Source organism: Toxorhynchites rutilus, chromosome 3 (assembly GCF_029784135.1).
Source record: "Toxorhynchites rutilus septentrionalis strain SRP chromosome 3, ASM2978413v1, whole genome shotgun sequence".
Taxonomy (NCBI): Eukaryota; Metazoa; Arthropoda; class Insecta; order Diptera; family Culicidae; genus Toxorhynchites; species Toxorhynchites rutilus.
Window position 1 is genome coordinate 274200855 of NC_073746.1, and position 72089 is coordinate 274272943.

Below are 72089 nucleotides of genomic sequence, written 5' to 3' on the forward strand. Positions count from 1 at the left end.
CAGTTGATACCAAGAACCAAGAATTAGCTTTTCGATAATTGTAATAAGTTGATTCAGCAGTGTTGGCGAAGACGAGCGGTGGCGAAATAGATATAGATATCAGAAGTGGGAGATGATGTCGACATAATTTCACCAGAGGAGCGGGTGCTTCAATGACTACCGTGTTGTGAGCGAGTCCTGAACTGATGAAACATAAATCAAGAATGTGGTTGTTGTTATTGAAGATATGATTCTTCTGACATAAACCGGCCGTGCTGACACTATCAAGAAGCCGTTCCGACAAACGATTCAGAGTAGAATGTGAATGAACTGGATACAAGTAATCCGAGGCGCTCTGTGTCCAATCGATACCGGGTAAATTAAAATCTCCGAGCAAGACTATGTTGTCACTTAATTCCATTTGTTGTGTGATCCAGATATGCTGATCTATTACAGCTGAATCATTGGCTCGATCAGGAGGGATGTAAACTGCACCAATAAAAATCGTATGATTGTGCAACGAAAAGCTGTCCAAACTTGCTCAATAGTGCGCCCATCGGGGGGGAATAATTCACGGGACTTTATATTCGAGCGGACTGCCAGCAGAACTCCACCCCCAGTTACTTTCTTGCTGTTCTCAGCAGACCGATCTGAACGGTATACCATGTACGAAGAATCAAAAATTTGTTGCGACAGCGTGTTATCGTTGAGCCACGTTTCAGTAAAAGCGAATACATCAAATAAGGTATCGGAGCAGGCTAGACGGTAATCAGCCGTTGAAGTATTCATACCACCTACATTCTGATAATAAATCAGAAGTTGATAGCACACACCAGACTCGTTCTCGTTACTCTCAAAATGTTCAGATGCAGTGGAGAGAGTGGTACTCTTCGAGGGAGAGCGCGTTGCGGGTCTAAATTGGCCAATGGTTCCGAATGCGCTGGTGTACTGTTCGGGCTCAACCGACGGCCATGTTGGACATTGATTTGATGTTGAGTTTGAGGAGTCGTTAGATTTCTGCGAGCACGCACTGGTGGATGCTCTAAAAAAGGACTAATCGAAATACCGGGTGGCCAGAAATTCTTGGAAATTTATCAAGCTTTCCAACGGTTCAGGCACATTCAATTTGAACGATATAAAAGTTATCGGTCTACTATCCTTCCTATTTTGACGAACTAGTTTATTGCACCTGATCAAGGCTGGATCGCATTTACATTTTGCAGAAATATACAAAGCTATATTTTCGCACGTTTCATGAGGTTGGAAACTAATCCATTCTACATGTAAACAGCCCAACATGCCAGATATTATAACATGTCCTCAGTTTGTAAACAATTAAATTGTTGTGAGAAATTTGATTTTATAAAAAATTAGAAGTATGTGCTATTTTTCTCAAAAAACTTGAACCGAACATCTAAATTGAAAGTATAGTGAATGAACATTTTTCTCAATGGCTTTTGGTTACTTTTTCTCCAGTGTTCTAAGGTAACCGCATACTGTGTGGAGGTCAAATATTCGACCCTTTTTAATGAAGTTTGGTTTGAAGTTTGTACAAACACTATTTGGTTTGTATTTTCTTGAAGCTTTTTTGAAAAAAGTAGAAGGGTCTGAGCCTAGGGGCAGGGACGGAAGTAGACGTAGGACTATGATTGTTCAGAACAGTGTTTTTTTTAAATGTAATTCTTTTCATTGTTTTTCTTTGATGAAAACTTGCATGAAATTCGAGTGATGCATGAAATATTGCATCTGATTACTTCAACATATTGGGCCTGATCACGAAAGTCACTTCACGGTGAAAACGAAAAGAATTGTATGCGATTTGTATGCATTTCATTCCGTGAAATGATGTTCGTGATCAGGCCCATTTACATTCGAAAAAGGTCTTGTTAATTTGTTTGATAATTTTGTGTTGCATACACCATTCATGGAAACGAAGTTGAAAGGAAGAATGCATAATACATGATTTCGCATCCGCTCGCAAAAAATACCTCTTTTATTTGTTAAATTGCTCACTTGTTTTATAATTTCCACTATTGATGTTTGAAGCGGAAAAAAATTCTGGATAAATTTGCCGTCTAATGGTATATATTATAACATATACCGTAAGAACGATTCTGCGTAAAATGCATTTGAAAACTCTTAATAAACGTTACATTTTTCGTAGAGTGACCCCCCTATATAGAAATCAAAGACGTAGTCCTACGTCAAAATTAGAGCTAATGAAGATCCCATTGAAAATAGCTTAATTTATTCACATATCTTTCGATGCATACTTGCATATCTGCATAACTCTCCTCGCCAATGTTTTCCAAGTCATTCCATACGCATGTATTATTTTACTAATTGACTATGAGTTTGGGACCCAAATTTTGGTCCCAATCTTAAAAGTGGCCACCAGACAACGACGTTGTACATCTGTCATCGCAAATTATGACAGTTTTCATTTCCTACCAGGAGCATTTTGGCTGGGATCCCAGTATATTTATTACAGATAATTTTTATTCTGTTGAAGAAAGAAATACAAATATCAGAAAAAATCAGGATCAGTTGAGAAATATTATCCAAAATTGAGAGTTTGTTAGAATAACAGGAAACTTGCTAAAAAGTCTGGAAATTCCTGAAAAATCAGGAAGGGATCTTTTCGCTGAGCATAACTTTAAAGTTGTTAAACGAGTTTTTAAAAAAGCAAACAAGTATCGAGCTAGGGGCTGGCATGCCATCATTATTTTCATTTTGCTCGCATAGAATGTTATGATAGAAATGCCAACACCTTGATATTGCCTATTAACGATCAAGAATAACGATGAAACCATATCTGGGAACAATGCAATACACACACTCAAATCTGCAATACACACTTAATTTTACTATATACCTCGCCACAGAGCAGAATTGTCGTCACAACTACTGGGAAATAGGCTCCACTGGGCATATTTCTGAAGGACTTCGGAATAAAACATACTCTAGCGCACTATTGATGGAAAACATAATAATATCCAACTCAAAAGTATAAAACAATTAAACACTGAGCATTAATCCAGAACAGTGCATGAGAATCGCATTATCATTTGATGTTTTTGAAAACTGGTGAAACTCACTAAAAAATATAATTATATTAAATACGTGCGGATGTTTACCAACAGCCGCTCAATCATTTCAGTTCTTCCCTCTTGCCTTTCTCCTGACGGATTTAGAACCAGTTTCATCTTTCATGTTCGAAGTTAGATCCATCGTCGATTCGTTTTTCGCTTTACAGCCTCGTGGGCGCCCCCTAGATCTTTTCACAGTTTCTTTACTTGCGACAGTAGAATCTCCTTTGGATTTCTCAGCCGTCGGTGTCACCACCGGCGAACTGACCGGTGTAGTGATGTCAATAACACACGAGGTGTCAAACTGGAGACGTGTTTTGGCAATCTTTTTATTAGTACTACTCCCTTGGATGGCAGCTGTCTTACGATCCGAATACTTCTTGAGTGAGAGTAGCCCGTTGCTGCCCTCGTTAACGGAATGATACTCGGATACACTTGTGTTGACTACTTCTTCATCTGTATCATCCAGCAGAATGACACTGGAATCGAGGGAAGTTTTCTTCGAGTCTTCCGATAACGACTTGAGCAGTACATCACGGAAGGAACTGTTAAAGGAATGATTCTGCACAATTTCGGGACTCTTTGGTGCGATACGTTTCAGCATTGGATAGGCCGTGTCAAGTTTTGGTTTTTTGCCTGTGGTACAACGCTTAGTAACAGTGTTCACTATTTTGGGAGTGCTACACTCAATACCCTTAAGTAATATATCTTTGAATAACTTATGGGAAGACGAAGTCTTCACAGCCGAATCCGGTGGAACAGCTCGTTTCTTACGAGTAGACTTGGCAACTGCAGGTGTTTCACTTTCCGCCTTTTTTCTGCGTCCTCTCCTCTTCGGGGACAGTTCCGTTGACGAATGTTCCTCAGCAAATAATTGTTTCTTGCCATTTTCAACTTCATCGGCAGGTTTCCTGGGGGAATCGATAAAAATACTAACCGCCTTGGGTCGTCTTTCAGAACCACACGATAAACCAGACATGGCACTGACAAGTTCGGACTCTTGGCCGAATTCCAGCGCGAGATTTGTTTTCAATCGTTTCCTTGTGACTTGTTTCAATAGATCATCAGCACGACTTGCTGTTTTGGGTACAACTCTCATAGATCCCACTTTTGGTGTTCTCAGATCTAGTTTCGACATCTCCACCACAGGATCTATTTCCACGAGTGGGTTGTCCTTCAAAAATTCTACAAAACAAGGAAAATTCGGTTTGTGTTCTTTTCGATCGGTTCCTACTTCAAGATCTTTTAGTGTGTCCATGTTCAGTTCAATTTCCTTCCGTAGCCCCGGATCCGATTTGTCAATGACGTTCAAAATATCAATACCTTTACTGAATTCAGCTGCAGCACCTTGAAGTGATCCCTGGCTCTCCAAAAACTGTCCGTAGTGCATAAACATCCGAGCAAATTGCGTCAAATACTCTTCTCTCTGTCCGATCAAAATCGACTCTCCTAGCGTTTTCTTCATCACCGGCCAATGCTCGGAGATAGCTTCGTTCATAGTCTGGCACTGCGAGATTCGTCCTTTGAGGAAAGCCAACCGCGCGTAGGTCGCGATCGCCAGCATGGCTTGACACTTGTACTGTGGAAGTATACAGAACTGGCAGCTGCATCCGCTGTGATGTTTCACCAAATACTGCCGGTGGTCGACTTCTTGCTCTGGGAACAGATTCGGAGAAGGACTCCGTTTCTGAAATTAATGCAATTAGTAGGGTTCATTCTACGGACAAAGACATTGATTCGTGATTCCAAACATACCGTTGGTGACTTCAGATGTTTCACAGCTTTGCGGGTTTGATCCAGGGTGTGGAAATTTTCTTGGATTGTGATAAGGGGTACATCAAGCAAATCGGTGGACTGTGAACTGATCACCTTGAGTTGGTCCTTGCTGTCGGTGCTAATCGGTCGGAACATCAACAGTCGATCCAAATAAGTAAGAAGCATCTGCAGAGGGGAAGTAGACTTTGTCAATCGAGTTATAGAATCAGGACAGCATTCGGTCTGAATCTGACTTAAATTTTCTAAAATGATGAGCTTTACAAATAGTATGCGTGTACCACTGTTACGGCGCGAGCTATGGTACGATCGAATTTTGTACCATTTTGCACGGCACGGAGTCAAATAGCACAGTTGGCACAATTTGTTATCAATCGTACCAGATGGTACACTTGGTACGGATGTTCCGTTTCGGCAATCTGAATCAAATCCTTATTTTGACGTAGGATTACGTCTATCATTTCTGTATTGGGGTGTAAGTCCAAAGTTTCGAAAACGAGGACGTTACACTTACACGAAAACTTGTTTCAATAGTTTCAATAGAAATCACACAAACCTGTATATAAACTAACGTCCGCTCAGAAATCCATTCAGTCGTGATTGTGTAGTGACAGCAGAATGATCTCGCTCACTCGCCTAAACACTATGCTCTTCTCTCCAAATCCCGTTTCTATTCTGCCACCAGACTGAACGGAGCCAACATATCAAAGAAAGCAGCCATTTTCTAATCGAATGAGAGGGAGATGTTATTTGCGTAGGGTATTTCCGAGGATTAATCGATTGCTCCTTTGAGAGTTAATAATTCGTTTCCGGCTAAACGAAGTGATATGATAATCACTTTATTCGAAGGATAAAATGTCTATTCTTGTTACTTATTTACCAGAAAACTTTTTTTTTTGATAGATTGAAAATGTATGTGAAAACAGGCTAATGAAATTACACAAATATATACAGGGTCATTTAGATTAAACAATTGCTTTGGAAGCAAGCTATTGAAATCATAACAATTTAATTCGTTGACGATGCATAATCAAGTCGCCTGGGAAATCGTCGTAGTAGATACATACTGCGAGTACTTTTTACTCGCTTGTATTTGTGCTGATCAGAATGTGTTCCTGAACACGGACGCAAAATCAAGGCCCCTCGGTTCTTTTCAGGACCACTAACAATTTCAAATGAGTTGAATTTCATGTGTATCCCTGCATAAATGATTCCATACTTATACTCATCCACTCACACACTAACGAGAAAAATCTCTAGCGTTCTTTCAAAATATTTATTGATTCATTCATTGAAAATTGATTCAGATGAAACTTCAAACAAATTTCTACCGAGCCAACAGTAGTCCTACGTCTACCTTGCGGTTATACCACAAATAATTTTTGGATGATTTTAATGAGTGCTGTGGCTTCATGGAGAGTCAAAGTGTGAAGATGTTCAACTTCAAGCTTCAACTTTAAAATTTTGAAGTATTCTGCAGGCTGGTGCGGGCGTGTGTATTGGTGGAGGGGGGTGTCGGAAGGGAGTAGATAGTCGATTTCTTTTTTCGGTTTTTCAGGACGTTTGTAGACTAAAGTAATTTTTTGGCAAAACCAACGGCAAATCCAATTAACCTTCCAGTTTTCGTTTGATTCCTAGAAGATTCCTGTAGGATTTTTGAATGTAGAGATGCTTTCGTTTGAACAAAAAGTTGCCGCTACGTTTCTGATGGTGAATGGTTCAACATTCACAGGGGTTTCGGGGATACATTGCGCTGAATATGTTTAGTCATTGGAACTTTGCAACTTGCTTCAATATTTTCAAGGTTGCGGAGGGTTTTCTTGAGCACTACAAAAAACCTGTTTTTTGCACTTTTTGGGATTTAGATAATTTTTTTTCGTCAAGGTAGCAGGTTGACCTTGTAGAGAATTTGTTGGAATTTTCAGGGATGTCTTTCGATTTGCAGTGCAATCATTCTATCCTCGCTAAAATTCGCTCAATTCTACCTCAAGTTCGCTATAACCTCAGGCGAGTCTGTTAAATCCTCCTTACTCTATTAAATGATGGTCCTAATCTCTGCCAATTATTTCCAAATGTTTGTTGCAGTATGTCGGCCGTCGGTATTCAACTTACCTATATAGTGTTGTTGTCTACCATCAATTAATATTGTTCGAAGACATATTCTTCCTCACTTCGAAGGAATCGTAAAACAAGTGCATCGATTCGTTTTGAACGATCGTAAAGTGAAGTTACGCGAGTTAACTGGGGCCGTAAGCATTTTAAAAGAACGAGTGGGATACATTTTGTAGGACATCGGCGTTTCTGAGGAACAGGTATAGATGAAGCAGAAGATCAGGATTACGGCTACCTAAGATATCCCGGACGGGGATGTCCGATTGTCTGCCTTTTGCTCTCAGTGCTCTAGAGAGCTGAGAGCGAGCAGCATGGAACCGGATACACGACCAGACAACATGCTCGATGTCGTGGTAGCCATCGCCACAATCACAAAGATTGTTTGCTGCGAGCCCAATGCGATAGAGATGCGCGTTTAGGTTGTAGTGATTGGACATAAGCCGAGATATCACGCGAATGAAATCACGACCGACATTCAATCCCTTAAACCAAGCTTTCGTCGAAACCTTAGGGATAATCGTGTGTAACCAACGACCGAACTCATCTTCACTCCACATGCGCTGCCAACTAACGAGTGTGTCCTGACGAGGAATGTGAAAAAATTCGTTATAAGCAATTTGCCTTTCAAAAAGTGTGCCTTCTGAAGCGCCCACCTTAGCTAGCGAGTCCGCTTTCTCATTCCCCGGAATCGAGCAATGAGAGGGAACCCATGCTAAGGTAATCTTGAATAATTTTTCGACCAAAACACTCAATAGATGTCTTATTCTTGTTAGGAAAAAAGATGAGCGTTTATCAACTTTCATTGAACGAATTGCCTCTATTGAGCTGAGACTGTCTGAAAAAATAAAATAATGGTCGATGGGCAATGTTTCAATGATCCCTAGTGCGTAGTATATCGCACCCAGTTCAGCGACATACACGGAACAAGGATCTTTGAGTTTGAAAGAGGCACTGGAATTTTCATTGAAGATGCCGAAGCCAGTGGACCCGTTTATGAATGAACCGTCAGTAAAGAACATTTTATCAGATCTAACTTTCCCATATTCTGCCGAAAATATCGGCGGAATAGAATCGGAGCGTAGATGATCTGGGATTCCATGGATTTTTTGTCGCATGGACAGATCAAAATTGACAGAGGAATTGCAAAAGTATGGGAAGCAAAATTGGTTGGAGATGCCCGGTGAAGGGTGTACTTCATGGGTAAGGAAATCATGGTACAAAGACATAAAACTTGACTGAGGAGTCAGTTGGAGTAGATTTTCGAAGTTATCAATCACCAATGGATTCATAATCTTGCAACGGATGAGAAATCTGTAGGATAATTCTGTGAATCGAAGAGTAAGCGGGGGTACTCCTGCCAAGACTTCGAGACTCATCGTATGTGTCGAATGCAAACACCCCATTGCTATACGCAAACAACGATATTGTATTCTCTCCAGCTTGAGAATATGAATTCTGGCAGCTGATCGGAAGCAAAAACTGCCATATTCCAACACTGATAATATCGTTGTTTTGTACAACTGAATGAGGTCTCCTGGATGGGCGCCCCACCATGTTCCGGTTATTGTTTGGAGAAAATTGATTCTTTGCTGGCATTTCTGTTTCAAATACGCAATGTGTATTCCCCAGGTACATTTAGAGTCAAAATATACTCCAAGGTATTTGAAAAACATCGAGTGCCTGATCGCTTTGCCGGATAGGTGAAGCTGGAATTGGACGGGTTCGTGCTTCCTAGAAAAAACGACCATTTCAGTTTTCTCCGTAGAGAATTCGATACCCAGCTTGAGAGCCCACGTGAACAGGTTGTTCAGGGTATCTTGCAAGGATTTTTGCAGAACGGCGGGATTAGTACCCGTGATGGAAATAACTCCATCGTCTGCAAGTTGTCTCAACGTGCAATCTCTAGTTAGACAATCATCTATATCATTGACGTAAAAACTGTACAAGAGGGGGCTTAGGCAGGAGCCTTGCGGTAGGCCCATAAAACTGTATCGAGAAGATTTCAAGCTGCCATGATTGAAAAACATGTGCTTTTCTGAGAGTAAATTGTACAGGAAATTATTCAGAATTGGTGAAAGTCCACGATTATGAAGTTTCTCTGAGAGAATTTCCATGGAAACTGAATCAAATGCCCCTTTGATATCGAGAAAAACGGAAGCCATTTGTTCTTTGCGAGCAAATGCGATTTGGATTTCAGAAGATAGCAGCGCGAGACAATCATTCGTCCCTTTACCTCGGCGGAAGCCAAACTGCGTATTTGACAGCAAATTGTTCGTTTCAACCCACTTGTCCAAACGAAGTAGAATCATTTTCTCCAACAATTTACGAATACAGGATAACATTGCAATCGGCCTATACGAATTGTGATCGCAAGCCGGCTTGTTGGGTTTTCGTATGGCTATCACTCTCACTTGTCTCCAGTCATGCGGGACTATATTAAGCTCCAGAAACTTGTTGAACAAGTTCAGCAAACGCTGTTTTGCCAAGTCGGGAAGATTCTTCAATAAGTTGAATTTAATCTTGTCCGACCCCGGAGCTGAATTGTTACATGAGAGAAGTGCAATTGAGAATTCTACCATCGAAAAATTCTCATAATCGCCTTGGAGCGGAATGTCGCGTACGACGTTTTGTGCAGGAACGGAATCGGGACAAACCTTTCTTGCAAATTTGAAAATCCAACGGTCAGAGTATTCCTCACTTTCATTTGTATAGTTCCAGCCACGCATTCTCCTAGCCGTATTCCAAAGAGTGCTCATAGCTGTCATTCTTGACAAACGATTGACGAACTTCCGCCAATATCCACGCTTTTTTGCTTTAATCAGACCTTTTAGTTTGGCTTCTAGAGCTTGGTACTTTCGAAACCATTCCACTAATCCAGTTTTCCTGAATTTTTTGAAAGCGGATGATTTTTCAAGGTAGACCTTTGAACACTCCTTGTCCCACCAAAGTGATGGAGGATGACGTCGGAAAGTGGTAGCAGGAACACGTTTCTTTTGAGCTTGAAGTGCGCTTTCGTAAATCAAACTCGATATAAAGTTATACTCTTCGAGTGGAGGAAGTTCATGCATTGAAACAAGTGCTTCAGATATTATTTCTGCAAATTTTCTCCAGTCATTATTTTTCGTGAGGTCATACGCAATATCGACTGACTCACGAGAACCTGATTCATTGGCGATCGATAAAATTATTGGCAGGTGATCACTACCGTGGGGATCTTGGATTACCTTCCACGTGCAATCCAGGGATAATGAAGAAGAGCAAAGTGATATGTCTAGCATACTTGCCCGTGCAGGAGGGTTGGCTATCCTAGTTGCTTCCCCTGTATTTAAAACTGTCATGTTGAAGTTGTCGCACAGATCATAAATCAACGTGGCACGGCTGTCATCATAGTGTGACCCCCATGCTGTTCCATGGGAGTTGAGGTCACCTAAGATTAGCCGCGGCTCCGGCAATGCCGCGATGATATCAAAAAACTGATGGCGGCCGACCATGGTTCTTGGAGGAATATATATCGAGGCAATGCAGAAGTCTTTGCCATTGATTTGTGTCTGGCAAGCAACAACTTCAATGCCTGTCATCGATGGGAGAGTGACTCTATAGAAGGAGTGACATTTTTTGATCCCCAATAGTACGCCACCAAACGAGTCATTTCGATCGAGGCGAATAATGTTGAAATCGTGGAAATTCAGCTCGTCGGCTGAAGAAAGCCATGTTTCACAGAGGGAAAATACATCACAGTTAGAGCTATGAACTAAAAATTTAAATTGATCTAGTTTAGGGATGATGCTTCTGCAATTCCACTGTATTACAGTGGTCAAATCCTTGACCTCTTGCACTGAATCAGGCATCGAGGGAAAAGAACGCTGCTAAAAAACCACATTTTTCTTTCAAAAATGTTCTCACAATCGGAAGCAAACATAATACTATGCTTTTAAGAGGGTCATTTATATTTAGAGCATTCAAAATATTGTCCACCAGGTCAGAAAGCGCAAGCAAACCAGATTGTGGCTGTTGCCTCGACCGCGAAAATGGAACAGACCGGGTGGGTGCTGCTCCGGGAAGTGCTGAGGACCCCTGGTGCGTGGAAGAACTGCTTAAACCAGGAGGTACTTGCTTCGGTCTATTCTCAGCACGTTCAATTCGAGTTTTCATTCCAACTTGGGAAGTTTCGGTCGTCTTTCTGGGGAGTGAAGGAAAAGAAGTAATTTTTCTTTTCCTGACGGCACCCTGCGATGTACCGGAACTTCCTGCATTGAGAGCGTCAGCAGCAGGCTCGTCGTTCTGCAGAATGGAGTAGGGATTGTCCTGAGTCGTTGGAACGGAACTCTTAAGCATTTCTGCATAAGTCCGCTTGGAACGTTCCTTTAAGGAACGCTTGATTTTTTCCCCTCGTTGTTTGTACACCGGGCATTGAATAATATCATGAGGAGTCCCGCCGCAATGAAAACACTTGCGCTCTTTCGGGCAAGGATTCTCATCATGGCTCTCTCCACAATCTGCGCAACGTTTTTTATTGCAACAATAGGCGGCCGTGTGACCGAGTTGCATACATTTGTTGCATTTCATTACCCGGGGTACAAACAACCGAACAGGTAAACGAAGTGCACCTATTGCAACGTAGTTTGGAAGGGCGGAACCCTCAAAAGTCACACGAAAAGAGTTTGTCCGATTGAGAACCCTTTTGTCATTTTTTTGTGACACAGATTTCAGTCGATCGCATGCAAGAATCTTCACAGTTTTTAGTGAAGAGTTCTTGAAGCGACCGACACCATCGATAATCTCTTTTCGAGTCAAACCCTTTTCGGTTATTACGCCGTCTATTTCGACGTTGCAACAGGGCACGTATACGCGATACTCAATCGCAAAGAGGTCGCAGCGCGTGATTTCGTTCGCTTGGGTCCTGCTTGAGACGACAACTAGTAGTTTGTCTGGCCCCATCCGTGTAATCTCGGTAACTTCGGAAAACTTCTGAGTAAGTTCCTTCGAGATACGAATGACATTGAGAGGTTTAGATTTTCGTCTAAAGTATACAATGAATGGGCCTTTGGAGTCTCTAGGGTATTCTTTTGGACGAAAATCCTGTTTTTCTTCAATGTCCTCATCTTCGGAACTTCCAACTTCATATACAGAAGTTTCTTCCTCAATTTCTGCTTCATCTTCCTGCTCTTCAGGAGGAGGATCGGTATCGGAAATATTCAATGGCGTCGATGGGGGATCCTTCCCGCCCTCAGCCATATAAAAAAAATCGGTCAACCGTTCGATATGAACAGAATATAATGATAATCAAAATAAATAAATAAGTGAAAAAAATATTTTTTGTAAGGTTATGATGCGAATATTAAATTCAATTTATTTTATGTTAAATAAAATGATAAAATGAAAACAAAATTCCAATAAAAGTTCAACGGTATATAAGAAATAATGATCACCCCTAATGCCAACGTTTGCCGATTTGGTTAACACAAAGTTGAACAATGGTGTAAATCGTGCACAGAAGGTATAAGGAATGATAGGGAAACAAAAGAAAAATAAATTTCTACTTGCCGCGGCTGTGTGGCGTGTGTGATGAATGTGTCTGATTTGGATCCTCAGCGCGCACCACTTTAAACTTCGCTCCACTCGCAAGCGCAACCGGTGAAAAAGAACACTATTATTCGATGTGAAAAAAAACACCTTTGTTGGATCGATTAAAAACTTGTCCGATCTGCTTGCGAGTTGTCGAACCAATGACAACGACATTTGTACGACATTTTGGACATGAAAAAGCTATCCGCGCGATGGATTCCGCGTTTGCTGACCGTCGACCAAAAACAGCGGTTGAAGATTCAACAGCCGGTTTGGCATTGTTGAAGCGTAATTGAGTGGACTTCTCTCGACTTTTTTTGACAATGGATGAAACGTGGATCCATTAGCACACTCCTGAGTTCAATAGGCAGTCTGCAGAGAGGCTGACAAGCCACGAAAGCCGACCAAAGCGGCCAAAAGACCAACGGTCGGCCGGGAAGAGTTTAGCCACCGTTTTTTTTGGGATGCGCATGGCATAATCTTCATCGATTACCTGCAGAAGGGAAAAAAATACCGGAAAGTATAATGCAGCGTTAAAACAGCCCCATATGGCGAAGAAAAAAGTTCTGTACCATCACAACACATCATCGCATACGTCCTTAAATGCGATGGTCAAGTTGGACCAATTACGATTCCAATTGGTTGCTCACCCACCATATTCTCGAGACTTGGCCTCCAGCGACTACTTTATGTTTCAAAACCTCAGTCGGTTACTCCAGGGAAAGAGATTCACATCGAATGAGGAAGTCATCGCAGAAAATGAGGCATATTTCAAAGACTTCAACGATTCATACTACAGAAAGGGAAATGTTAGGAACTCGCTATACCAATTGTATTGCCCTCGAAGAAAACTATGTTTAGGAATAAATACAGCTTTGCCCAAGAAACAATTGTTTTCATTAGAAATCTGGGACTTTTCAGCCCATGTAGTAATGTAGTAATTATTATTGGGCATCTGACAAGCCTCAAAAGATCTTGGGCTACATCTTTACAAGATCAAATTGACTCAAAAACTAAAGCCACTTGATCATATGAAGCGCCGAAACTTCTCCGATTGAGCTCTGGCGAATACTGAAGAAATGGATCGTTTTCATCTCAAAATCATCTTCAGCGATGAAGCTCATTTCTGGCTAAATGGCTTTGTCAACAAGCAAAATATGCGTTATATGCGTCAGATGCAAACCCACATATACTTCAAGAAACATCATTGCATCCCCAAAAAAACTGTTTTGTGTGGTTTTCATGCCAGAGGAGTGATTTTTCGTCGATGAGAACGACCGTCATGTTATCGTCAATGGAGAGCGCTATCGCGACATTTTGGAAGACTATTTTTGACCAAAATTGGAAGATCTTAACATCAATGATACGTGATTCCAACAAGGCGGTGCCACTTGCCACACAGCGCACGTTACAATGGAATTATTGAAAAGTAAGTTTGGTAAACGTGTTATTTCGAGAAATGGGCTTGTCGATTGGCCGATTCGTTCATGCGATTTGACGCTATTGGATTGTCAAGTCACTGGTCTATGCCAACAAGCCAGCAACCTAAGAAAAGCTCAGAGACAACATCCAACGCCAATTTCGCAACATTCCGGTCGAAATGTGTGGCCGAATAGAGGAAAATTGGGTCCAACGGATCGTTCGCTGTAAACGAGCCCGTACTGGTCATATTATCGAAATCGAATTTCCCAGGTTCGGCATAAAGCCAGCTTAAGGAGCGGCAAAAATACCAGAGCGGCTATATCTAGCGGACACAAAGCGCCTCAGGATGCCCAACTCCTTCGCTGTGGGGTGGAGCTTGCAGTATGGGAAAATCATCAAGTTGCTTGACAGTGCTGCTGCTGCGAATCAACAACCTTGAATCATTTTTGTTTTTAACTTAATAAACGTAAGATTTGAAGAAAAATTGTTCCTATAAATTATCTTTTATCGCCATCCGAAATTAGTCCATTTAATTTGAATGCTAACGTTAACATTAAAATCGATGAAATTGAATTGAAATCTTCGAGCATTCCATTCGGTAATTTGAAGAAAATTGTAGAATTTGAATCGTGCTTGCCAGGCGTAAATGCTCTGATTGAGCAAGTGATTTTCGGGCGTAAACAAAATCTAAACCATCGAAAAATCACAACTAAGTGCCGATACCCAGAAAGAAATAGTATTGATCAGTTTAGACCCGCTAAACTATGGTTTATGTTCACATAACGTATATACATAACGTTTTGTTTTTTGTGTCCCGTGTTAGACCTCTGACCATCTGGTCACTTTATTTTCAACTGAACACTACAGTAAGTATAAATGAAGAGTGGACTATTCAGTGTTCCCTTCAAAGTGATTAAATTCAATCGCGGCGAAAAGGAAAAAGGTGGCCCTAAAACTCGTCCAGTATGTGTTTTATACCGATACCGTTTTGTGTTTTATACCGATAAAATTTGTAAATCTACAGGAGCTGGGATAACTGGACCAGGAATCGACATGCCAATTTCAATGGGACAGTAGCCTATAGTTTTCCAAGCAGAAAAATATATGCTATTCTCACATGTTCTAATATTTGTTAAGCTAAAAAATACGGGTATGCCAATATAGGGTAGATAGGGGCAATATGACCAGGCGGGGCAAAATGGGCCACCGTTCGTTTGGGCTTGTTATTGAACCAATAACACTTATTTGCCAACAATTGTGTTAGAAATACTCTTATTAAGTATCTTCGTGAAAACCGTATTCAAATTCAATTGTTGTATAAAGATATTGAGAGAAATATCACACTGACTGATTATCACGAAAAACATGTAAAAAAACAGTCAACAAAATAAGCTCTGTACGCTCCATGCTGAAATTTATGACTCTTTATATCAATTCGTACTGCTATTATTTCTGAACATCATTTTTATTGAGCGTAAATGTACGGGGCGAAATGGGCATACCTGATTGGGGCATTATGACCAGATATTTTTTCAACATAACCTGTAAAAACAGCTGTGAAAATTTGTAAACATAGTTGGAAATAGTTAGATGTGGAATCATGGTGCGGAATTATATCAGAACATCCGATTGTAAAAAGTGGTCACAGACCGTGAACGCGGCCACCGATGCAGCGAAGAGAAGTACGACAGTGTTACAAGCATCCTTAGTGCATTGGGTCCCGCGAGAACCACTTAAACGTTGTCTACGTTGTGCAGACCCTTTGCTGTTCCATATTTCTCACCCTTTCAATAGTCAAAATCAATTAGCCGGAATAGATTGGCTGGCTGGTTTTCGAAAGTGTCACCCACAAATCTCACATCATACACCAGAATCAACATCCGCCGCTAGGACTAAATGATTCAATCGCGTTGCAGTCGGAATTCTACGATTTACTGGAGGACGTACAGCAGAAATACAACACTCCAACAGAAAGGCAATTCAACGTCGATAAAACATCAGTGATTCCAGTAACTATCTTTGTTTCCATAGGAGCGGCAAGTAAAATAAAAATTATTATCTTTATTCAACAGGTGCAGACCAAAAATTCCAAAATCCTAGCAATGCGGAGAAAAATGCAGATGAGCGCAGGGTGCTGAGCAAGGAATAACCATTATAGAATATTCCACAGGACACCTTATGTTGCTACTGTGGGACACAATTCAGTTCTCTACGGGTGGCGATAAACGGAACCAATGCTTTCGATGCACAGATATTCTCTGTTCCTGATTTGAGCAACGTAAAATTGTAGTCCAATCACGTTGATCACATTGTTGTTTTTGTGCATGCAAACTGAATGGTATCCAATGAAATACACGTAGAAGTTGCAAAATAGAATAAGCTTTCGTTTTATGAACTCGTTACGTTATTCCCCTACAAAAACATGCTTAAATTATTGAATCAATAAACATGGTCATATTGCCCCGCATGATGGCCCATTTTGCCCCGTAGTGTTTTCGATCGATGGAAATGGAACACATTTTTTAAAGTTTTTCCACATAAATCATTTTTAAAACGTATTCATACAATCTACATCGATCAAAAAGATTTCAAATCGTGAGATTTTAATATGTAGCATAATTTATAGATGTTCCTACATGATTTAGGACGTTTCGTTCTTAGGGGGACCATATTGCCCCTATCTACCCTATGTGTCTTCTTCATGCATTGAAAGCATACACACGTCAGTCAAAGCTAGGTTGGGAATGCATTCTATGCTTAAACAACTAGCTGCTACTAACAAGAGGGTAATGAAAAAGACGATCTTTTAGCATGATTTGGATCTTCAACTAAATTCATCGGGTCTGAGCCATCATGTGGATTATCTATCTCATGCCTGAAATCACAGCACAAAACCTGGGAAACAGCGATGATTGCGGCCAACTGGAGGCCGCTATCAACACCAAGAAAATCCAAATTATTCATTACACCTTGTAACAGAATAACACGCAGCCTACTCAGTTTGAATAAGGCAGATTTGAGTACATTGACCGGACACTGTCCGAGCAGGTATCATCTTAAAAAATCGGAAAACTGACAGATGATAATTGTCGTTTCTGTAATTTCGAAGCTGAAACTGTCAATGCAGTATATTAGTTCAGTGAAGCCTTCGGATTCTTGAAAAGGACATTATTATGCCTAACGAGATTTGGTCTGCTGAACCAAAAAAAGGTAAGGAACTTCATAAAGGAAGTCATACCTTCCTGGGGGGAGATGAAAAGTCTTAGTACGGCTATCACTTATTCACTGAGTGATGGAACGAACTGACAGTGCATATATAGCAATCTAGAGTGCACTACAATAGATCAAACTAATGGTCGCAGTGATTCAAAACTCCTACAGAAGGAGAAGAAAACCAGAATAAAGATGAATTCAATATCTAAGAAACCTACCTTATTGAAAAAAGGTGACAACTTACCCTGCATTTATCTTCCTTCTCACCATCGGCGCTCATCGAGGCATACATTCCGAGAATTTGCAACGCCCTTAGGCCAGCGCCACGGCGGAGCACAAACCGCAGGATCTGCTCCACATTGGCCTCGATCCGGTCGGTGTCGTACCGGATCATCATATATCTTAGCGCTTCCACCGTCATCTCCAGCGTACTTGTGGACACGATGAATGCCTGATCCGTGGGTAACTTCTGGATTGTATTATAATGTCCGAGCATCAAGCGGATGAAAATGCGCACAGACATGCCACGTGGGGGAGGAGCCTGATAAACAACAATCAGCCGGAACAGAGTGTGATAGATTCGACCACGAATGATGGCAAGTGCACTAGCGTTCAGGGAGTGCTGTTCAAGCAATAAAGTTAGCTTCCGCAGATGACGGATTGAGTCTGGGAGATTATTTCGTGATGCCTGGTATAACGCTAGAGCTAGATAGAGGTTCATGAAGTGATACTTGCGAGATTCGGGAACGCTAGCGAAGCTGCTCTCATTGGATTTCACAATCTCGGCAGCCTTCTGTACAAGTTCGTCGAGCTTCGGCACCCACGCTTTTCTATACACCGGGTCCTCCAGGATTTGTTGGTATATTTGGAAATTTTCGATAAGAAAGCCGAGACAACAGCAGAGGTCCAGGGCACGGTCAGACTTTTGACTGACGAGAATGTAGTTCAACAATTGCATTTCAACGGAGCGTCTTGGGTGGTAACAAATTTGGAAGAACCGACAAGTGTTGTCCAACATGGACGAGATTTGACTTACCGAATAAATAATGTTGAAATGTTGAAAAGAGCAATCCGCTAAACTGATTATCATATCTCGAAAATGTTCGTACGTTTGCTCGAGCTGATGAAACATGATTTGTTCTTGATCCATCACGTTCTCCCTCAATATGTCATTTATCTGATCGTTTTTGAGACTATCTTTGTTCAACTGACAGTCCTTCAGTTTCGCTACGACCTCTTTCGATATTGATCCGAATCCGTAGTAATTCAAAACACCTAATGAGCCATGGCGACGGATTTTGTCAAGTGTACTTTTCGGGCGGAATTTCTGAATGCTAACCTTCAATGCTTCGATTGTTTCATCGGGTATTTGAAATATTCCACCGTCTTGAAACATGTAGATTGTCATTCCAAGCTGTACCGGATCAGCGTTCAATTGGCGAAGCAGATGAAAATACTCAACAATATTACAGTTTTTGTAGCGAGACGCCCAGTTCATTTCCGTCAGCAGAATAGAAGCTTTCTCTTGCTCTGTCAATCTCGTATCGATTGGAAAGTTGTACTTGTTGAAATCCGGACGTTCAATCAATTGTACAATATTCATGGCACGAATTTCATCGCTACTGTCGTTAATTTGATGATTAATTATCGCATACACAATTCCATCCAGTTCTTTCGACGGGTCCTTCTCGGGAATTTCGTCTCGTACCAACATGAGTAATTTCACTAACTTAATGTCGATTATGTTCTGACAAGATCCAACATCTTTGAAACAATTTTCAACCAGCCGTATTAAATAACTTGGGGTCAGAAAATCAAATCCATAACGATACTTAAAATCAACTACCAACAGAGACAAATCCAGCAGCTCTTTCCCAGCAACCAGTTGCAAGCTCATGCGAATCCAGTTGACGCTAAATCTCAATCCGGAATCTAGCAATGAGTTTTTCTTCTCGCAATTCAAGTCATCCAGCGTCAACATCTTGTGTTTCAGAAACCCATTAACGAGAACTACCATGTCCGGACTAATCTGCTGACCTGATTCGGCCATTATCATCGCCATGCGGATAACCATCGTAGAAATATAATCAACCATATGCCGATTGGAGCTCCCGCAGCGTGCGCAAATCTGTGTATGATTCCTCGGGCAGTATTTGCTGAATTTTATGAGCGACTTGCATAGATCTATGATCCCAGGAGCCACACAAAGTGCTTGCTGTTTTATTTGGTCTATATGGATCCTGAGCTGTATTGTTATAAAAATAACTATCTCCACTAGAAGAGGGTCAGAGCAAAAGCTACCACTCAATTCTTTCAATTTCCCTGATAGAGAAATCAATATTTCCCCATCCGCCACTGAGCTGCTTTGAAACTCCAGATAATTCCTTAAAATTCTTACATAGCTTACAGTGGGTTCACTATTTATCCGTTCGAATACTGCAAGGAATCCGGCAAATTGTAGATATGGTTTGGAGGCCTCTCCCAAACTCAATATGCTCTCCAGATATAGAAGACTGCCTTGGAATAAATCCGTCATCTCACGGTCGGTAAATCGGCCTTTCGTTTTGAACACGTCAACCACCGCCCTGTAAAAATCCACCGCCCGCGTTTGTTCCATACTGAATAACCGGTAAAGCAGTGCCGTTGCATTGTCGAACACATCCTTGAAAATAGCGATAGCCTTAGCGCGAACTTCCGGCGCATCAGAGCATGCCCACTGCTCTGCTAGCTGCAAATTAGTCGAGCATATGAAATCTAAACCACCCGCCATGGATTGCTGCTCTTGTGGGGTTTTCACTTTGGCCTTTTTTCCGTTCAAATCACACACTACTTTGAGCACTACTCTACTCACTCGATGGAACAGCTCCAATTGTTCCTCGACCGGAGGACATTGTGCCAGCAGCCGACAACAGTTGACAATCATATGACGTTTGCTCTGGAACGAGAAGGGTCACAGTAATTATCGTTACGTTCTCAACCGGTGCGCTAGAAACCTACCTCTTTTCCATTAAACTTCACCACCATATTGTACGTACGCAACAGAAAATGGCACCGGATACTATCGTCAGCTTCTCGACACGATTCTATCAAGTATTTTAACGTTTCCTGTAACGCACTGCGCTGCTCTTCATCCGTATCATTCAGTTCGGAGTATACATCCAGCAGTTCTTTGTAAACATAAATCGCAACTTTTTCCCGATCCACTTGCTTAGGGATGCTTCCAACATAATCTTCCACATCTTGCTTGGTCTTACCGGCAGTGGATTTCTTGCCAAAGCCCTTCCGCAACCAATCTATTTTGGCGGAAAGTGACATCCAAACGATTTTCTCTATGCGCTGATAGAGGTAAACAAAACGAATTTTTTAAAATTGCGGAACTGTTCAAGGTTATGTGATTGCTCATTCGCTGATTGTTGGCGGTTAAACTAATCACAACTTACCGTTAAGAGTCAAATGTTACTATCGAATCCCTTAGAAATCTCACAAACAATATTCAAATGATAGTAAATTACAATTGCTTCACATTTATGTGCACTATATACATCAAAATAAAGCTAGAATCCTTGCACATAAATAATTTGTTATTTTCTGTTAGCATTTGGTTGAGTTTTGTATCACTGTTTTGTATCCTGGATTGGGGAGGGGTCCTTCAATGTATGCTGTTTTGTATGTGTTTCGAAGCTATAATTGCCACAGTTGATATACAGTGAGAGTGAAAAATAGATTGCCCTTTTACTATTTTCCTTATTTGGGACTAGTTTAATTTTTTTTCCATCTTTAGACGCACTGTCGGATCACAATCATATACAGTAAGTTACATTTAATGCGACATTTAGCTAACTGAACGACACGTTTAACGTGCGTTACATTTAATGCGACATTTAGCTGCAATGCGACACGTTTAATTGGACATTCTTACCTCTAATTGAACATTTTTGTAAACATCAAGCCCGGGCCAAAATTATGGCCCCACATTTAAAGTCGCCATCAGACGTCGACATTGTACCACTCTCATCGCCAATGTCCAATTACAGGTCAAAAACGCCTCCAATGCGAGACTGTGTGGTGCCTCCCCAGCAAACATTAAATCGCATAACAAGCGTATATATAACATCATACCCAGCAAACATTAAATCGCATAACAAGCGTATATATAACATCATATGCCCTAAAATTTGGTTGGCATATAATGCGCCTAACTGGCATATGCATGCAAATGTGGAGGCCATATACATACATGGCAAATGCTTACCGAATTTGTTTGGATGAATATGCAACTCTGACCGGCTATAATAGCGACTTTTGCCATACTCATATACGATTTATTACAGATATAGAAAAAAACAAATGGCGCAAAATATTTTCGTGAAATGTTTATTATAGCCTCAAGGTTCGCCATTTTTATATATGAGTATTTGTGTTTGTAGAAATAATAATTGTTTTATTGACTTGTGTTGGGAGTGGAATATGAATGTTTAAAATGGCACAGATTGATGTTTGGTGAAAACTGCTGCGATGTGGGTTCAAACTCCGGTCGTCTGGATTATCATCCATCAGCTATCTCGCGCGGCTATCTGAAATTTAATTCAACAGCAGTTAAACATCGCGGGGTTGTCGACAAACTACGTAGCATTACGTCAGATTGTTGAGGAAAAGCGTCCACTTTTAGTTTTATTATCAGAAACCCACATTGTTGAAATTGTATCATTTGATCAATATAGTATTCCGGGATATAATGTTGCTGCTTGTTTATCACTTTCTAGACATACTGGCGGTGTTGCTATTTATGTAAGAGATTCAGTACAATTCAATCTTCGCCTCAACGAAATGATTGATGGAAACTGGTTCTTAGGCATAACAGTTGCACGTGGCATGAAGATGGGTAATTATGGTGTTTTATATCACTATCCCAGCTCTAGTGACCAACGTTTCGTTGAAAAGTTAGAAAACTGGCTCGAAATGTTCATTGATTCTAGTAAACTAAATATACTGGCTGGTGACTTTAATATTAATTGGTGTGATAACCATAATTCGAATCATTTGAAGCGTTTAGCTGAATTTTTCAATTTAAAACAAACTGTGAATGAGTTTACGCGAATTTCCCGGCACAGTACAACTTTAATTGATCATGTGTATTCCAATATTGATAGTGTTTGTTCATTAACAGATACTGATTTAAAAATAACCGATCATGAGACCATAGTTATTAACGTTTTGGATAGTTTCATTAACAACGAAGATTATGTGAAATTGAAGTGCTGGAGAAAATATTCTAAACAGGCTATTTCGAACCTTGTGGAGAGAAGCCTGGATTGTCCATCCGAGGTTAGTAACTTAGATGAATCTACAGCTGATCTAACTAACGTCTTGAAAACGTGTACAAATCAGCTAGTTGATCAAAAGTTTGTGTCTATGAAAAACTCGAACAGCTGGTACAATTTGGATCTTTTACGTCTTAAACGTGAGAGGGACAAATGGTACAAAAAGTTTTGTAGAACGAATAGTGATATTCATTGGAACAGGTACACGATCGCGCGGAATAATTATTCACAATCAATAAAAAAAACACGTTGTGAATATTTTCAGAGGAAAATTGATCAGCATCAAAACAACAGCAAGGAGTTATGGAAAATTTTAAAATCTTTATTGAAGCCAAGTAATTGCAAAAGTTTGAGCGTCGCGCGCGTGTTGCAGATATGAAGGATAAAAATTTAAAAGTATTGTAAGGGCCGGTCTAGAATTTTTTCGTGAAGGAAAATTTCTCGATTTCTCTGGATGGGGATATTCAAGTCAATCCAAAACAAGGCTGGCGGTTGGACTCGTGTCTTGGTGGACCATTTGGCTGCAAGGGCCTTGTCGGGACCGTATCGGCTCTGTGGCGGACTAGACTGGGTATTGGCTTGTCTTTGGACATTGGAATTTTTTGACGTAGGACTACGTCTTTCATTTCTATACCGGGGTGTAAAACCAAAGTTTCGAGAACGAAAGCGTTACGCTGGAGACCGAGATTTTGAGCGTTAATAGCTCTTAAACAACTGAACGAAATGGTATGATAAACACTTCATTTGAAAGATAAAATGTCTACGCGTCATATACTTGTTACTTTTTCATCCAAAAACATGTTTCAATAGTCTTAAAATTGCTTTCAAAACAGGCTATTGAAATCAAAAATCGGTATATAAGCGAGCGGCGCTCGTAAACCCACTCAGTTATGATTGAACAGCGATTGGAGCATGTTGTCGCTGTTGTTGTGAAGCTAATTTCGTTTATCATGAATGCGCTGATGAACGGTGTCACCAAGAGCCTGTTTGTGCACCTAAGGCCAAAAGGGAATCCATCAGGAGGAGAGTGATGCCACGGTTCCGCTTGAAACATCGGAGCAGCCGCCACACACATACACGCGCGGAATTCTCGTTGCTGAAAAATAATCTGCCAGTTCCCCTGGGAATTGAAAAATACATTCATGCGAAATAGTTTATTTTAATGTTTTCTATCCATATAACACTGCAACCAAATACATTTGGTTTTGTTATTTTTCAATCAATCGCAATTAACAGGAAAGCTTCTGAATATTTTTTTCCTCATCAGTGGAAATTTTCGTATCCAATATTGGATGCATAACATGAAAAACGGAAAATGTTTCACATCGCGAAAATCAAGTCATTTTCGAGCGATTATTTGCTTTCTACTCATATAATGCTGCGAACAAATACATTTCGTTTTGGATTTTTTCAATCAAGTGCGATCAACGTAAGACCACGTCTTTCGGCAATTTATTAGAGGTGCAATGAATCTTTAGGAATTCCCGCTCTACGCGCACTGGCAAACAATGTTTACTCAACAATTTCTCAAACTAGAAATGGGTGTTGTGAGAGAGGATTAGCGAACGCGAAAACGACAAACGGGAGAAAGATACGTTTGGAGGTTGAAGGAAATTGGCAGAAAACTTCTTCATTCTATCATTCAAATAATGTGATTCATACCACATCGTTTTGCCAGAAAGAGATTATTAATGCTCAAAGGAGGAATCGAGTCCTCCGAGGAAATTACCCAGCGCAAATTAGAGTCGACTATCGATTGCGGCATTCGTACACAAATAATTTTATAATGCAGTTTCACCAAAGTGATTTCTTCGGATATATTCACTACATCATGTCATGTATTTCATATTCTTCATAAGGAAATCCATATCCATGGCACCTATCGGTAACGAATTATTATCGAAACCACGATTTTCGCTAAATGCTCTTTTCAGTTCGGCCTGTAAAAAACTTTTCTGTACTCTAATCCATCAAATTTGGAGCCCTGAAAAGGGCCGTTAAGCGCACCAGCCGCAGGATAGGTGAAGAAGCCACATCGCTATCGACCGGGAACTTTGCGTGAAATTCATCGCTATCGGAAGTCGACCGAATTGCTGATCCGCAAGCTACCTTTGCAGCTTTTGGATCGTGGAATTGCTCAGGACTTCAAAACCGACTTGCGCTTCCAAAGTTCCGCGGTTATGACGCTGCAGGAGGCTTATTAGAAGATACCAATTTGTGTGCTATCCATGCAAAACGCGTCACATCATGCCCAAGGACATCCAGCTGGCCCATCGTATCCGAGGAGAGCGTGCTATATTAGCTTAGCATATAATCAACAGCCCTTTTCAGGGCTCCAAATTTGATGGATTAGAGTTCAGAAAAGTTTTTTACAGGCCGAACTGAAAGGAGCATTTAGCGAAAATCGTGGTGTCGATGATAATTCGATACCGATAGGTGCCATGGATATGGATTTTATAATGAAAAACATGAAATATATGACATGATGTAGTGAATATATCCCCATATCGAAGAAATCACTTTGATGAAACTGTTTACCGTTTGTCGTTTTTAATTGTTGGGAAAGGGCATTATTTCTGCTGACTAAATTCCAAGAAAAAATCCATTCCTTCTTTAAGCGTGATTCATTCTGCTTCGGATCAACGGAACAGTATGATAATCATTTCATACAAAAGATAAAATGTCCAAGAGTTATATGATTGCTATTTATTGAGTCGAAAAATTGGTTCAATAGCTTAATGATAGCTTCGAAAACAGGTTATTGAAATCATTCGTATCCGTATGTAGCGCGCCCACTTGGAAACCCATTAATCTTATTGGAATGTGAGATGGGGAAGCTCATACTTACGTCTATGCATTATGCTGTACACTACAAACTTTTTTTCTCCGTACTGATTAAGAAGCCGACCGAACTATCGGTCGACAAGTCAGTCTGCAGTAGGCGGGGGCTCTTAATTTCGTTTTTGCAGGCCGAACTGAAAAAATTTCAGTCGAGTTAACTCTTTTTTACAGTAATGCTTTTGAATCCGGACACTTTGCATTACATTCAATATCATACCACAGCCATAACATTTTTTTCATGTTGAATTTATGCGATTAATAGTTGCTAATATAGTTACTGATAGTTTCTTGATAGTTACTTATCAATCGCATTAATTCAACATGCAGAAAATGTTGTGGCTGCGGTATGGTATGAAATGTAACGCAAAGTGTCCGGATTCAAATACATTACTGTATACTTACTTCGATGTTATTCGTTTCTCTCTCAGGGTAAGCAACGAATATAATAAGGGTGGGGTTTAGATTCTATACTTTTATGGTTTATAAAATGACGCTTCCTTTGCTTTCGTTCATTTCTTACTCTACTCTCGCACCGTGACGCTGATCCGCAAGCTACCTTTGCAGCTTTTGGATCGTGGAATTGCTCAGGACTTCAAAACCGACTTGCGCTTCCAAAGTTTCGCGGTTATGATGCTGCAGGAGACTTATTCGAAGATACAAATTTGTGTGCTATCCACGCAAAACGCGTCACATCATGCCCAAGGACATTCAGCTGGCCCATCGAATCCAAGGAGAGGGTGCTATATTAGCTTAGCATATAATCATCGGCCCTTTTCAGGGCTCCAAATTTGATGGATTAGAGTTTAGAAAAGTTTTTTGCAGGCCAAACTGAAACGAGAATTTTCGTTTGGATGCCTTACAGCATCGAGAAAATTCCGGAAAGATCTAATCGTTGCTGAAAAATAATCTGCCAGTTCCCTGGGAATTGAAGAATACATCCATGCGAAAGAGTTTATTTTAATGTTTTCTAATTATATGGCGAACACAGCGCCCAAATACATTTGATTTCGTAATTTTTCAATCAAGTGTAATTAGCTGGAAAGCTTCTGAAGATTATTCTTTCCCATCAGTAGGATATTTTCGTATCCAATATTGGATGCATAACATGGAAAACGGAAAATGTTTCGTATCGCGAAAATTATATAATTTTCAATCGATTATTGCTCAGTCGCCGAAATTTTCATACTCAGAGAGTTCATTCTCCTCTAGTTTGCCTTCCAAATTGCCATCGTAAACCACACCTTCTCTCGATTCAATCACACACGAAAAGCATACTGAAATGATATTCTGGTGGTGAAACCGATTCATTTTTCGTGAGGCGTCGTGCACAAATTACGTAACGCGATAAGGGGGGAGGGGGTAGATGTTGCGTTACTTTCTGTTTATTAGAGATAGGAAATTGCGTTACGAAGGGGGCGGGGGAGAGGTGGTTCAAAATTCGGATTTTTAGCGTTACGTAATTTGTGCACGACGCCTGAGGACATCGACAAGACAACATCGTTACTGAACGAGCTGAACGGCGAGGGATCGAGGGATTCATTACCTGGCCTGACCTGACCTGAAATGCAATCAGTTTGTTTTAACTGTGAGGGAGCGCAGTAAAGCCGATGCTGATACTCTCGTGACCAAGAGAGTATCAGCATCGAAATACGGTTCCTCGGGAAGACATAGAAGCAGCCGCCACACACACACATACACGCGCGCCACTCTTTTCGTTTGCTGGTTATCGAGAGGAAACCTGGAAAAAAATGATCGTTGCTGAAAAATAATCTGCCAGTTCCCCTTGGAATTGAAAATTACATTCAAGCGAGTTTAGTTTAATGTTTTCTATCCATATAATACTGCGACCACATACATTTGGTTTTGTGATTTGTCAATCAAGTGCAGTTAGCAGGAAAGCTTCTGAAGATTATTCTTCAGAACAAGGTTTTTTGTATCCAATATTGGATGCATAAAACCTTGAGTCTCCAACGTAACACTCTCGTTTTTGAAGTCACCCAAATATTTATTTATTCATTCATTCAGGATGGATTTAGATTCAACTTCAAACAAATGATTTCTAAATCAACGATAGTCCTACGTCACCCTTGCGGTTATACCATAGATATAACCCACTTCCTGTTTTTTGAACTTATATCTGTAAATAAAATCAGTTCGTTTTTTTTTTGCTAAACTGATTTCAATGCTGAGAAAAAAAATATCTTTTAGATAACTCGTCTTGCTCAAATCTCTGTAGGGGAAGGAGGCGGGACCATCATCATCATCATCATCATCATCAACTCACCACCTTTGTCTGAACGGTACTTGAGTAATCTGCAGTCATATGACCTGAACTTGCGGCTTATTTCATTCACCGAAGAGGACGTCTACAGGAAGCTGAGCCGTCTCGAAGCCTCGAAGGGAGCCGGACCGGATAAGTTGCAACCTTCTTTCATCAAGGCATGCAGCTCCTCGTTGGCTTTGCCGTCTACTTTGCTTTTCAACCGTTCGCTGAGAGAAGGGCAGTTTCCCGCATTATGGAAAACTGCATCAATAATCCCTATTCATAAATCAGGTGACGTCCACGATTTGCAAAATTACAGAGGAGTATTGATTCTAAGCTGCTTGCCGAAAGTTTTTGAAAGTATGCTGCTGGATCTCATATACCCATCTGTCCACCACATCATCGCAAACGAACAACATGGGTTTGTCAAAAAACGGTCTACTACATCAAATCTCATGAGCTACATTTCTTTGCTGATTGACAAAATTGAGAAAAGGCAGCAGGTTGACACCATTTACGTGGACTTTTCGAATGCTTTCGACCGCGTTCCTCACGCCCTTGCTGTGGAAAAACTGAAGCGATACGGGGTTCCACGTTGGTTAACCAATTGGATTAATTCGTATCTGACTGATCGTAGTGCACACGTACGGATTGGCTCGTCAGTTTCATCGCCCTTTTCTGTCACCTCTGGCGTTCCGCAGGGCAGTCACTTGGGTCCTCTGCTCTTCGTACTCTTTATTCACGATATTTGCGCTGTTCTCAAATCGCCTAAGTTGATGTATGCAGACGATCTGAAATTGTTTCGTGTAGTAACATCGAGTATGGACTGCTGTGCTTTTCAAATGGATGTAGACACTCTGCTGGGATGGTGCTCAATAAATGGCATGGAGGTGAATATTAGGAAATGTCATGCGATAGCATTTTCGCGACTTTGCTCACCAATCACATTTGAATATACGATGGGGTCGACCGAAGTGGAAAGAGTTGCAGCCGTCAAAGACCAGGGTATCGTGCTCGACAACAAGCTAAATTTTACGCAGCATATTGCAACAGTCACCGCTAAGGCTTTCACCGTTCTTGGGTTCATTAGACGCCACACTCAGGCATTTAGAGATGTCTATTGCCTCAAATCATTGTATGTGTCGCTCGTACGCAGTATATTGGAATACGGTGTTACTGTTTGGGCCCCATACCACACTGTTCACATCGCTCGTCTGGAACGTGTGCAGAAAAATTTTATCCGATATGCTCTTCGTCATCTCCCCTGGCGCAACGACCAACATCTGACCACATATGAAGAACGCTGCGCACTGATTCACTTACCGACACTGCAAAAACGACGAGAATTTCTCCAGAGTCTGCTGATTTTCGATCTTCTTAACAACAATCTTGACTATGCTGAAGTTTTGGGCAAGCTTCGAATCAACGCTCCAGGTAGAACAACCAGACAATTTGTTTTCTTCCGGCAAGCAGCACATCGTACTCTATACGGACAGAATAATCCCTTGGATGTTTGTTGCCAACGGTTCAATGAAGTGTATCATTTGTTTGAATTCGATATGTCCAGAAATGTGTTTGTTATGAGGATTCAATAATTGAATTTTAGTCTGTCCGACAATTTCTTGGCGAAGACTGAATAAACAAATAAAGAATTGGGAAATTCGCGTAAAAAAACCGCGTTAATCGGAAAATCCGCGTAAAAAAACGCCGTAATTGGAAAAAAAAAAAAGCGTAAAAAACATCGTAAAAAACGCGCAAAAAAACGGCGTACAAACCTGGGTGTATAAAGGCCCATTTATACGTTGCTAGTAGCTGACTTGACAATGAGCAGCTACTGACCCGGTGGACTCGCTTGACAATTGGTTGACTCGCCTTGTCCGTTCACATAGTGTGAGCTGCTGGCGAGAAACTAGATACTACGGCACGGGTTTACCTGGGATGCCAGGCGATTTTTCAAATGTCCATCAAATAGTCAGAAACAGCAATCAGGTCCGAATTTGTCAAATGATTGGTCCGAAATCGACTTCTTTATTGGTAGTTTTCATCTTAGGTTTTCAGTTGAATGTATCATTACACAATTTTATAGAGATTACAGAGCAGTGTTGAGAATAACACCTGAACAAGTGGAAAAACTGTTGAATTTAATTGCTCCACAAATACAACGCCAAGATACACTCATGAAGGATGCTGTACCTGCAAGAGTGATAATATAAATGACATTGATATGCCTTTCTTCTGGAATATTGTTCAGATTGTTGTCGATATTTTTTAGAATCTCGAAAGCATCCATAGCTAAGATAATTCCGGAAGTATGTGATGCTTTAAATGATAGTCTAGAAGACTTTTTAAAATTTTATTCACACGCGTCAAAAATTAAAATAATGAATGAAAATGTACTTTTTTAAATCGAATATGTATTCTGTTTCTTAGAACCTTACTTTTTTTCGCAAGTTGTGAGTGAATTTTGAATGAAAATTGTGCCTGATAATGATTCTATATTAGACATTCTCCAGAAAACTATCTCAAAAAGAAAGCGTGCCCCGCCAGCGTGCAAAACAGAATAACAATGATTTCGTTAAGAAACTATGAGGGTTTTATTTGTTTTTCCAATAATTTTCAAGTCTATAAATATCTTCGCATATTTTCAAATATCTTAAAAATAGAGACATTTCTTTACATTTGGCATCCCTGATTCGAACGCTAAATTCTGTTTTTGACGTTTTGAAGCATACGAGTGCGAGTAAATTCAAAAAACTTTGAAGTAGCTCGCACGCCGGATCACACATGACAATAACTGGCATGATGTGTTCACACGGTGTGAGTAGCTGCACTGCAGTAACTGACTAGACCGACTCGTATGCTTGCTCGCACCGTCTGAACCCGGCTTAAGGATGCGGAGAACTCAAGGTGAGCGGAAAGATTATATTCCTTGGAAATGCAATATAGATTTTATTTATTTTAAAGTATAGATATGAATGTATTCTTTAAAAATATATCCTTATATCCTTTACCCCCTCACCGTGGCCATGTGGACATTTTCACATTTTGGAAAATCATACAATTTTCGAGAATAAGGGTGATTGCGGGTGTAAAATATTACAAATTGTCTTGTTGCCCCTCTAACCTCGAGTAAATCGCGAGTAATCGGTCCAATGCTACTAAACATAGAATTAAGTTGAAATTTTGTATGAACAAATCTTGAATTAGCGGCTCCGCAAATCGTATGAGATTGACCTTTACTAATAAATGAATTAAAAAAAAAAACAAATTGTCGACGGGAACTAGCTAATTATATCGTAATGTTTCAAAGAATTGATGTTTTATTTGCTGTATTTTTCAATATAAGTTATTGAAAATATTTATTAAAACATGAACCTTTCTTATACTGTTTAGTATGAAACTGTGTTTCCTAATCCGAATGCACATTGCCTCACAATTCCGCTCTATACTAGTTGATCACAAATGCATAGATTTTTTTCCAATCTAATGGCCAAACTACAACAATTATTGTTCCCAATGTGCACAAATTTGCTTGGATTTCTTTTTTCCAACGTTCCCGAACCAAATAACCATTCATCGTTCCATGGTGTGAGTGATGCAATAACATTTGTCATCGGCCAACAGCGTAGAAAAAGCCAAGATGCTGAACTATAGGTGTTTCGTTCTTGACACTTTCATGACATGACGTGAGACGAGTAGCGAGACGTAACTTTCAGAATTATTTACTTTTTGTTTGGGTGTGTGGTTATGATTTCAATGTCAACTCGCTAAGGAAAATAATTGAAGGAAAAAATAAACAAATATATATTCGTGGAATATAGTGCACAACCTACTTTTGCCCTAGCCAATTACTTGTAACGGCCCTTTCCGGATCTCCTTCCCGGTATATGCACAGCATTCTCCTCCTCCCTGAACGAAATCAGTGGAGCCACAATCAGCGTTATTTTTTGTCACCAACGCCGTAAGCTGATAGTACTCTTTTCCCCGCCGATGGGAGCCAAACAGAAGTACATTTTGCTTAGAAAGAAAAGCGAAAAGATATACTAAAACATCCTTCTGCACTGTTATGATTCGACAATAAAGCGCGAGCAGCTATTTTGCCAACGAATGCATTTGTCACCAAAAGATACGACTTGTTTTGTAAACAAATTTGTTTTTTCACGAGCAATGGCCGAACAGCAATTTTGACATTGCGGTCCACCTATAGTACAACGCCTTGGAAAAAGCTGTCATCGTTCGCAATCAAAGTACGTAGAATAGAAGGTCAGAGATATTTCCTGTGTATACACACGGAGAGCGCATGTGTTACACACACAACAAAGTTAGTAATAAAAAATCCTCAATTTGTTCGAAGTTCTGAAGTTTTTTCAATATTTCTCGATTTTGAAAGTTCTAAAAATCATAAAAAGTGACAAAATCGCAAGTCGAGCCGACGGTAAACACGATAGTGCACTGTTTTTACACTGCAAGTAAGGTTTTATGTGATTTTTTATCGATTTCATACTGAACAGTTTTTGTTTATTTTAGCAAAATGTTGAAGTACCACGTCCCGCAATGCCGGAACTAGAGACGTCGGTTAATCGTTCGATTAATTCAAATAATCGAATATCTGCAATTATAATCGAGTAATTTGGTATCGAATAATGAAAATCAAAATATGAATACATCGAATAGTTATCACAGTAATCGCGATTAATGAAAAAAGAAACCATTTTCAAGGTAAATACATTTTTAGGTCAAGAGTTAAGCTATGGATTTTTTTTCCCACAGCGACCATCTAACATCGACAACCCGATAGACAACGTGATATATAAAAAATCATGAAATGGTTTATTTATCAATACTGAAACCCGGAGGCGATCTGGCGTAGTGGTAACATTCATACCTCTCACCGCAGAGATCACGAGTTCAATTCCCCACATTCTTCCAAACCAAAAGTGACGAACCAGCCGAAATGTGTTGAAAGTCACTATCATAGAGAAAAAAAAATCAATACTGAAACCTCATTTCATTCAAAAACCATGATTCTACTCCATGTTTATTTTACAATTATATTTAATGTAACTTTTAAAACTATAATATCATAATCCTTTTTATTAAGCAATGTCTGTTCATTATTATCACATGAATCGAATATTTAAAAATGATTCGACGACTAATCGATAATCGAATAAACGAAAAATTTAGACATCTCTATCCGGAACAGAGTAATTTCGAATGTGATAAACTAATCGGAGATGTTTTAAGCTATCCAACGTATTCGCTCCCAGGATCGGGAACGGGAACGACACTGCTTCGATACAACCTCTCCACACATTTGTTTATCGGTTTTACATTATTTTTATAGTACAGGGTGGATTATTTCACTGTTTTAAATTTCAAAATAATTAACTAAACTGCTATTTTATCATGTCGAAACATATTTTGAGACAGTTCTTGTGTTATAATTGAATAGATTAAAAAATGTTTGGATTTATATGGATTCGATCGATGGTTTATTACAATTTTTTCCTTTTTTTCTTTGCCTACCACTACAGGTAGTAGACTACCTTCTTATTCTACGTACTTTGGTTCGCAACGAGCAGCAGCAGCAAAAGTCAATGCTGCCAGGCAGAGAAAAAGATCCGCAAGCCGTGCACAAAAAAAAGAAAAACGGTTAATATTTTCCGTAGTCCAGTTCAGTGATACTTTTTGTTGTTTATCGCTCTGATAAACGGTGACCGAAAGTGTTAAATAATGGAACCCTACGATGTCATAGTGAATCAGCCAGTGGTGATCGATAATGTATGTAATAACTTTTTTTTTCTCTGAACTCTGTAGGGAAGGAAATCGAGAACGGTATAAAAGCAGAGAAGAAGTTTGTCGGGGTGTGATTTGGATAAAAATTTTCACCGTTGTTTCGGGGAGAAGAATGTGAGGATGCAAGAAGGCTTGGTTGAGGATAGCTGGATGACTCGGTCGATGTTAAATAAATGGGTTCCGAAAAAGGGAAGAAATCAATGACATCATCAAAATTACGATGATCGCAATGTTGGCAGATGGAAACATTAGATGTATGATTCATTAGTTGCATTATCTATGAATGATCAGCTGTAAACATGAACGTATTCTCGAAATCCTCCGGGCGTATTTTCTCGAAGCACAAAATTAACTATAACATATTTCTACATATTTTTGGGGATCTTAAGAAAACGATTTCTGGATTTATTGTTTAGTTCTGGATAATGAAATTACATACAAATGCTTCAATAACAAATCAATTTAATTTCGTTCAACCATCGCAATTTTCATAGCTTCTGGAAAAACAGTCCGCGTAATCCTTCTGGAATGTTTATATCGCTCAATGCGTTCTTTGCAAGCTCAATTGAAACGATTCTCTTTTCCGCAAACCTTAATTCTCAAATCATCGAGATCCTTAATGTTCAGGTGCTGCACCGGGCGAGGACATCTAATAGCAATGGGATGTTGCTCGTAGCACGAGCATAATTGCATGTACACATCCGTGGGTCTGGCTAACTGTGGATAGCGTTTCTTACATACGTTGAAATAAAACTGTTTAGTTGAGGCACCGGAATAGCCTCTATAGTAGTCCCGATGGTTCTGGCAGCGTAAATAAAAGTTATCCACTTCCTGAAGTCTTTCCATATCGAACACGGTAAAATTGCCATTCTTGGGAATAACCCGTACAATCTGCCTTCGAACCTTCTCTATGTTCAATGGCATTTTTATATGTATACTATAAAATCACTCTTTTAGGGATCGGGTATGATTAAGGCCGGCTTTGCAGGGGATCACATTCCAAAATGTCGTTTTCCGAATTAGTGAGTATTTTTTTCAAATCTCATGGCATGCTGTTATACCGTGTTCTTTTCTCCCTAATTTAGCATGGGCAGACCGAAACATGTTCGAGTGATGGCAGGCGCCCTCGAAGGGGACGTTTTCGTGGGACCAAAAGCAGAAGATTATCGCGGATTGCTTAGTATCCGCTATCCGATGGAGCACGGGATAGTAACGGATTGGAACGATATGGAAAAAATCTGGACTTATATCTACAGTAAAGATGAATTGTCCACTTTCTCCGAGGAGCACCCGGTGTTGCTGACAGAAGCTCCATTGAATCCAAGAAAGAATCGCGAGAAAGCTGCCGAAATCTTTTTCGAAACATTCAACGTACCGGCGCTGTTCGTATCAATGCAGGCAGTACTCAGTTTGTATGCCACTGGCCGTGTCACAGGCGTAGTGTTAGATGCAGGTGACGGAGTAACGCATGCCGTTCCCATTTACGAAGGTTTCGCAATGCCCCACAGTATAATGCGAGTTGATATTGCTGGCCGAGATGTAACTCGTTACCTCAGAACGCTTATCCGCAAGGAAGGCTTCAACTTCCGCACAACCGCAGAATTCGAAATCGTTCGTTCAATCAAGGAGAAAATATGTTATCTGCCAACAATTCCACAGAAGGAGGAAAGCGTTGACACGGAGAAGGTTAAGTATACCCTGCCTGACGGAAATATACTGGAGATTGGCCCAGCACGATATCGTGCACCGGAAGTACTTTTCCGTCCGCACATGTTGGGTGAGGAATGCGAGGGTATTCACGAAGTGCTTATGTTCTCCATTCAGAAATCAGACATGGATCTGCGAAAAATGCTCTATCAGAACATTGTATTGTCTGGTGGATCAACGTTATTCAAGGGTTTTGGAGATCGACTATTATCTGAGATTCGCAAACATGTTGCTAAAGATATGAAAATCAGGGTAAGTGCTCGGAAGTTCTCCTCAATACGAAGATAGCGAAATAATTATCTTATTTCAGATTGCTGCACCTCAGGAACGTATCTATTCCACCTGGATGGGTGGTTCGATTCTAGCTTCTCTCGATACTTTCAAGAAAATGTGGGTCTCAAAACGCGAGTTTGACGAAGATGGGCAGCGAGCAATCCACCGGAAAACGTTCTAAGAGTAGGCGAAGATCGTACACAAATACTTTTTAAAAAACACACACACACAAAAACTCATCGTACTAGACTCTCACTCTCACCCATCTAATCATTCGTCAATCACATTTATCAGAACTTTTCTCACGCGTTGGGCGAATATAATTTATTTCACGATGACTTTAACACCAAAAGTGGTTCAGAGTCGCCGTGAAGTCTGATCTAGTTATGTGTTGACGAATGAGAACGAGCACTGATGGGAAAAGGCGAGGTGTTCTACGCTACGCTTAGCTTATTCTTTATTAATTATGAGAAACAGTAAATTGTTGAAAAGTTTCGCTTAAAAAGAGGAAGGTACTAATATTGTGCGTATCAATTCATGGTCTCTGTTTGTTCTAAAAATTCGTCGATACTTAAATTTATTCCGATTGGAACCCAACATTGTGTAGATTCGAACCTATTGTGATGGTTTGATTAAAATCAATTTCAATCATGTAATTGCTGCTTATATATTTTGTTCTCGCTCATATTATGATGCTTCACTCCGAGCTTTTAAAGCTGTATGTATCGTTGAGGCAATCCATTCCATTCGTGTTGTTTTTTTTTTGAACCGCAATATATTTATTCTTTGCAATTTTTTTGTATTCGGATGGCCAGGTGTTACTCTGTGGAGTTTTTCGGCATCAAATCTGTTGAATAGTGCTGTTGATAATGCTCTCGAGGGAAGCAACCAAAAAGCGGTCCGCTTTTTCTAACATTAGTAAATTATAATTTAATAATTTATATTTAATAACTGAGTAAACATTACAAGATAATCTAAACTAATATAGATATTATGTAACGAATTGAATGAGACAAATTTTGAAGTAACATCTATGATAAAACCAAGTGGGCACACGAATATCTTGAGAGAAGAGAGTATATATCAAAAAGTGGGAACAGCTGTCTGTAAATATGTAAATAGAACGAAAGAATCGCCCCCAATAGAACTCCGTTTAAAAATAATTTCAACAGAACTCAGTCTAACTTCAAGTGTTCCTTTCTAGAACAGTTACAAATTCTGGTTGTAAGGCTAATATGCCTTCATTAGGGTGGCAGCTAAAATGGTCATGTCAAGTTCAAAAAAACGACCGTGTACATTTTGTTTATTGGCCCAAAAAAATTACCTGTGCAAAATTTCAGCTCAATCGGACAAGGTTTAGGGATGCCTCAAAGTTCTCAAAGTTTTGATTTTTCGTTCCTTGAAAATCTCCCTTAGTGGGAGTAAAGGAAGTTTAGAAAATCGATTTTTTTCGATGCCAAATGACTTAAGAATGCATTAAAACAATTTTTTGGCCGAAGAACGACTTTTTGGGACTTGGAAGATTTTCGAGGATGAAAAAATCAAAACTTTGAGCGCTTTGAGGCACCACTAAATCATGTCCGATTGAGCTGAAACTTTGCACAGATAATTTTTTTGGGCCAATAAACAAAATGTAATGCGTTGTTGTTGACTCGAGGAATCCAGGAGAGAATGGTCACTAGCCGGCACAAACATCAGCTCGTGTAGAGTTGTCATGAGCGGTACAACCTTTGGCTCTTATTCAATCAGTGGACTGCACAACCTTCGGCCCGTGTATCTGTAAAGAGTGTGTGTATGTATTGCCGCGACTAAGTAAAAGTTTATAGATCGGATAGGAGGGATATGAAACAGGGACACAACGAAGGAAACATCATTAAACGTTGACATCGGCGTTTCTGAGGAACAGGTATAGATGGAGCAGAAGATCAGGATCACGGCTACCTAAGATATCCCGGACGGGGATATCCGATTGTCTGCCTTGTGCCCTCAATGCTCTGGAGAGCTGAGAGCGGGCATCATGGAACCGGATACACGACCAGACAACATGCTCGATGTCGTGGTAGCCATCGCCACAATCACATAGATTGCATGCTGCGAGCCCAATGCGATAAAGAAGCGCGTTTAGGTTGTAGTGATTGGACATAAGCCGAGATATCGCGCGAATGAAATCACGACCTACATTCAATCCCTTAAACCAAGCACTCGTCGAGACCTTAGGGATAATCGTGTGTAACCAGCGACCGCACTCATCTTCACTCCACATGCGCCAACTAACGAGTGTGTGCTGACGAGGAATGTGAAAAAAATCGTTATAAGCAATTTGCCTTTCAAAAAGTTCGCCTTCTGAAGCGCCCATCTTAGCTAGCGAGTCCGCTTTCTCATTTCCCGGAATCAAACAATGAGAAGGAACCCACGCTAAGGTAATCTTGAATAATTTTTCGACCAAAACACTCAATAGTTTTCTTATTCTTGTTAGGAAATAAGATGAGCGTTTATCAACCTTCATTGAGCGGATTGCCTCTATTGTGTTGAGACTGTCTGAAAAAATAAAATAATGGTCGATGGGTAGTGTTTCAATGATCCCTAGAGCATTTCAGCGACATACACGGAACAAGGATCTTCGAGTTTGAAAGAGGCACTGTAATTTTCATTGAAGATGCCGAAACCAGTGTACCCGTGTATGAATAAACCGTCAGTAAAGAACATTTTATCAGATCTAACTTTCCCATATTTTCCCGAAAATATCGACGAAATAACATTAAAGCGTAGAAGATCTGGGGTTCCATGGATTTTTTGTCGCATGGACAGATCAAAAATGACAGAGGAATTGCAAAAGTATGGGAAGCAAACTTGGATGGAGATGCCTGGTGAAGGGTGCATTTCATGGGTAAGGTACTCATGGTATAAAGACATAAAACTTGACTGAGAGTTGGACTGACAGTTGGAGTAGATTTTCGAAGTTATCAATCACCAATGGATTCATGATCTTGCAACGGATGAGGAATCTGTAGGATAATTCTGTGAACCGAAGAGTAAGCGGGGGTACTCCTGCCAAGACTTCGAGACTCATCGTATGTGTCGAATGCAACGCAGGCAACAATATTGTATCCTCTCCAGCTTGAGAATATGAATCCTGGCAGCTGATCGGAAGCAAAAACTGCCATATTCTAACACTGATAATATCGTTGTTTTGTACAACTGAATGAAATCTCCTGGATGGGCGCCCCACCATCCAAAATATATATTTTATGAAGGCACATGTGGCGTTAGCCTGACGGGGCCGGGAGTCCAATATTTTGACAATTTTTGTCTTACAATTATGTTAGTAATATGTAACCGATTACTCGCGGTTGGCTCGAGGTTAGTATTACAAGTGTTCTCATAATTGGTATGTTGCAGTCTTCGATGCTCTGTACGTGTGCCCGACACGGGATACTTTCTATTGGGATGCAGCTGACCATTAATCAGCAACGCCCCCTAGTCTGTACCCCATATCTAGCGTGGTGCGTCTTTCTCGACTCGAGGAATCCAGGATAGAATGGTCACTAGCCGGCGCAATCATCAGCTCGTGTAGAGTTGTCATGAGCGGTACAACCTTTGGCTCTTGTTGAATGATCAGTGGACTGCACAACCTTTGGCCCGTGTATCTGTAAAGAGTGTGTGTATGTATTGCCGCGACTAAGTAAAAGTTTATCGATCGGATAGGAGGGATATGAAACGGGGACACAACGAAGGAAACATCATTAAACGTTGACATCGGCGTTTCTGAGGAACAGGTATAGATGAAGCAGAAGATCCAGGATCCCGGCTACCTAAGATATCCCGGACGGGGATATCCGATTGTCTGCCTTGTGCTCTCAGTGCTCTAGAGAGCTGAGAGCGAGCAGCATGGAACCGGATACACGACCAGACAACATGCTCGATGTCGTGGTAGCCATCGCCACAATCACAAAGATTGTTTGCTGCGAGTCCAATGCGATAGAGATGCGCGTTTAGGTTGTAGTGATTGGACATAAGCCGAGATATCACGCGAATGAAATCACGACCTACATTCAATCCCTTGAACCATGCACTTGTCGAGACCTTAGGGATAATCGTGTGTAACCAACGACCGAACTCATCACCACTCCACATGCGCTGCCAACTTACGAGCGTATACTGACGAGGAATGTGGAAAAATTCTTTATAAGCAATTTGCCTTTCAAAAAGTGTGCCTTCTAAAGCGCCCACCTTAGCTAGCGAGTCCGCTTTCTCATTCCCCGGAATCGAGCAATGAGAGGGAACCCATGCTAAGGTAATCTTGAATAATTTTTCGACCAAAACACTCAATAGTTGTCTTATTCTTGTTAGGAAATAAGATGAGCGTTTATCAACTTTCATTGAGCGGATTGCCTCTATTGAGCTGAGACTGTCTGAAAAAATAAAATAGTGGTCGATGGGCAATGTTTCAATGATCCCTAATGCGTAATATATCGCACCCAGTTCAGCGACATACACGGAACAAGGATCTTTGAGTTTGGAAGAGGCACTGGAATTTTCATTGAAGATGCCGAAGCCAGTGGACCCGTTTATGAATGAACCGTCAGTAAAGAACATTTTATCAGATCCAACTTTCCCATATTCTGCCGAAAATATCGACGAAATAACATTAAAGCGTAGAAGATCTGGGGTTCCATGGATTTTTTGTCGCATGGACAGATCAAAAATGACAGAGGAATTGCAAAAGTATGGGAAGCAAACTTGGATGGAGATGCCTGGTGAAGGGTGCACTTCATGGGTAAGGTACTCATGGTATAAAGACATAAAACTTGACTGAGAGTTGGACTGACAGTTGGAGTAGATTTTCGAAGTTATCAATCACCAATGGATTCATGATCTTGCAACGGATGAGGAATCTGTAGGATAATTCTGTGAACCGAAGAGTAAGCGGGGGTACTCCTGCCAAGACTTCGAGACTCATCGTATGTGTCGAATGCAACGCAGGCAACGATATTGTATCCTCTCCAGCTTGAGAATATGAATCCTGGCAGCTGATCGGAAGCAAAAACTGCCATATTCTAACACTGATAATATCGTTGTTTTGTACAACTGAATGAAATCTCCTGGATGGGCGCCCCACCATGTTCCGGTTATTGTTTGGAGAAAATTGATTCTTTGCTGGCATTTCTGTTTCAAATACGCAATATGTATTCCCCAGGTACATTTAGAATCAAAATATACTCTAAGGTATTTGAAAAACTTAGAGTGCATGATCGTTTTGCCGGATAGGTGAAGCTGGAATTGGAATTGACCATTTCGGTTTTCTCCGTAGAGAATTCGATACACAGCTTGAGAGCCCTCGTAAACAGGTTGTTCAGGGTATCTTGCAAGGATTTTTGCGGAACGGCGGGATTAGTACCCGTGATGGAAATAACTCCATCGTCTGCAAGTTGTCTCAGCGTGCAGTTTCTAGTTAGACAATCATCCATATCATTGACGTAAAAACTATACAAGAGGGGGCTTAGGCAGGAGCCTTGTGGTAGGCCCATAAAACTGTATCGAGAAGATTTCAAGCTGCCATGATTGAAAAACATGTGCTTTTCTGATAGTAAATTGTACAGGAAATTATTCAGAATTGGCGACAGTCTACGATTACGAAGTTTCTCTGAGAGAATTTCCATGGAAACTGAATCAAATGCCCCTTTGATATCGGTAACTTTTGAAAAGGGCGTATCGATTTTAGTAAGACAAATTTTTGATAATTTTTATCTCAAAAACTATGAGTTGTATCGAAATAAAGTCTTAGAAAGAGTTATAGAGTATTGATGTTGAAATGTGAAAAAATGTACACTGAGAAAAAAAATAGTACTCTTTTTTTTAACTAGAAATGTAGAAAATGTAGAAAATTTAAAAAATTAGTACAAGATGGTAAAACTATTTTTGACAAACTTTGTGGAACATCCAATTTTTATGAATTTTCGAAACTTCGAATTTTTGTATGTTAACAATCATTTTTATTCACAAATTATGAATCCTGGTGTGATTTTACTACGATATTTTACGGCAACTATCCGGTATGTACGCCCTTTTCAAAAGTTTCACTTCAGTCAAAAAAAATCCCAATTGCTGTGGAAAACTCATATTTCCTCCAACGCAAACGAAATACAAGCTTTCATTCGAATCATGTTTTTCAAATCTGCATTTTAGGATGATTTTATTTGGAATTGCTCTGAAGAGAATGGAAGAAGTAAAAAATTCATTTTCATCTTTCAGCTTCGAAATTGTCATGGTCTGCTCTTCAGCAGATCGTGCCTGCAAATAGCGCAAAACAAAAATCCCTTATCTACATTTTAATGGGGCAAATTCACACGTTTTCTGAACTAAAATATGGTTATAGTTATCACTTTTCAGTTCGTTTCTTCAACGAATTCAATTTTGTAAAAAAAGGTGAATGGAATGAAATTCATGAATTGTGTAGCAGGGCCCAGATTTTTTTTTCTCGCTGGCTCGTTTAGCTTTTGAGGGTTACTCCTACAATGAAATACTATAAATTCCGAGCGTCTGTTCATCGTGGAGCGTCTGTCTGGTAGGCATCTAGCGACTGAATACGAAATGCTTTTTCCCTGAGGCTAGAGCTAAGATGGCAAACCCGTCGCGGAGGATAAGGTTGTTGAGCTAATAAACCACTGTATCCGAAATCAAACTATTACGGAAACCCAAGTTAGAAGAATACGGACTGATTTAACGGCAACGACTTCTAGTGAAACAAAGGACACATAGAATGTTTTGAGCTTGGCGCAGCAGGGTAAGTTGCCCCAACTGGCTAGCGAGGCGAGGCGCATGTGGCTCGATATACTGGGGCTGAGTGAAGTCCGTTGGCCGAAATTTGGAGAACACCGACTACCTTCGGGACAGGTACTACTGTACTCTGGCATACGTGGTGACAATGCTCCACAGCACCGTGGAGTTGTCGTGGAGTTCCAGCTCAGCGTACAGGCTCACGCGGCACTGTTGAAGTGGAAGTCTGTAATCAGCAGTGTGATCGTAGCCAGATTCAGGACATGGGTGCGAAACCTCACAATTATCCAGAGATACGTGCCAGCCAACGCTGCTGAGCCGCAGGAGAAGGAGAACTACTACAGCCAGCTAAAATGTCGTGGACAAGATTCCGAAGGGTGACAATAAGTCGCGATTTCAACGCGAAAATAGGTTGCGACAACACGGACTACGAGCGCATCATGTGACGCTACGATATAGGCGAGATGAGCGAAAACGGCGAACTATTTACCGAGTTTTGTGGCAACAACAAGGTGATTGGGGTCACACTTTTTCCTGATCGACCAGCACACAAAGTCACGTTACAATGAGAACCAAATCACCACTCCAAAAACTGGATCTTTAATTCCAACGTGAAATCAGTGCTTTACGCTTGTGAGACATGGGGCGTATCAGCAGAGAACGCGCGGAAGCTTCTTATCTTCGTGTACCAACGCCTGAGGTATAAAATTCGGGCCTGGTGGCCAGACAACTGGATTTCGCATGACGTGCTCCATCGTTGTTGCCAGCAGACGCCGATGTTATCAGAGGTCCACGAGCATAAGTGTCGGTCGATCGACCACACATTAAGGAATAGTGCTGTTGAAATCTACATACAAGCATTAGACTGGAACCCGCAAGGACAATGCAGTAGTGGCAGACCCAGAGGTTCCTGGCGACGGAGACGGAGCCAAATGAGATAATTTTAGTCGACCAGAATTCGACCTGGACACGGGTTAAGGCGAGAGCTGCGAATCGCCCAGGATGAAAGCTTCTAACAAAGGCACTATGCTCCTTGCGTGGAGCGCAGCAACATTAAGAAAGTGAGAACCACAAAGCAGTTGGTAAGTATTAACAGCTAGCGGAGGAGAAGAAAAAAAAAAGATAATACTCCATCTATAAAAAGGTGACAGGTTGTATTGTGAGAAATGCTGTGCAACCAATACTAACCAGTTCTCAAGCCAGATTCATGTCTGCGGGTTCTACGACTTACTAGATTTTTACTCTGCGGCAGATCCTCCACATATTAAGTCCCTACGCACCACATCATCGTCGACTTCAAAGTCTAATATGATATCATCGATCGAATGGAGAATAATGGACGAGCAGGACTTTCCCCGAACGCTAACGATGCAGTGTGCGGATTTCTGGCGTTCTGTCTGAACCTTTCGAGACACCCAGGGGACTTCGACGAAGCAATGGACTCTCCTGTATGCTCTACAATGCAACACTGGACGCTGTAATGTGGAGAGCGGGTCCCAGCATGCGGGACGCGATCTTCAATAATTCCAGTCAGTTTATCTGTTTCGCCGATTGCGTGGCCATGATTGGAAAAACACATGCGACGGTAGTGGACTTATAAAGGGTGTGTCACATCAAATTGCATCACGGAAAAAACGCTGTAGAAATTTAATTTTTAGGAATTATATCTTCAGCTTTCGCTTATAACCAGATAAGAGTGTATAGATCACGTTGGCCATGCTTCACTGTAAATTTTTCGTAAATTTGGAAAAATGTCGTCGAACGAAAAAGAGCGTCGTGAATTAATCCTGCGCACTCATTTCGAGAATCCGGAGTTGTCACATCGGGACATCGGTAAGATGCTGGGAATCGTCCAATCCACGGTCAGCAGAGTACTAAAACGATACTTCGAGAACCTAGCCATCGACCGGAAGGTGAAGAACGGCAAAAATGGATGCTCCGTCAGTGAAAAAGATCACAAGCGCGTAGTTAAGCAGTTTAGACGTGATCCGAGAAGTTCGGTCCGGGATGTCGCCAATAAGCTGAATTTGTCAAGTTCATTCGTCCGGCGGACCAAGCAGCGGGAGGGCCTGCGTACATACAAGGTTCAGAAAGCTCCTAACCGCGACGAAAGGCAAAACATGGTGGGGAAGACGCGAGCCCGGAAGCTGTACACCGAAATGCTGACGAAGCCGCATTGCCTGGTAATGGACGACGTAACCTACGTCAAAGCGGACTTTCGTCAGCTGCCGGGCCTGTTGTTCTTCTCCGCAGAGGACAAATTCAGCGTTCCAGAGGAGATTCGCAAGCAGAAACTATCCAAGTTTGCCAAAAAGTACATGGTGTGGCAAGCGATCTGCTCTTGCGGAAAGCAGAGCGCCCCCTTCGTGATGACCGGCACGGTAAACGGGCAGGTTTACCTTAAGGAGTGCCTACAGAAGCGCTTACTACCACTATTGAAGCAACACGAGAGCCCGACCATCTTCTAGCCGGATCTCGCTTCGTGCCACTATTCAAAGGACGTGTTGGAGTGGTACGAAGCCAACGGGGTCACCTTCGTGCCAAAGGAAATGAACCCGCCCAACGCGCCGGAGCTTCGCCCAATAGAGAAATATTGGGCGACTATGAAGCAGGCCCTCCGGAAGAACCCAAAAGTTGTCAAATCGGAGGCAGACTTCAAGAGAAAATGGATTTCTGTTCAAAAAAAACTACAACCTGACGTTGTACAGAACCTTATGGACGGGGTAAAGAGGAAGGTGTGAGCATACGGGCTTGGGCTCGAAGTATGAATAAAAAGAAAATGCCAAAAGTTGTTTAATAGTTTTTATTTTACTGTCAAAAATTTTCAAAAGGATCGGTCTACTGGGCGAATTTCTACAGCATTTTTTCCGTGATGAAATTTGATGTGACACACCCTTTATATTCGACTGAATCACGAGGAAGGTCTGATTAGCTTAGTGATTAATACATCCAAGACTGGATACATGCTAGCAGGAGGTGCTGATCGTAACAGAGTCCTTTTTGGTCGTAATGTTGTAATCGACGGGTGTTCGACGAGTTTATCCACCTTGGATCGTTGATAACAACTGACAACAAAAATAACAGTGAAATTCGAATACGCATAGTCAAAGGAAGTCGTACCAACTAGGAGGTTCCGAAATCCCTAAGATCAAACAAACTCCGACCACGTCTGATTATACGATGTACAAATCGAAGAAGACTCGCACGCACCTCGTGTTTTCGAACGCTGAGTGCTAAGAACAATATACGGCGATATACAGGAAAATGGAGTATAGCGAATGAAGATGAACCACGAACTCTTCAGCGAAGCATTAAGCCCCCGAGAGTTGCTATGGCTGAATGAGTGCGATGCAAGTTTACCGGACCGAAAGGGAGTCCAGGGAGCGAGGTAGTTGGATCGCAATGTTATAAATGGTTAAAAAAGTTTGAAAAATGTTATTTTGATGTGCAGAATGAAGAACGTTACAATCATCGAAAGGATATGAAGACACCGAATTACAAGCTTCATTGGTTGATAGTGAACGTTACCGAAAACAATTGATCGAATTCAACCGTGCTTTGCTCCACAAATGACCGGATTAAGATGGGGAAAAATGTGCATGTTCGATGGTTTTTCGGATAATTTTTGTAGCACACGTAAATTGTTGTTAAGCGACCTCAAAGCTGTATTTATTCATTAAAATTAGTTAGGATATGTTTTAAATAAATATAAACACTTACATTTGGTTCCCTTGTTTTGTATTTAGCAAACCCTACGGAAGGATAACAGAAGTTGGAGCAGTATACATTTTTTATATTGAATTACACTCGTTTCACACTCTACGTTTTTTGTGAGATGTGTATGAGAAATAGATCACGAGACTGTAACACTGGATTTCGATGGTTGTCAGACAAATTGTCATGGACTGTTGCTAATCTAATGCGCAGGATGGAGTGGACAGGAGTTCGGTGGTACTGTGTTACCCTAGTTTTATTGTTTTCCGATGCCTTGTCCAGAACCCGAATCACTGGTCGCCGCATCACTACTCCTGACGTTAGATCTACGACGACAGTTTCATCACTGTACTATTGTGAAGTTTTGGACCGATTAAGAACAAAAGGCCAGGTTTATTGACGAAAGAAGTGTTCCTCATCCACGATAATGCGCGGCCCCATTCTGCTCACGTAACTCAATAGCAATTGAAAAAAATCAGATGGACTGTGTTCGAGCATCCTCCTTACTCCCCCGACCTCGCCCCTAGCGACTATCATTTATTCCCGGTGACGAAGCAGGCGTTCGGCGGTCAACGATTCGATAACACTGAAGAAATTTGTGACGCAGTTACATCGTACTTCGGAAAGTTGGACGCTACGCACTTCGCGCTCGGAATAGAAAACTCGTGCCACGCTATGAAAAATGCCTCGAACGTTACGGTGATTATGTAGAAATATAGAAAATTAAACGTAGGTTATGGAAATCACCTTGTTTTTTGTCCTAACTTTATTTTTCCGCGATTTTTGAGACACTGAAACTCATTTTTTGAACCACCCTCGTAGTTCGATTATCACCGAAACATTTCTTCCAGCATATGAGAAATGTTACGACCGTTGCTTTCTGTTAACGACTGCGTAGATTGAGTATGCTGTATTGAGTGTCTGTAAAGTAACAATATAGATTATAAATTCTTCTCAAACATACATTGCTACAAACTGCTGTGAATGCCTCCAGATTGTAATAGAAAAACCCGCCAGCCTTCAGTTGTATCGGTTTGTTGGTGCGTAACATAAACCTCGTCAATTCCTTCCGGTCAACTACTGCCAATTTGTACCATTCGGAGGCGAATAAGGCTTTCGTCAGTTGCTGACTCTTGAGTGTGATCTCATTGCCGTAGTAGCAAGGCAGAAATATTTGACCCAACATAGCTATGAGGTAAATAAATATGGGAATTGTGATCCCGATTTGGTCCAAGATGTTGATCTAGAATGGTCATGATTTATAAAGGGCTTTTTCTCTCAATTTATCCTTAAAAAGCTTACACTAGAGAGCCGCAACACGGACGCGCAAATTGTTACACCGCTAGCGCACATTTGGGCAAAGATCGGTTCCGAAAATGCTATCTCTGTCTCCCTTACAAAGCTGAAGTGAATTAGTTTTGAGTTAAATATAAGGGTGAAATTCACATTAGTTAAAAATGAAGACGTTCTATTATTTTGGTGTAACACAGACATGGTAATGAATTTTCGGATTAGCCCTAGAAGCCTCTGCTACCGATTTATTGTTTGTTACGATTGTTCAAATTTGAAAATGAAATGGGGATTGATTTGGCTCGTGTTGGGGCCCAGGAACAGAGTTATCTGGATCTGTGAATTTGAAGGCCAGGCTCCCCAACGTAATGGACCATTATCCGAGCGATATACTGAAATCCTTTCATTATGTTGACTATCTTTCAACAGCCGTAGAAAATCCTAAAGTTTATTGCAAAATTCGTTCTTTTGACGGATTTATATCTCGCCGATGAATGTGTGCAGTAACTTATAGCACACATTCATCGGCGAGATATAAATCTGCGAAACATTTGAAGAAATCTATCAGTAGACAAATCGGATAAGTGTTGCTCAGATTCATATCTCACAGAGGAATGTGCAGTGACTTATATTCTGACAATGGAACATTTTTGTTGGAACTCGCAATAAACTTCAGGATTTTCTACGACTGTTGAAAGATAGACTACATAGTGGAAGGATTTCAGCATATCGCTCGGATAATGGTCCTTCGAGCTGGATCAATGGAAATGGCTAATATTGACGTACATTGGATATGGTTTGACGATTATTGGCGGATAAGATGGATTATGAACTGGCGATATAAAGATAGGCACCCCTATTCTGTATTTCGATCGATTCGAAATATTTCGAACGACTTGATAAGATTCCATTCTGTATTCCGTTCGAGTTGTTTTTGCATTTCGTTCGATCTGTTTCTCTTCGAACATTAAATGGACAAAACGTTCGAAATAGGAAAAGCGAAATTATAACTCGAACGAAATAACGGTTTCGAACGAAATGGAAATCCGTCGGAATACAGAATAGGGCTGAGGATTTGGGTTCGCGACTTCTATGGCGCCTCATCATAGGATTGATGGCGACAGAAGATCGTGGTTTTTATTTGATGATGCTTCAACGCCATGCAAGGATGTTCGCTCGGCATGGAAAGAAGAATCGTCATTGGAAGCGTGTAGTTCAAAAGCAGGTCGCCATCACACCTGCTATTGTGGTTCAAGAAGGAGAACACAGATTATTCTGCATTGATTCGCCATCATAAATACATCCATTCAAAATAAGAATAGAGTGTAGCTGACCGAACGATCTTGGACTTTTCTTTGGGCAACTAAAACACGACCGATCCTCTTAACGTGTAACTTCCGACCCTTTATTTTTCGCACTCCATATCAATTGACCTAACACTATACATTTTATCAAAAAGGGAGGTGCTTCGGAATACATTTCATATTCACCAATCAGAATCGACTAGGCTATATATATTATGGCAAACAAAAATTTGATTACGCGGAATTTAAGTCGCGCGGATGTTGAACTGGCCGGCCCGAGCCGCATAGGAACTCGACCCTGTTTTTTTTCATATTCGCGTCAGTAGAAACATTTAAAATAGTCAGCGACACTGGCTGACGAATAAAATCGTAATGTGAGATGTTTCGATGTGGTGGATGTACTCGCGGGCTTGAAATTAAGTCGCGCCTGAAGAAATGTGAGGAATGTATCCTCCAAGCACCTTTACAAAATGTTCATGATTAGGGGCGCTTCAAGAGGTTCCCCATCAAGAGAAGAAATAAATAGGATTTTATTCCGCTGAACAATAATTGAGCCAACGCTTTAAAAGCCGAATTGGATTTCAATTCGTCATCATTAGGAGTTCGAATAGGACATTCGAACTGGGAAATGGAGATTCAATCCGGCTTTCGAACAGTGCAGGCGCACTTCACTGGCTTCTTTTAACTTTCAAGGAGATTTTTTTCTTAAATTCAACATTTTTGGAAGATACTTTTGGTGTATGGGTTTTCACCGAACGTCGCTGATAAGGATAAGACATTGCATACTCATTACCATTCTCGTAATTGCCTAAAAAAGGGTCACCGGGCAAAATATTTCAATTCGAATGTTTCCTGCCGAATTTGTAAGGGAAGATACCATTCATTTGTGCACTTTAAAGCAGAAAGAAATGTTCCGACGAATGTCGCGAAATCACCAAGGCGAAAACATTCTAATGGTTCGAAGGAAAACCGAGAAGCTTCAACATCCTCGATTAATCTGGCGGTAAATGAAATCAATACTGCTTGAAGTGCTCGGAATTATTATTATTGGAATCGAATTCTTCTCCGACATCTTCGAGCACTACAAAAAGGATAGTTTGATCAACAACCCACACTAAATGAATCAGTTTTTGACTGAGTGGTTAGTGAAGGGATGGCACTTCGAGTAAATAGAGTAAATTCGTACAAATTGCAACATGTCAATTACTAGGGATTTGAAGGCGTTGATTGCAAGGTTTTGATCATGCGAAGAGATTGAGTCAACCAACGATTATTCACCAGAAGAGGCACACGCTGTGATGATTTATAGTTCGAATCGGTCTGCCAGAGGTTAAAAGGCAGTTCAATCTGTCTACCACGATATGAAACTATTGAGTCCTGCAACTTTTTTCTCCGTGCACTCATCTGTGAACTTTTTTCAGCTCAAGGTAACAAACGTTTACCAACTCGGGCTTACGGCTTACGGATTTACGTTCGTGACCGAACCAGAGTTTTACCAAAATGATCAATGCAAATAAAAACGCTCAGTAAAAGGCTACTTAGAACATCTCAATAATATCAAAATTTCAGTTCCTGGCAAAAATTCAGTTAGGCCCTTATGATTTTGAACACTAGCATTAATTGGCGAAAAATGTAGTTCGTTCATTTTTATAAATTTGATTATTCTTATCATCGATTACGATACTTTCTCTATGAAAAGGATTATTATAATACTTGACGTAAAAGTAACACTTTTTGATCCTCCTGATCGTTGTATTTTTGACAACCATTTTGAATCTATCCGCGATACTTAGGTAATTATATATATTTTTTTTTTCAATGGCGCTAACGTTCCTAGAGGAACTTCGCCGTCTCAACGTAGTATTACTTGCGTCATTTTTATTAGTACTTAGTTGAGATTTCTATGCCAAATAACACGCCTTGAATGCATTCTGAGTGGCAAGCTCTAGAATACGCGTGATCACAGTGCAAGTCGGAGGAAATTTCTTTGACGAAAAATTCCCCCGACCAGAACGGGAATCGAACCCGAACACCCGGCATGTTAGTTATGACGCTAACCACTCGGCCAAGGGAGCACTAGGTAATTATATCCATAACTCTTGTTTACAATATTCAACCAATCAGTAGTTCCTCTATATCTTGACAACGTCATAGGATTAAGCAGTTTTATGTTGCAAAATCACATTATCAAGTCTCTCGTTTTATTGTAACCTTTTGCTTTACAATATTCAGATCAAATGCACCAATAACATCATTGAGATTGTGATTGATTCATGATCCCAAAATCAGAACTGGGCTTTGACCGAGAAGCTTCGGTTCGGTTGTTGATGTGCTGCGCTTGGAGTTATCATAAGGAACCCATTTTAATCCCTCGATGCAATGCAGAAATATCGCTCCGTTAAAATGATTCAAAATATACGAAAATTGGGGGTCTTCGTAGCCACTTGGTTACGCATTCGCTTACCAAGCGATCGATCGTGAGTTCAAACTCAGGGCCCTCAATTGACCATCTTTGTGTTGTTAGAGAATAACTACGTCCACGTAGTCATCATCAGCGATGGAAATCGATCCACGGTCGAAATAAGATCGATTCATCCATACAACTGCTCTGCTCTGTAAGAAACATCGGGCTGCTGTTCTATAAATAACTCAAAAATGATCAATATCAACTGTCTCCGCTGTCCGGTCTGCTGAACAATGGATGAACAGAAAGAATACCCTTACGCCTAAATGGCTACTACTGTGTAATTTACTATAATGTAATGGAACAGAAAACTTAACGCCTAAATGGCTACTACTAACTACTGTGTAATTCACAATTCATAGAAACATAAACATATGTACATGTACACGATTAAACCCGGCTCTGTTACAGCTAAATGCTAATGAGCCTAATAAATAAATGGGATAAAAAAAAAATACGAAAATTTGCCGTTCCCTTTTTTTTTTTAAATCCATACGACTTTTCAAATTACATTCACTGGTCTTGAGTGAGAGTACATAAAAAAATAGTGAACACGAAACGGCCACGACATCGATATTTCAAGACAACATGTAGCTCTGATTCGAAAGGCAAATACCTGACAGAGCCAGTGACAATAATATGAAAAATCTGATGGATTGTTCATTCATATGACATAAGCAAGCAAACCATTTGTCATGACAATTGTCATGCGTAAATGCGAAAACAGAATAGAAACATACGGTATGAGGCATGATGTCGACGCCAACCTCTCTCAGTTTCTATTCTGTTTTCGCATTTTCGCATGACAATTGTCATGACAAATGGTTTGCTTGGACATAAGTATGCATAAGCCATAACCTTTACCTGTGAATCCGGTTGTACTGCTGAACGTTCTCTGCGAATGTCTTCCTGTATGTCTGGGACCTGTTGCAATCGGCCGGCAGTTTCGCGAATCTCAGTTTCAACAAATCCAGCTGACTCCCGGCTGCCGCCAGAAGGTATATGATATGCATATCACCAGTGACATTCAGTAGACAGTGGCCTATCATTCCGAACATCTGATAACTGAACACCCAGTAAAAGTTGGTTGGATTCGTTTTTCCGAGTGGAACCCAGTAGAACCATCCGAAATATGGCAGTTTGTACTGACCGTCGAACAAGTATGCGAAATGTGAAAGGCAGGCACTAAGGCTCCCCAGTAGGTATACCATTAAAGCCGCACTCAAGGTGCCAAACAATTTCCTATGAACTTGCCACTCATGTTCCGTCCTCGGTGTGAAATGTTCCGTGATGGTCAACCGATGCAGTCGATAGATAGTTTCAAACCTGTTCGTGGTTACGATTGTTTTCGTGACCATGGCGATCTCGGTCAGCAAGATGAACATAATACCTGACCACAGATTGTCCGTGTAGAAGGCACTGGCGAACATCGCGATCAGATAGATAAAGGTGAAGAAAAAGTGGTATATCCGTCGGAACGCTCGGTAGTACGGGCTTTCATCCTTGCTCGCCCAAAGACCGTAACATTTCCAAACCCAGAAAGTGATTCGCTCGCACAGGATGAACTCTTCGAACTGAGACATTATACGTGTAGAACTGAGAACGGAGCGGGATAGCGGGTTGGATTTATTCGGAAAAGTTTCGAACAGACGATTGGGTGTTAATTATCATTTAGGTTGCATCTCGTCTGTTAATGTTATATTACGGACGCCCCGATCATTTTGAACCTATTATTATATGTTAGAGACATGAAAACTTTTAAATTGATGTTGGCAGCAATCTAGCTGTTGAACACTTTAAGGCAGTTTTCTAGTCTAGAAATTTGAAAAAATGGCACAACTTTTTTATTGAACCCTCTCACTTCATTAGCTCTTAACTACTCTAGTTATGAATATTTTTTCACCGTTCAATTTTTTTTAATGTTAAAAGATAGTAAATGAACAAAGAATGATATAATGACTTGTAGTCTACATGAATATAATTAAGATTAAGGTAAACAGTCAAAAACATCAAGTAGACAAATTAAAATGTTTCAAACGACGCTTAAATACATCCACAGAACAACAGAAATCGAACAGGTGAAACACATAATTAAATTCACGACACATTGATACAATTGGTTCATTTCTCCCGTATTCGGTTCGCCTGAAATCTATCCGCAGAAATTCCCTTGATCGCAGGACTACAGCAGGTGCGTTCAAATTAAGCTGCCCAAGAATATGGGAGGAATCCGCTTCTCCTAACAATACTTTTGCGACAAATATAGCTCTGGCTGAGCTACGCCTTTGATGCAGAGTTTCTATTCCAAGCAGGCGGCAGTGATGTTTATATGGTGGTAGATCAGCGGGGTCGGTCCATTTAAGAGACCTCAGTGCAAATTTTATAAATCGAGACTGAACAGCCTCAATTCTGTTTATCCGGACATGCGCATATGGACTCAAAACAACAGAAGCCGTCTCCAGAACCGATCTTACAAGAGCGTAGTACAGTGATCGGAGACAGTAGGGGACTCGAAAATTGTTTGCAGCTCTCATTATAAAACCTAAGTTTCTGTTTGCCTTAGCGATTATGCTAGAGTAATGATCTCTGAAGGAGAGTTGTGAATCGAGATGAACTCCAAGGTCCTTCACCACACTGACTCTCTCGATGGGGCATCCTCCAATGTTATACACCCAGTAAATTGGAGATTTTTTCCGTGTGAAGGTTATGACAGAGCATTTCTGAACGCTGATGGTCAGATGATTAGAACAGCACCAGCACCAGTCAAACTGGCGAGTGAGTCGCTGCAGTGTCTTACAATCCTCAGTGGATCTGACATTGTAATAGAGCTTAAGATCATCCGCATCCGCAATTCGACAACCTGAGTTTAGCGAGCACTGGTTCTACAAATAGCAGAGATAGTTTAACACTTTCGTCACCCAGAGCGATTCGGTCGAGTTTCTTGCGGGGCCCAAAATCAACTCTCGGTGAGCTAGAGAAATAAGCGGGCAACGATAATAATGAATTCGGGTTCAATTCAGAACTACTTTTCTGTTGAATCCGAATGAAATCGACTAACGGCTGATTAGAAAAATTATAGAAATCATAATAAAAAATTAAATTCAACCGAACGTACTTGCTCTATATACTGTATTCGATGACGATGAATAACTGCAATTTTATTGGAGAATATGGATTATTCTGTTCAATCGATCGCGAAGATTCTGTGAATATATCATACCAAGAACATATGTCACTTTTGTAGGAAAATAATCGTCACAAACTATATCACATTTGACAGCTCCGACTTCTCACGTGATTCGTTTTTATTATTCTTTGCGCTTAGCTAAAAGAAGAAGCAAGTTGAATAATAATTGCAAAACTCGGATAGGCCCAAAAATGTTTTTTCTTAGACGTAGGGGAGTAGGGGTAAAACGAACATGTTAAGAAGAACTTCAATTATATCTTTGGAAACTCATGTTTCCCAAAACTTTGATGCAATTTCTTGCAATTAGATATACTGTTTTTCTACCTAATTGGCCAAATATTATACAAAAAAGTGTTTTTCATTTTTTTTACTGAAATTAAAACAGACCGAAAATTACAACATTTTTTTCGATGCGGGTAGTATGTACATATAGTGGGGGTAATATGGACAGGTTTGTAATACATGAGGCGTAGAGGTTTATCGATCGAGAGGAATAATTTTATTCAACCAAAAACTAAACTCATCACGAATGTCCGTAAAAAGATGAAAAATTGACTTAATCCACCTAGAAGTGATGTCGTGCTTTTCAGCAGTGTAAACAGTCAGACTCTCAACTATTTTGCTTTTGGTTCCAGTCAGCGTCTAAACAGTCCACATTTGGCGATTTAATTTCCATTTATAGACGCAGGGTATTCCTAAGGAATAGGCTAAACAGACTTTTCACAGTCCATCTCACTCCCACTGGCAACTGTCCGTTTTACCCAGCCAGTGCAAATATTTTAATAATTTAAATTTATCACTCAAAAAAAAAATTACTTTTATCACTTCTCTGTCAACTCACAAACCGAAATATAACCATTAGCGAATAGAATTTTGATATTAAACCACTCAAAATGCTTAATATCGAAGCAGCTAAAATTACATCCAAACGCGGAATCATGTACGATTTTCGGTTTTTGTTTCTCTTTTCCACTTTTGATCAGTATTAATTGCCATAGGGTGGCTTAAATATTATAGAATAACATGTAGAAGGTGTTCTCATTAACAGAAATCTGAAATTCAAAATGTAACTATACAAATCAACCACCTTCCATAAAAGCTTATCATTATAATATTAATTATTATCCGATAGTATATTAAATTTTTAAACCATTTGCGTAAAACGTGTTCCTATTACGTACAATACATATTCGTTACGGAAAGGATTTTTTTTTCATTTTTAACCCTTTGCAGTCGTATTAAATTTGGACATGGATATAAAATACATAACTTGTAAGATTATTAGCGATAAACAAGATTTATGTATCTTTTTTGTGAACTTTTGTAAATACATACTGATCATGAGATGTTTCCATATAAAAATTATATTTTATAACTCTCTTTCATGTGACATCTTCCGAAACAGTCCCTGTCCTGGTTTTCGACTACATGTATCGCAAACCTAATAAGTTTGGCGTCTTCCGCCTTTTACTTACCTGGTTGGACATACAGATTAACCCTCTGATTTATACATCTACACAGCACCGCAATATATGGAACTTTATTTTGAAATTTTCCTCAAGCATGGGTGACAACTTATGTTTATATCAATTACCGTTATCTATTGTTCATAAAAACCCCATTTTGATACAGGAAAAGGTTCACTAGACATTAGGATTCTTCTAAGAAGTGTGAAATGACGCATTTTTAAAGATTAGTATAGTTCCTTGATGTGGTGTCTGAGAGCAGACAAACGACCGCAAAGGGGTAATTTTTATTCTAAAAGTGCGTTTATTCCATCTGCAAATCCAGTCACTCTTACTTTGAAAATAACAGATTTACATTTGGAAGATTTTATATGTATGATATGTACTGTTCTTATACGGTTCAAAATTTGAATTGCAGGCATTCAAAAAAAAAATTAGTATCCCTGCATAATCATTCGCAATTGATCGCGAAGCTAAATTTAATCAATATTTTTGAATCACAGGAGGTCATCCAAGTCAGTCGCTTTCGAAAGAAGAGTCTATTCTGATGTCCGCAACGAACATTGGAGTCTGGCAGGAATGTGCTATTCGTCAGCTAAACAACCGGATATATTCAGATTATCACAGGTTCAGGTCCCTGTAGAATTCACTTAAGGGCAAGAACATCGACTCTATGGACAGCATAAAAAAGCAAAATTCTGGAAGGATAGAACTTTTGAGTTGCGTGTAAGATGGCGAAAGATTGTGAACAAAACTGTGCATATGAAATGTATGTCTGCCTATTAAAATTATGCTTTTGTTTTCCCAAAAATCGACCCGAACTTTCCGGACAACCCAATATGACCTATCCTGATTTCTTCCTAATTTTTATATTCATTCTTCCTGATTTTTGAAAATTATAGTTGGCGACCCTGGTTGTGATACATGAGAATTTCGGATTTTCGTTTCGTCAAGTGATCGATAGTTCGCATTTACATAATCAAATCACTTGCCTCGGTGAATCCTGATTATTATCTCTCCCCAATAACAACTATCTCTTCCATGATAATCACAAGAGAACCACGCGATCATTCTGGCCGCAAGTATCATAGAAGAATTTCATGCCAACTCGTCTTAGGAGTCTTAGGAGTCTAATCCTTTTTTGAATATTTCAACTACGCAAAGTTGCTTAAAAGACCCATGCGCTTACACCCACATCGTTTCGCTGCTATCTGAGATGGTGCTGCCAACGGCCAGTCGAGTTGGCATGAAATTCGTCATACTAACATTCCTTCCCTTTCCCTGGAGACGTGAGCGTGGCCGGCGTCATTATTGACTATTTGAAGCTCGAATCACAGATTCATGCACAATGAGAATGGATTGCTACTCCCAAGCGTCATTCAATGTGTTATTTGTGCAATTTCGCTGGTTCAGGTCAATCAAGTTGCACATTTTGTCGAGTTTTCATTTGTTGTGACGATCTTCAGGTGTAACTATGTTGAAGGCTGTGCTGGAGGAGAGTGCTACGTATGGTCAATTTCTTGGAAGGGTCTTCCAATTACCAGGCTGAACCTTTACTTGGCCGACTTGAGCGCAAATGACGGATTTTGATGTCATATTGAGGGCAACGATCGTTAACATGCTTTTGCTATGCGTAGAATTCCTCTATATCGTCATCAATGCTACCTGGATGCGGATTGTTGGTGTTGATGATGCTGATGTGAAACCTGCACGTCCTTGCCGATAATTGACCATCAACCAATCATTTGTTTCTACATTTCCCCCATCACGATAACAACTGTTCCCAGCTCATGTGTTGCCGCACCAGATGATAGGACCCTTAGGATGATCACTTCTTTCATTTCAGGACACCTTCTGCACGGTGATGTAATTGAAAATTCTCAATATACTCAATATGACGATTTTCGACTTTCGTTGTAAATTTGTGTGTTTTGTGATGTCTGTTCATACGGATGGCTTGTAAGGTTTGCGCCAACTCTTTTCGTCGCCGGAGGACCATCGTGCACAGCTCTGTTTATATCTCCACGCTGATACGAGAATAATAATCACGCGCCTAGAACATGAGGAACAGACACAGTTTCAGCTGCGTCCTCATTGTGAACAGGCCGGATAGGTTACGCCCTCCGTGGATAGGAGGGCCCTTTCTCCTTCTCTGTCAGCATACTTCCAGGATCATACCTGGGTTGTTTACCTGATCCCCGCTTTGGTAACTCGTTCCCTAGGTTAGGTAAGGATAAGAACCACCGTGGTAAGGTAGGGATGAGAATTAGCTAGTGTAATCACACATGTGATCTGTTTTATGCCTGCAGGTATATGGAATACCGACAATACACTCTATCCGGTAGTCAACCTCATTGGAAACATTATTTGATTCGAAAACTCATTATGGATTATTTCGCATATCAAGAAGCTTCGAGCTAGATTGGCTTATGACAGACCAAAAACGGGAACTCTTTCCTTACAGGAATGTATGGACACGTTAAATGCAAGGGTTTTTTTTCTTCCAATGCATGTTTACTCAAAATTGCGTCCTCATTCTAAGTTTAGTAGGTTTCTACCGATTACTCGTGGTTTAGTCGAGGTTAGGGAAAACAATTTATGAGGGACTGCTAAATGTAAAGTGTTAAAAATGATTATGTTGATAATTAAAAAAATATTCTCAATGGAGGAAACTGTTCGCAATAATCCGACCGATGTCCAAAGACATATTAGGAAGGTGATATCCATTAATGTACAAGCCGATGATAGATATATCGTTTTTATTGTAAAATATGGGTCACAAAACTGTTGATAAACATTTAACACTACTTGCGCACTAGTCTATGCTAATAATATTTGGTTTCTTGAGTTCACAATACATGACGGTACCTTTTGTTTTTTTCGAGATCATTGATGGTAAATCATTTCACAAATATGTTCGAAAGCCATGTCAGTTGCCAGTGCATCCATTGGTGGTTGGGTACGTTTTTCTATTCACTTTTCTCATTCAATCCAGGGAAACCAGGTCCTTGATCGCCCATCTGCTTTACTTCGAGAGAATTGATCATGATGTTAACCACCACGCTGGTCATATTGAAGGCTAGCGATACATTCTGGACCATATTGGCCATTTTTTGGTTAGCTTCCTTGTTGATATCGAAATTAGCCAGCACAATACAAGCTACCCCTTGGGCAATCTGGCAAACGATCGACCGATTGACGGATACCAAAAGAATAAACAAATGAAACGTTTAGTTATGAATGTCTGGTATTGCCGGATCCAGCCCGAAGTTCATCTTGATAATATCGCAGAACAGTGCCACCACCACAAAACCCAGCGAGAAGTGATTCATAATGTTGGCAACTCGTTGCTGCACTTCGCCCTTTTGAAAGTTTACCATCGTTAGTATGACTGCCAGGAAGGCGGCCGAAACCTGTGGAGGGATGCACATGAAGGGAGCTGTTAGGTGCGCTAGGTAATATTAGTTGGCATCGGGGGTGGTTTGCTTGTTTGCAGATTAGGTTTGACTAGTTCGCTCCACTAGGAGTGCTTTTGCTGCTACTGAATGAGTTTGAATCATATCTCTCCCGCTCTAACAAACGTAATGGTTGCGAAGAGTATTCTATACCGAAACCAGATATTATTACATTGATTAGTGAGATTAGGAATATCAGCACCAGTATGACGTCGTTTATAATGATTGCAGCTGTCTGGTCGGGTTTTCGGTTTATGTTTAGGCTACCAATGATCACGAATAGCACTCCTACTATGAGCTGCAAAGAGAAAAATCAGCGTCATATCGCATCTGTTTGGGGTGTCGTCGATACAAAAAAAAGATCAATTATTGTTGATTGCCCATTCGATTTGTTGCATTTTTTTAGAAACAGAAAATTGGTTTCCTAAAATTAAAAGAGATGAAATATGGCAAGAAGGACAAAACTCATGATGTAGAATAGCCACCCTGAACTTATTCAATGGCACTGATGTTGCTAGAGGAACTTCGATCTTCGGAACATTGTTATTATCATTTTTTATCATTTCTGCCAATCATGTATGCATTTAAAAAATGGACTGATTTTTGCGATTCGGCTATGGGATATGCACCGATGTCCTCAAGACGCTGGCTTTCGCCACATTTCCAATCAAGACGTCGAATGCTTGAAAAACTAGGGTCTGTTGCTCATATGTCAGATCAAGTGCAACGTAATTTTTCGACCCGATTTGGTCAGGTGTTAGTCAGAAGCGTTCAAAGCGGAATAAACACCAGGTGTATAAATATGAACCGGAATTTGTGAACAAATGGTTCCAACTGTCAATGTAATCCTCATCATAATGCATTATTGATAACATTGCCTTGATTTGACATCTAGCAAAGAATTTAAACACAAAACAAAACAAAGTTTACTCTGTAGCATAGGTTTGAAGAGCTTTGAACATATCGACTTTTGTGCTTGGAATGTTCGATTCGCGGTCAGCATTGGTTTCCTGTTACCATTTTGAGGAAACTGCTGCAAAATAGCACCGAATGCTTGTTGATGCTTATGGTGAACATGCTCTTGGAAAACCTAAGACAAGACACGATAACTGGCTTCTTAATCTTCTGTTTGTCTTTTCCCCGACCAAGTGCGAGCAACAGGGATACCGAACCACTCGAGATGTCAAAATATTGGGTTGGGGAAAAAGAAATGTCGTATATTGTCAATATATGACAACACTTGAACATATCTTGCGTTGTACTTATCGCATCGGGTCATACTATACGGCTATTTAAAGACGACAATATGTGCTAAAAGTGTCGTTTTGACAGTGTTGTGATTGTCTGTTTTCAGTCTCATGTTATAGCGCGTCAAAGATGGAGTCCACCTAGCAAGAAATTCGCCATATTTTACGTTTTTACTACCTGCGAGATAAAACTGTAACGAAGGAGGCCGAAATAAATCGTGTAGTTTATGGACCCAATACTGTAACTATTCGCACAGCACAGCGTTGGTTTGATCGATTTCGTTCTGGTGTAGTGGCTGTCGAAGATACACCCCGTACTGTTAGGCCAATCGTCGTGGAAACCGATAAAATCGTTGAAATCATCCAAGTAGACAGGGGGTCTTCGTAGCCACTTGGTTACGCGTTCGCTTACCAAGCGATCGATCGTGAGTTCAAACTCAGGACCCTCAATTGACCATTTTTGTGTTGTTATAGAATAACTACGTCCACGTAATCATCATCAGCGATGGAAATCGATCCACGGTCGAAATAAGATCGATTCATCCATACAACTGCTCTGCTCTGTAAGAAACATCGGGCTGCTGTTCTATAAATAACTCAACAATGATCAATATCAACTGTCTCCGCTGTCCGGACTGCTGAAGAATGGATGAACAGAAAGAATACTCTTACGCCTAAATGGCTACTATTGTGTAATTTACCATAATGTAATGGAACAGAAAACTTAACGCCTAAATGGCTACTACTAACGACTGTGTAATTTACAATTCATAGAAACATAAACATATGTACATATACACGATTAAAACCCGGCTCTGTTACAGCTAAAATGCTAATGAGCCTAATAAATAAATAAATGAGATAAAAAAAAATCCAAGCAGACCGGCATGTGAGCACTCGCTCGATTGGCCAGGAACTGGGTATAGACCATAAAACCGTTTAGAACCATTTGCAGAAGATTGGATTCCAAAAAAAGCTGGATGTATGGTTGCCACACGAGTTGACGCAAAAAAAAAATCTTTTAGACCGAATCAACACCTGCGATGCACTGGATCAACTATGGACAGACCCTCAACTCGGTTCTCTACTGTGAGCAGCTTGACCGTTTGAAGCAGGCGATTCACCAGAAGCGGCCAAAAATGATCAATAGGAATGGTGTTGTTTTCCACCAGGACAACGCTCGACCTCACACATCTTTGATGACCCGCCAGAAGCTACGGGAGCTCGGATGGGATGTCCTATTGCACCCACCGTATAGTCCGGACCTGGCTGATTATCATCTTTCCGGTACATGCAAAACGCTCTTGGTGATACTAAGTTGGCCTCAAAAGAGGCTTACGAACACTGGCTGTCTGAGTTTTTTTGCAAATAAGGAGGGGGGGTTCATAAGGGGGGGATAATGAAGTTGCCTTCTCAATGGCAACAAGTTTGCGAACAAAACGGCGCATATTTGACTTAAATTGGATAATTTTAAGTATGTCAAATAAAACGTCAAATTTCGATCAGAAATACGACATTTCTTTTTCCCCAACCCCATACTTTAACATAAAAACTAGTGTGAGAGTACATACCCTGATTATATTAGGGACTGTCCACATACCACGTGGACAGGAAAAGTGTGATTTTAGACACCCCCTCCCTGTCCGTGGACAAGTGTGGACATTTTCTACACCCCTCCCTCTGTTGTCCACGTGGACATTTCTTCTCTTCTTGGAAATAAAATTCGGCAAAAAAATGCAGGTGATTCATAAACAAAGAACCAGATGGAAAACTATCACTCCTTTCCAAAATCTAAATCGATGCATGAATTACAACCAGTTTCTAATCCGTAACTCATTTTAGTTCAATGTCCGTTCAAATAATGATACTGCTTTTTAGCTACATCTATCCTTGATAAGATTATTCATCACAAGTTCTCGAATGGGTTTTGATGTGGGAAGTCCCTAGTCCCTAGTAACAAATGATTCCGAAATACTTCGTTCTACTCCTGACTTTTCCATCTGGTTCTATAGTTATGAAACACTGGCGGTTTCATTTTTTTTTAATTTTTCGCGCCTGAATAGAACATAGTTGATGCTGTTCACTTAACTTCTCTAATCATCAAACTGCACTACAAAAATTTACCAATTATCTTTCTGTACAACTTCGTATGTTTTGGGATATGTAGGATTATTATAAATATTTTCCATTTTTTAGAGGAAAAACAAAAGCATAATTTTTAGGATACACACTTATACGATTCTACACTTCGTTTCATAACTATAGAACCACTCATTTTTTAGCCTTTAGAGATGCGGAAGATATCGGCCCAAATGATAAAATGGTATACAATAACTATTTTCGTTTATAAAACAAACTTTGTAACCTTCATTGTTTTGTAATCCTTCGAAAAAAATAAAGCATCGGTGTTCCATAACTTTAGAACCAGATGTTACTCCCCATTTAACATTCTCACTGCTTTATAAAATTAACAAAGATAGTTAATGTTTCTCACTACACTTCGTTTCAACCGAGTTTCAACTGATCGCTGAAAAATTCAAAAACTTGAGTGGTTCTAACTTCTTGAAAGGTACTGTATGTGCACCTTTTTTTTCTCCACAAATCCACAGTCCTTGTTTTCTCATCAAAAAACTGTGCAGAATACTTTTTATGCCATCCCATGAGTCGAAATTCTTGCCCTTTTTTCCAACGGCATCTGACGATGGAATATCTGGTGAGTACGACCCAAAAAGGGATTCCACCGAGTACCACATCCCAGTCAAACTCCAAGAATTTTTTTCGGGCTGTCAAAGGAACATAATTCTGGTGGAACAGCTTACTTATCATATTGACTAATTATAAATCGCTGATTTTGGTTCGTTTAGTTGCGTACTTGAACTTGCTGGAATTTATAATGCATAATACAGAATTCCGTTCGAATCCCACCAGATACAAAGATGACTTTCTCCAGGTGAAGACCAGTTTTGGGGATAACTGATTATGGTTCATTCCGCTTGCCTCAATGATACACTCCAAAATACATCTTCAGAATACACATTTCAGCAAAGAAGTTCAACTGCATGAAAAATATAGATGTTCAGCGCTATCAGACAGATCAATCCTTTTTGTCGATAATACGAATGAATTTGTTGAAAATGCAGAATGCAGAAATTTCCATATATTGTTGAACACAGATGTGAACAGTATTTTTTTTTAATATTCATTCAACGTGTCCACGTGGATATTGTTTATACCCTTCCCCCCTCACCGTGGACAAGCGTGGACATTTCCGTAACCCCTACCCCCCCTAAAGTTGTCCACGTGGTATGTGGACAGCCCCTTATGTAGAAGTTTATTTCATAAAAATCATTGGCAACCCTTTAGAATTGACCAATCAGCAGCTGATCCGGAATCGACCCCCTATTGTCTAGTCTTGTCTTAGGGAAAATCTTGTGCTTCGAATGGTTCGAAAATGATTATGGCCTCTGAAAACGTTCGAAAACAGAGAACGGCAAGCACATTTGGGCGAAGGTGACTCTCAAACGCAAGAACAACTCGCGAATCAATTGAATGTGACTAAAGAAGTCATCTCCATACATTTGGAACGGAGTATGGGTTCAACATGAACTAAACGAAAGAAAAACAAGAAAAACGGAAAAAATCGCATATGAAATCATACTCGCCAAGTACAAAAGGAAGTAATTTCTCCATAAGATTGTCACTGGCGATGAAAAGTTGATTTATTTCGAGAATCCTAAGTGCCATACATCTTGGGTAAGTCCAGGGGAACCAGCAACATCGGTGGCACGGTAAAATCGCAACAGACGTAAGACAATTCTCTGTGCTCAGTGGGGTCAGAAGGGTTTGATTTACCATGATCTACTCAAACCTGGCGAAACCATCATACCGAACGCCACCGGCAACAAATGATCAATTTAAATCGAACGTTGATGAAAAACAACCAGAGTACCAAGCAACACAAAATGATTTTGTAGCATGATAATGCTCTATCACACACTGCAAAACCGGTCAAGGAAACGAAAATTTGGGAAAATGGCTTGATGAAGGGTAAGCTTAGAAAGAGGAACAGTGCCGTGGAATCCACAAATTTCCAGAGATATCTATAAATATATTGCTGTCGATGGAAAATGCTTCGAATAAAGTAGCGTTTTTCATTTTAATGTGTACTAAATATGTTTTTTCTTCAAAATATTTCGGCTTCATAAAGAACATGGGTAGAATAAAAGCTCGTGAACATTCCAAATAAATACTAAATTGTATAAAGGGTGTGTCACATCAAATTGCATCACGGAAAAAACGCTGTAGAAATATAATTTTTAGGAATTATATCTTCAGCTCTCGCTTATAATCAGATAAGAGTGTATAGATCACGTTGGCCATGCTTCACTGTCAATTTTTGGTAAATTTGGAAAAATGTCGTCGAACGAAAAAGAGCGTCGTGAATTAATCCTGCGCACTCATTTCGAGAATCCGGAGTTGTCACATCGGGACATCGGTAAGATGCTGGGAATCGTCCAATCCACGGTCAGCAGAGTACTAAAACGATACTTCGAGAACCTAACCATCGACCGGAAGGTGAAGAACGGCAAAAATGGATGCTCCGTCAGAGAAAAAGATCACAAGCGCGTAGTTAAGCTGTTTATACGTAATCCGAGAAGTTCGGTCCGGGATGTCGCCAATAAGCTGAATTTGTCAAGTTCATTCGTCCAGCGGACCAAGCAGCGGGAGGGCCTGCGTACATACAAGGTTCAGAAGGCTCCTAACCGCGACGAAAGGCAAAGCATGGTGGGGAAGACGCGAACCCGGAAGCTGTACACCGAAATGCTGACGAAGCCGCAATGCCTGGTAATGGACGACGAAACCTACGTCAAAGCAGACTTTCGTCAGCTGCCGGGCCTGTTGTTCTTCTCCGCAGAGAACAAATTCAGCGTTCTGGAGGAGATTCGCAAGCAGAAACTATCCAAGTTTGCCAAAAAGTACATGGTGTGGCAAGCGATCTGCTCTTGCGGAAAGCGGAGCGCCCCCTTCGTGATGACCGGCACGGTAGACGGGCAGGTTTACCTTAAGGAGTGCATACAGAAGCGCTTACTACCACTATTGAAGCAGCACGAGGGCCCGACCATCTTCTGGCCGGATCTCGCTTCGTGCCACTATTCAAAGGACGTGTTGGAGTGGTACGAAGCCAACGGGGTCACCTTCGTGCCAAAGGAAATGAACCCGCCCAACGCGCCGGAGCTTCGCCCAATAGAGAAATATTGGGCGATTATGAAGCAGGCCCTCCGGAAGAACCCAAAAGTTGTCAAATCGGAGGCGCACTTCAAGAGAAAATGGATTTCTGTTCAAAAAAAACTACAACCTGACGTTGTACAGAACCTTATGGACGGGGTAAAGAGGAAGGTGCGAGCATACGGGCTTGGGCTAGAAGTAGGAATAAAAAGAAAATGCCAAAAGTTGTTTAATAGCTTTTATTTTACTGTCTAAAATTTTCTACTGGGTGAATTTCTACAGCGTTTTTTCCGTGATGCAATTTGATGTGACACACCCTTTACTCCAGGATTGTGACTTAGATTTTTGAAAACTGGTGGCTGCTATAGTCTCCAGATTTCTTCACAAACAACAAATTGAAAACTGGCTGTTAATTGGCACGGATGAATGGACAGGATGGCATGTTCATTTTTATAAGAATCAACTGTTAAATAGCTTTTAGCTATTTAAGGTATAGCTTAAAAATTGTCGGTTAAGTTGTAATGATCTATCTCGAAAGAAACCGAAAACCAGCATGTAAATCACAACTTGCAATGAAATCCTACTGTGAACTTTTTTGAATTATAATTTAGAAAGAGATCAGGGTTCAGCGATGATTACGCCAGAGGTAAGAGGAACGTGAATATGATTATGAACGCCCACTTTTTTCACACAGGACAAATACTAACATGGCTTTCGAATTATTCGTCTAGCTTGCCAGAACAACTTTCTCATTGATATTACTTGACATCCTGTAACCTGTAATCATCATCTGGTTTCCTATCATCTATTCAATCACGTATTTCAAAACTTTTGGATCGAACGCCGATATCAATAAGTTTATCATGGCAACCAGAAAAGCTACTCCGGTTACAATATAATTAATGGCATTGGCTGACCGGTGATATTGTGGTAAGTGAAGCCGACAATCATGGAGTAAGCTGAGGGTTAGATTAAGCACACCCATTGTGACCTTATACCACGTGTTGGTAGGATATTTGATTAGTGACGTTTGATGTCTTGCACCTGACAGTGGATCACTCACCTGCAATATGATGGAAATACTGATCAAAACCAGCATCAGCGTGTAGAACTCGTGCTTCTCGCCAACTTGCAAAATGTACTTGAGCTGGGATGCGTTGGCCGTCAGCAGGGCAATATCTAACATTCCCTGGGCGATGGTTTTCTTGGTGGCATACCGGTTGGCGTCCATGGACTTCAACTGCAGGAAAAAGTTAAGAAAGTGCATCTAATTTAAAAATCATTGCATTCTATGGGTTTAGTTGGAAAATTCGCCTAATCTTAATCCTTTATTTACAATGCATATCTCACAGCTTCCATAGTCGTTTGCTAACGATGTTTGATTTATCAAAACCCCTTCGTAGCCATGTCCAACACGGCAGCCGCTGATTAAATGCTAATTTCATTAGGAAATCGTGCATAACTTATGCGGCAGCCAATTAAAGGTATAGCTACGGAAAGCAACCCTCTTGCATAAAGTGGGAATTGCATGGAGGAACCCAACGAATTCGATGTGACAATAATAGTGGGATTATATCCTGCGGGGCGACTCGAAAACACAAAAATTGCACGCTAACGATTTTACGCGCCAGACCCTAATATATTTCGGTAGTCTCGCTTCCATCGGGACAAACTGTAATATAATCGTATTGTGAAATCGGTTCGTTTGATGTGTCGCTGTTTGTGTTGGCTCGGAAGGGAATAAATGTTTCCTTCCGAGTATTTGTTGACAGTGCAGTACGAAACAGGACACGAGAGACGGAGACGACTTCCGAGGGGTTCCACATCCCAGTACTTATAATAACTGTTTCTGCCCGTTCGACACTCTCGTAATACAATTATAAAAGTGATTATGAATTTCCCTCTTTTCTACTTGGGAACTTTTGTCACTTGTGCATATCGCATGATCTGGATCAGGGGGTGGTTTCTGTTTAGCTTTTTCTCGGTCAGATGCCGAGATTAGGGACAGTGAAACATTCGGAAACCGTCACGAAGAAAAAACATGTCAAAGATCCCGATTTCGAAGAGTTCCACTGTTCCACGTGACCCCTCTGCTTACAATTTCATTTCAGTATGTGACAAAAATCAAGCTAAACCTGATCAAAACATCACATCCAGGCCAACGTGCGACAGCCGGCTGTTCAATGTGCAAGCCCGAACAAAAGGATCCTTCCGGGCGTCGGGTGACAACGAATGTTCCGCAGCGATAGTTCCAATTTTTCTACGCCCAAGGCAAAACTTATTTGTACTGCTAGCCATCGTGTGTGCAATATAAGGCGGCCGAAGGCAACGTTGCGCTGGAAATTCGAATCCTGCATTAGGGGATTGATATTTGAGAGAAATCATCATCCACGCATCAGTTGAAGCAAACAGTTTTATATCACATCTTCCGGAGGTTTATTATCTACCGCGATGAATCGAGAAAAGAAAATTTAAACTACGTAGCAACATATCATGATAGGGCCGTACGAACAGTAACACGTGGAACGCAACAGTTCTTTCAAGCGATGAACAGTACGGGGTGAATTAGTTTTGTAGGGTGATAATGCTGAAGATGATGGTATTGATGATGATTGAATCGGAATCATCAGCGCCAACATCACACAGGCATCACGGACTACGAAAATTAGTTCCATTTGTGTCACGTGGTTGTGAGGGTCAGCAGTGTTCCGAAGAAAGTTGTCCAAGTTCGAAATTCAAGTCACGCGTGTAACGAATATAATTGAACCAAAGATCATTAGAAGTGGAAAGTCCGAGAAAAAGGTTTCTCCGAAGGGAAAACCAGTGCTATCGTGGTACTCCTATCATTGCTAGTGATTGAATCGATTGGCAACATGCTAAAGAAGAAAAACAGTTGACAATGATTTGGAAATTGTCAAGGCTTCTCATAAAGGTTATAACTTGGTGTGTTTCTTGGATGGCATTAACTTTCCTGTGGAACTTTTGCCTTCTCAACGTAGCATTACCTGCGTCATTTTTATTGGTAATACTTGGTTGAGATTTCTCTGCCGAATAACACGCCTTGAATGTACTCTGGAGTGGCAAGCTCTAGAATACGCGTGACCACAGTGCAAGCCGAAAGAATTTTTTTTGACGAAAAATCCCCCCGCCAGAACGGAACTCGAACCCGAACCCCCGGCATTGTAGTGTGGGACGCTAACCACTCGGCCACAGGAGCACAATGACTTGGTGTGTTTATGTAAACTAATAGCAAGTGACAATGGAAATCAGATGAAGAATAATTATTTAAGATAATAAAAAAAAATAGTTCCTATCTTTGTATAAAACTTTTTGTGAATCAAATATTTAGCACTACTTTAAAATTGCTCTAGAAAGTCTATATCGAGGACTAGAATTAATTTTAATATTGAGAATATATGAAAAAAAATCATCCGATTGTCCGATAATTCCTCGGTTAGGACTGAAAAGCACGAGCATGCAGATACGTGCATTCCACAGAGCTTAGTCTCCCTTTGGCATTCAGAAGCCCGGGGGCAGGTTCTGGCTAGGTTCGCCTAGTTAAGAAGTGAGACAAGTCTGCCAATAAAAAAGAAAAAAAAGTACAGTATGTGCCCCATTATGATTTTTTATAACGACTTTAAACTTTCCTGTGTTAAAAATTATTTGCTTAGAAAGCGAACTCCTAACCGTTTTATCTACGTAGAAAGATTTCTTACTAAACACAGCTATAATATAGCTATAATAATATTGTATATTGTAGTATTGTTTGATCGACCAACAAAGAAAAAATACGTCATAGAAAAATACCCCATATTCAATCGTTTTACTCCAATCGGAGGAAAAACGAAGGCTAGACGGCTGAAAATATGACGAATAACAATAAAATAAACCATTTTCTGGAGCGGATGATAATCGGTGAAGTACAATACTGCCGTTCTACGCATAGTTGCCCCATGTTACTTTTTGACAATTTTCACTTTTCTTCATAAAATGATGTTTCTATGCCTAGTCTTCCGGAAAAACACAAAAAAAAGTTTTTGGTTTTTCCCAGCTTTAAAAAAAAACAACATCAAGCTCAACTGTCCCATGTTTATATTCTATTTATAACTGTCTCACCATATATTTTTCGTAGATCCATACCAAATAAATCGGTTCAAGTACCAGAATTTTAAGTCATGCTTTCAGCAGGACTAAGGTAGTCATTTCTGGTTTGGAAGAATGAACTAATTCTCAAATAAATAAAAATAATAATCTTTCGGAAAAACACAAAAAAAAATTATCGTTTGTTCCCAGTATTTCAAAAAACAACATCAAGTTCAATTGTCCCATACTGATATTCTAGACATAACCGTCGCACCATGAATTTTTAAGCCTGTAATCAAGATGGATTGATTCAAATGAGGGGATCATTTCACATTTCATTAAACAATAGCTCTCTGCTTATAAAAACACCAGTGTATTGCTAAACCGAAATGCTTAAGACTTCTGGTAGATAAATGTGGTAAAAAACTTTGAATGCATTTTTCTCAGTTGCTGATTTTGGAACATGGGACAACTATGCACAGAACGGCAGAATAGGTAATTTACGATAACGTAACGCGTTTGGTATGGTATAACTATTCGGCTATTTGTATTTATTTTATAAATTTGTTATTAATTTTCATTTTCTAATCAAATATGCCTGAAGTTATCCTTACCTTAAGGAATTATGTTATAGAAACTAAAACCGAAAGAAAAACATCCAAAAATGTTTTGTCCATATACTAAAATATGCTTTGTACCATTTTGAATAATGGTTGAACATTAGTATTGAGCGCTTAATAAAACAGTATATAAAAGATATTCAGGCCAAATGGAAGCTTTTGTTCAACCATTGATATTTGCCTGGATAATACGCCAGTGAAACGTTTTAACCCCTTCCCGTATCAAGTGATTTCACTACTCTGCTGAGCGTTCTAACGCCCTTTGTTATGCAAGTACACCACGAGTGAGACTCGATGTTGCACGGGAAAGGGTTAAGGGTGCTTTTATTTTCGTTCGCTCAACAACTCATGAAAAATCTGAACAGACGCGATTCAAACATGAAATATACCTTTTTTTCGACTTTCTCCTGTTCTCGAATTGCAGCAAATCAATCAAAAACTATGGCGAATGGAGATTCCTCAAGATTTGCTGCATCAACAATTCAGAGTTGAAACTTCACAAGCAGGATAATAAAGTAATAAAAATAAAAAAGTAGGAAAAAACTGCATAACAAATCTTCGCAATTTCTGTTTATCTACCTACAATCATTTCTCAAAACAACATTTCGTAATTCACTTGAAAATCTTCCAAATAGCCCGCTACGATTATAGCAAACCTCTAAATAATATTAGAGAACCCTTTCTTCCTTGTAGTGTTTCTTTTTGAGTCGTATACGGGTGGGTTGTTTACTTCTCATCGATTTTATTCGAGGTGGTTATAGCTATTTTTCACTTTTATAATTCAGATGATCGCATTTATATGCTACGTTGAAACCCCACTATCGATTAGTTTTCAATTATCGACTATCAGCACTTACTACACGATCACTGTCGCTACCGGTAAGCGTTGCAGGCAAAATTGAGGCCATCTCTAGTGATGTTTGATCCAATCGTTGTGAAGCTGTTCACCACAAGTACGAGGATCTTCCACTGACAATTTTCGTAAGGATTATCACTTCCGCTAATGCAGCTGTCGATACCTCTTCTCACTTGATGAGACAAGTACGTCGGCCCGCGAGTAACAGGAAACTGCTGCAGGACCTGTGGAAGCTATTTTATATCACTATCACACCCTTTGTCCATCCGTCGCGTGCTGACGCAAAAAGACAAGCTATGCACCTAGAATTAACTATTGGCAAAATGATTCAGTTCTCTAGAAATCAATACCTCCTGCATGTCTATTAACTTACTCTTGTCTTGGTCTAAAAGTGTGAGTAACGTTCGTTGTTAACCAGTAACTATTCCGACATAGACCTAATCCAGCAGTGCGTTCACTAGCACACTCATTCAGACTATAACCTGAACGCAGGTGTCTCCACACATGTCCTTTCGTTGGCTAGCAACCGGCCGCCGTAAAACAAAACTGCATATCAGACCGAGTCTCATAAAAGGAACTGCATACAGGAAGTTTTTTTTTCCTTCTGCTACAAATCTTGGAATGTCAAGCTCGAACGGTTCCGTTAGTTTTCATTCATGATCTTTATATGGGATATGGAAGTGGCGTGATTGTGTTCGTCAGAACACGCAAATCGGATGTTGCAGTCATTCACATGCACTTGATAGTAAAATGTGTACTCCAGGTCAATGTCCAACCAAATGAATACTAATTCCTAGACGTTGCATTAGAAGCCATTATTACCCCTTTCACCTATAACATCGAATTTCACTCGATGTGAAATGATTGTGCCAGAATCTACAACATCGAGTCTAACGAATGGTACACTTGCATATCAGGGCACCAGGACGCTCAGCAGAGTAGTGAAATTACTCGATGTGTGACGCATCGAAGCGTTTGCATTTGGACCGTTTTTTTTTTGTTAATTAAATCTTATCATAAGGGGTAACTGTTTGGCTACCGTC

General features: G+C 40.4%; 4 protein-coding genes across 6 annotated transcripts; 1 reads left to right on the top strand and 3 right to left on the bottom strand.

Moving 5' to 3' along the window:
* Nucleotides 1-2953: 2953 nt before the first annotated feature.
* LOC129778927 (uncharacterized) lies at nucleotides 2954-20782 on the bottom strand. Its single transcript, XM_055786103.1, has 5 exons — nucleotides 20594-20782; nucleotides 20151-20489; nucleotides 17398-20088; nucleotides 4824-5009; nucleotides 2954-4755 (listed from the first exon to the last, which is right to left on the bottom strand). The coding sequence occupies exons 2-5, from the start codon at nucleotides 20466-20468 to the stop codon at nucleotides 3136-3138; spliced, it is 4815 nt and encodes a 1604-aa protein (XP_055642078.1). The 5' UTR covers nucleotides 20469-20489; nucleotides 20594-20782; the 3' UTR covers nucleotides 2954-3135.
* A 12368-nt stretch (nucleotides 20783-33150) lies between these two features.
* LOC129778617 (actin-related protein 1) lies at nucleotides 33151-36429 on the top strand. Its single transcript, XM_055785633.1, has 4 exons — nucleotides 33151-33362; nucleotides 34335-34399; nucleotides 34463-35336; nucleotides 35395-36429. The coding sequence occupies exons 1-4, from the start codon at nucleotides 33315-33317 to the stop codon at nucleotides 35536-35538; spliced, it is 1131 nt and encodes a 376-aa protein (XP_055641608.1). The 5' UTR covers nucleotides 33151-33314; the 3' UTR covers nucleotides 35539-36429.
* Nucleotides 36430-46693: 10264 nt separating this feature from the next.
* On the bottom strand, nucleotides 46694-52499 carry LOC129777777 (odorant receptor 94b-like). Its single transcript, XM_055784261.1, has 4 exons — nucleotides 51771-52499; nucleotides 47151-47250; nucleotides 46825-47091; nucleotides 46694-46769 (listed from the first exon to the last, which is right to left on the bottom strand). The coding sequence occupies exons 1-4, from the start codon at nucleotides 52487-52489 to the stop codon at nucleotides 46713-46715; spliced, it is 1143 nt and encodes a 380-aa protein (XP_055640236.1). The 5' UTR covers nucleotides 52490-52499; the 3' UTR covers nucleotides 46694-46712.
* A 5817-nt stretch (nucleotides 52500-58316) lies between these two features.
* On the bottom strand, nucleotides 58317-71550 carry LOC129779425 (ninjurin-2). 3 transcript variants are annotated; one of them, XM_055786895.1, is made up of 4 exons: nucleotides 71420-71550; nucleotides 71048-71358; nucleotides 66551-66727; nucleotides 58317-58972 (listed from the first exon to the last, which is right to left on the bottom strand). In XM_055786895.1, the coding sequence occupies exons 2-4, from the start codon at nucleotides 71096-71098 to the stop codon at nucleotides 58790-58792; spliced, it is 411 nt and encodes a 136-aa protein (XP_055642870.1). In that variant the 5' UTR covers nucleotides 71099-71358; nucleotides 71420-71550; the 3' UTR covers nucleotides 58317-58789. The 3 variants fall into 3 exon arrangements, with proteins under 3 accessions (XP_055642870.1, XP_055642868.1, XP_055642869.1); XM_055786893.1 differs by having other exon boundaries at nucleotides 58838-59312; XM_055786894.1 differs by lacking the exon at nucleotides 58317-58972 and adding an exon at nucleotides 65496-66478.
* Between the last annotated feature and the right edge of the window lie 539 nt (nucleotides 71551-72089).

What these genes read in the sequence shown, in the direction of transcription:
- LOC129778927 (XM_055786103.1), bottom strand. Translation starts at nt 20,468, where the DNA reads ATGTCACTTTCCGCCAAAATAGATTGGTTGCGGAAGGGCTTTGGCAAG. An exon ending in TGAAGTTTAATGGAAAAGAG is followed by an intron (nt 20,089 to 20,150) that starts GTAGGTTTCTAG and finishes TTCTCGTTCCAG; the next exon opens with AGCAAACGTCATATGATTGT. An exon ending in AACATCTGAAGTCACCAACG is followed by an intron (nt 4,756 to 4,823) that starts GTATGTTTGGAA and finishes CATTAATTTCAG; the next exon opens with AAACGGAGTCCTTCTCCGAA.
- LOC129778617 (XM_055785633.1), top strand. Translation starts at nt 33,315, where the DNA reads ATGGAACCCTACGATGTCATAGTGAATCAGCCAGTGGTGATCGATAAT. An exon ending in AGCCAGTGGTGATCGATAAT is followed by an intron (nt 33,363 to 34,334) that starts GTATGTAATAAC and finishes TCACTCTTTTAG; the next exon opens with GGATCGGGTATGATTAAGGC. An exon ending in AAATGTCGTTTTCCGAATTA is followed by an intron (nt 34,400 to 34,462) that starts GTGAGTATTTTT and finishes TCCCTAATTTAG; the next exon opens with CATGGGCAGACCGAAACATG.
- LOC129777777 (XM_055784261.1), bottom strand. Translation starts at nt 52,489, where the DNA reads ATGTCTCAGTTCGAAGAGTTCATCCTGTGCGAGCGAATCACTTTCTGG. An exon ending in CAGTACAACCGGATTCACAG is followed by an intron (nt 47,251 to 51,770) that starts GTAAAGGTTATG and finishes AATTCACTTCAG; the next exon opens with CTTTGTAAGGGAGACAGAGA. An exon ending in ATCTGGAGGCATTCACAGCA is followed by an intron (nt 46,770 to 46,824) that starts GTTTGTAGCAAT and finishes GTTACTTTACAG; the next exon opens with ACACTCAATACAGCATACTC.
- LOC129779425 (XM_055786893.1), bottom strand. Translation starts at nt 71,098, where the DNA reads ATGGCCTCAATTTTGCCTGCAACGCTTACCGGTAGCGACAGTGATCGT. An exon ending in GTAGCGACAGTGATCGTGTA is followed by an intron (nt 66,728 to 71,047) that starts GTAAGTGCTGAT and finishes TTTTTCCTGCAG; the next exon opens with TTGAAGTCCATGGACGCCAA. An exon ending in GTATTTCCATCATATTGCAG is followed by an intron (nt 59,313 to 66,550) that starts GTGAGTGATCCA and finishes TTCTCTTTGCAG; the next exon opens with CTCATAGTAGGAGTGCTATT.